Below are 72,089 nucleotides of genomic sequence, written 5' to 3' on the forward strand. Positions count from 1 at the left end.
ACGTTAACTCTGCAATTCAAATTGTTGGTTAATACGGTTTTCGATATTAAAAGCATACAGAATATGAACATTTGAACTGAAATAATAAGTTTGAATACAAGATTTCCTTGTACTTTTGCTTGTATCCCCCCCCCCACACACACACACCTGAAAACATCTGAAAAACACGGAAAAAGGAGTAGGGGTATGAACTCACCAATCGAGGAATGTGTCGGTTTGGATGCTATGCGTCAGTTCGGGGCTTGAAAACGCGTGAGGTTCCTATGTAATATGAAGAGATACATAATTGTATCTAATTAGACTTTGAACTACTAATTAGTTGAGGATATACACTTCGAGACGTGAAAACACTTCATTTCAAGTGTTAGAAGTAACCCGGGTAGCATCTAAGGGTGTGTATGGCTTGGATATGGAGTTTGCTCTTCAAGAGTAAACTCCTAATGGAGTTTTCGGCCCACTGACCAACTCCTCATGAGTTTACGACCATAAACTCATGGTGGGGGTGTTCTTGGGTGCCTAATGGTCTTACAACACTAGTGAGGTAATGCTAGGCTTGGTTTTAAGGCATATGAATGGAATTTGAACATCATAGGGACCATTTGATGAGTTTACAGCAGTAAATTAGGAGTTTATGGCCGTAAAATCTTATGTACCAATTCTTAATGTGCTTTGGTGGTCCTAGGTCAGTTGCAAGAGTTTCTAGTGCAAAGTACAAGCCATGAAAGGAAGTTAGGGCACCAATTGACCACCTTATAGGAGTTTACGGCCCAGGAACCATTCCTTGGGGGGTTTACAGCCGTGAACTCCTTAGGGGGTGGTTTCTTGCATGTTTAAGGTCCCTAACACCTTGTTGGATGGTTCTAGACTTTATTTCAAGGCTTATGAGGTGCTTAAGGGGCATTTTAACACATTTAAAGAGGTTTACGGCCTATGAAGTGGTGTTTATGGTCCAAACATGTGCTTGGGCTGTAAACTCTTGTTTACCCCTCAAATGATATGGTTTAGGTGTTCCAAGTTCAGTATTGTAAGCCCCTAAGTCATACCTAAGCTCTAAATGTGGTTTGGAAGGGTTTTGAGGCTCAAAAACCCCCCCATTTATGTGAGTTTGCGGCCCAAGGGTGTTCCAGGGCCGTAAACTCATGTCATTGGTCCTATCTCATGATTTTACCACGAATTTGCAAGCTAAACTTGTTAATCTATGAGTTAGGATGGATAACTTACTGATTTGGGGCTTGAAATGGGTGATTTTGGATCCAAGATTGAGTGTTTAGAGAGAGAGTAGAGATAGAGAGTGGAAAAACTTCAAATGAAGCCCGCTCAACCTTATATATGGTTCGGGTTTGGGGCTCGGTGGAATTCTACCAAATACTGACGTTAAACGGGGCTTTTAGTCGTACCCGATTAAGTTACCGTAAACCGATGCGGTCGAAACTAAAATTTTTCCAATTAATAATTTGGGGTGTTTTCATGTGTTTCTAATGGGTTTGGACACTCATGAGGTCATTATAAAAATCTTAAATTAAATGACCTAATCCAAAAATGTTATCGGAAAAATTGAAAGACAAGCGGGTTTTGCTGACGGGAACGGGTTATCGTGACGGAAAAATTTTCGGGTTATCACACATGCCTCGAATAACCCTGGATGCTGCTTCCGCATCTCCGACTTCGGCTCCCAAGTCAGCTCAGACCCTCTTCGATGTTGCCACTGGACCTAAACCAGGGGCACCTCCTTGTTCCTTAGAACCTTGATCTTTCGATCCACAATCGCGATTGGCCTCTCATCATAATTCAGGATCGCATCCACCTGAATGTCCTCTAGTGGCACCATTTCCGTCTCATCGGCGATACACTTCCTTAGCTGGGACACGTGGAAGGTATCATGAATCTGGCTCAACTCCGCGGGTAGCTCAAAACGATAAGCTACTCTGCCTAACCTCACAATCACCTTGAATGGACCAATGTACCGAGGCGCCAACTTGCCCCTCTTCCTGAATCAGATCACTCCTTTCCAAGGAGATACTTTCAGGAGTATAAAATCACCTACCTAGAACTCGAGCTCGGACTGTTACTTATCTGCATAACTCTTCTGGCGACTCTGAGCGGTCAACAATCTATGCCTGACCTGTTGTATCTGCTCAGTCGTCTGAAGCACTATCTCGATGCTACCTATCACTCGCTGCCCTACCTCTCCCCAACAAATGGGAGGCCAACACCTTCTCCTATACAACAACTCTAACGGAGGCATACCAATACTCAAATGGTGGCTGTTGTTATATGAGAACTCAACCAATGGCAAATACGTGTCCCAACTTCCTCCAAAATCCAATACACATGCTCGGAGTATATACTCAAGTGTCTGAATCGTCCGCTCACTTTGTCTGTCCGTTTTTGGGTGGTAAGCGGTACTGAAATGCAGCCTCGTACCCAACTCCTCATGGAACTTCTTGCAGAATCTGGAAGTGAAATGTACATCTCAGTCTGACACAATCGAGATTGGTACTCCATGCCACAACACCACCTCCCTCACATATAGCTCTGCCAGCCTCTCCGCAGAGGAGCTCTCACTAATAGCAAGGACGTGAGTGCTCTTCATCAATCGGTCGACGATCACTCAAATTGCATCGACACCCCTCGCGGTCCTCAACAATTTGGTGATGAAGTCCATAGAAATTTGTTCCCACTTCCACTGGGGAACCTCAAGTGGCTGCAACTTGTCATGCGATCGTTGGTGCTCGACCATAACCCTGTGATAGGTTAAGCACCTCTCAACAAACCACGCTACATCCCTTTTCATACAGGGCCACCAGTACTCTCTCTTCGGGTCCAAATACATCTTAGTGTCCCTGGGATGGATCGAAAACCTTGACCTATGCGCCTCCTCCATCAAAATGGTACGTGCTCCACCTCCAGAAGACACCCAAATCCGACCCTGAAAGGTCAAAAGACCCCGACTATCGGTAACGAACTCAATTATTTGCACGATCACTCGCTCTCTCTTGCGATTCTCCGGTAATATGGCCTCTGCCTGGGCCTTTCGAATGGTGTCCAACACCGGTGTCATGACCGTCAATCGCATATAAATATATCGAATTGGGGCACTCTCTACCCTACAACTCAGTGCATCATCTACAACATCAGCTTCGCATGGGTGGTATAGGATTACAATCGCAACCCTTTACCACATCCAACCATCTCCTCTGGCGCATGTTCAGGTTGGTCATTTGTTTATGATGAGATCTTTTGTTTATATTATTATATGCGTAGGTACTTTCCTTGTGAATTGTGTACCTGCTTTGGTGTTGTTTGACTCGGGTGCGAGTCGGTCATTTGTTTCATTAGCATTCAGTAGACACATCAGTATCCAATGAGAGGCGATGAGTCGACCTCTACGAGTTTCTATAGCTAACAAGCGAGCAGTGTATGCCACGGATGTGATTTGAGGGTGTGTGTACTTGAGATTTTCGGCGTTGGGTTTCCGATAGATATGGTCCCAATTACGATGGGGGACGTATGTGTCATCGTGGGCATGGATTGGCTGATCAGATTTGGGGCTGTGATAGACTGCGAGCAGTAAATGGTGACAATTCGAGATCCTAGTGGGGGGAGTGCTGACAGTTTATGGCGAGGGAACTCGAAGTGGGTCAGCGTTCTGTTCGGCTACCAGAGCAAGACAGAGTTTGTAGCTTATGTACTGGATACGAGGATTGATTCGGAGAGACCGAGATCAATTGGCGAGGTTGCGATAGTGTGCGAGTTCCCAAACGTTTTCCCCGAGGAGTTGTCGGGTGTGCCTCCCGAGAGGCAGGTAGAGTTCTATATCGATTTGGTTCCGGGGGCAGCACCTATCGCCAAGGCGCCCTATTGCCTTGCGCCTCCATAGATGCAGGAGTTATCCTCGCAGCTTCAGGAGCTGTTGGGGAAGGGGTTTATTCGGCCGAGTAGCTCGCCGTGGGGAGCGCCGATTCTTTTTGTCAAGAAAAAGGATGGTTCACACTGGATGTGCCTTGATTATCTGGAATTGATAAAGTTAACGGTCAAGAACCGTTATCCATTGACGAGGATTGATGATTTGTTCGATCAACTTCAGGGTGCATCTAGGTTTACCAAGATAGATTTAAGGTCTGGATATCACCAGATGAGGGTGCGTGATGAGGATATCCATAAGACAACGTTCAGGTCTCGATATGGGTACTATGAGTTTGTGGTGATGCCTTTTGGGCTCACCAATGCACCAGCAGCGTTCATGGATCTCATGAATAGAGTATGTCGGTCGATGTTGGATCGATCGGTGATCGTGTTTATTGATGATATTCTAGTGTATTCTAGATCCCGAGAACATCATGAGTAGCATTTGATGGAGATCCTCGGGGTATTGAGGTCAGAGAGGCTTTATGTCAAATTCTCCAAGTGTGATTTTTGGTTACGAGAGGTCCAATTCTTGGGGCATCTTGTTAATCAAAATGGGATATTGGTCGACCTGGCCAAGATTGGGGCAGCGATGAGTTAGGAAGTGCCGAAGTCCGCCACGGAGATCAAGAGTTTTCTGGTGTTGGCTGGTTATTATCATAGATTTATTCAGGATTTCTCCAAGATTGCAGTGCCACTCACTAGGTTGACCCGGAAGGGTGTTGCTTTTTCATGGGGTCTGGAGCAGTAGACCTCGTTTGAGACTCTTTGTCGGAAGTTGTGCGAAGCCCCTGTGTTATCCCTTCCAAAGGGAGTTGAGGATTTTCTGGTATACTGCGATGCATCGATATCAGGGTTGGGTGCAGTACTTATACAGAGGGGGCATGTGATAACATATTCGTCAAGGCAGCTGAAGCCTCATGAGGCTAGGTATCCCACTCACGATCTGGAGCTGGGAACGGTAGTGTTCGCCCTCAAGATCTGGCGCCACTATTTGTATGAGATTCGGTGTACCATTTACATGGACCACAAGAGTTTGAAGTATTTGATGGATCAACACAACCTGAATATGCGACAGAGGAGATGGCTGGATGTGGTGAAGGATTATGATTGTGAGATCCTATACCACCCGGGCAAGGCGAATGTGGTAGCCGATGCCTTGAGTCGGAGAGCAGAGCGTGTTTCGATACGAGGTATGTGTAAGAGAATGATCGTGAAGACTCCGGTGTTAGATACCATTCGTGAGGCTTAGGCAGAGGCTGTGAGACCGGAGAACCGCAGGAAGGAACGAGTGATTGGGAAGCTATCTGAGTCTGTGACTAATAGTCGAGGGCTTATGACTTTTCATGGTCGGATCTGGGTGCCGTTTATTGGCGGGGGATGCAGTGTTTTGATAGAGGAGGCACATAGATCGAGATTCTCGATCCATCCGGGGGCCACTAAAATGTATTTGGATATGAAGAGAAACTATTGGTGGCCTTGTATGAAGAGAGATGTTGTGTGGGTTGTAGAGAGGTGCTTGACTTGTCGTCAGGTTCAGGTCGAGCACCAGCGTCCGCATGGCAAGTTGCAGCCACTTGAGGTTCCCCAGTGGAAGTGGGAACAGATTTCTATGGATTTCATCACCAAACTGCCAAGAACCCCAAGGGGTGTCAATACAATTTTCGGTGATTGTGGATCGATTGACGAAAATTGCTCACTTCCTTGTTATCAGTGAAAGTTCTTCCGCAGAGAAGTTGGCAGAAATGTATGTGAAGGAGATGGTGTCTCGGCATGGGTTGCCGATTTCGATTGTGTCAAATCGAGATGTACGCTTTACTTCCAGGTTCTGGAAGAAGTTTCATGAGGAGTTGGGTACGGGGTTGCATTTCAGCACTGCTTATCACCCTCAGACCGACGGTCAGAGTGAGCGAACTATCTAGACACTCGAGGACATGCTTCGGGCATGTGTATTAGACTTCAGAGGAAGTCGGGACACGTATCTGCCTTTGGCTGAGTTTTCCTATAACAACAGATACCATTCGAGCATCGGTATGCCTCCCTTTGAGCTGTTGTATGGAAGGAGGTGTCAGACTCCCATTTGTTGGGGAGAGGTAGGACAACGGGTGATGGGTAGTACGAAGATAGTACTCCAGACGACTGAGCAGATTCAACAGGTCAGGTAGAGTTTGCTGACGGCCTAGAGTTGCTAGAAGAGTTACGCTGATAGGCGTCGCTCAGAGCTCGAGTTTCAGGTTGGTGATTTCATTCTCCTGAAGGTATCACCTTGGAAAGGTGTGATTCGATTTAGGAAGAGAGGCAAGTTGGGACCTCAATATTGTTGGATTAGTGTCTAAGTCCATAACTATTTTTGGTATGTACTTGACCCGATGGTGCATGGTCCTTTTGGGTTGCCTTCACCAAAGCAACTTGATAGGATGAATTATGGAGAGAAAGGATTAAATATGATTTATTAATATATTATGAGAATAATATATTAAAGGAGAAATCATATTGTTTAATTAATATTAGTCAAGAATTAATAAAAATTAAGTTTGTGACTAAAAGATATTAATTAAACTTAAGGGACTGGAATTGTAATTATAAGATAATTGCAATTGGGCTATGGATTACCTTATTATATAAGGTTAGATGAATTCTATGGGGAAACCCATTAGAAATCGACCAAGGCTTATTAAAGAAGGGTCCATGGGTTGCTTAGGGCCTAAGCATCCAAATTAGGGTTTCCTAGTTGAAAACCCTAATAGCCTACATGTATATATAGTACCCTTAAGCCCCAAAAACGTGGTGAACTTGTTCTCTAGGGTTTCCACACGTTTTGGGCAGCCTCCTCTCTCCTTATTCTTCATCCTCTTGCTCTTGGTGTTTGTGAACCATTAGAGGAATGACATTTGTGACTCTAAGCTTTCTAAAGTCATTACAAGGAGGAATTGTGATTGTTATTGCTACATAACAATCAAGGTAATATCTTAAACCCATTCTTATGTTAATATTGATTATCATATGCTAGATTTAAGGTTTATAATCTTGGATGAATTGCATGTACAATAGAGAAACCTAGATCCAAGCATTAGGGTTTGTATGAGCACATAGGATGTTCTTATGGCTAAAACCCATCAGATATATCGGTCCATTCAGGGTGACAGCTAGGGTGGGCAGAGTAGCGTATCGTTTGGAGCTACCTGCCGAGATGAGTCAGATTCATGATACCTTCCATGTGTCTCAGTTGAGGAAGTGTATTGTCGATGAGTCAGTTGTGGTTCTGTTGGAGGACATTCAGGTGGATGCGAGCCTGATCTATGTTAAGAGGCCGATCGCGATCCGAGATAGGAGAATCAAGGTTCTGAGGAACAAGGAGGTGTCCCTGGTTCAGGTCCAGTGGCAACATCGGAAGGGGTCCGAGCTGACTTGGGAGCCGGAGTTAGAGATGCGGGAGTAGTATCCAGAATTGTTTGTGGAGCGAGACTTCGAGGGCGAAGTCTGATTCTAGTGGGGGAGAATTGTAACATCCAGATTCCCAGGTATCTCATTTTAAGTATTTTTATTGAATATTAAAGAGGAGCTCAGTGAGTAGGCGCTCAGACTCGCCGAGTGGGATCGTGCATGTGTTAGTCTGATTTAATGGAGGACTCGGCGAGTCCATACGTGGATTCGGCGAGTCCATGCTGTTTAATGAAACCCTAATTTCTCGGGTTTGGGGCCTATTTAAGGACCCTTATAGCCACCATTTGCGGCTACCAGACCATTGAGAGAAACCCTTATAGTGCTTAAGTGTTTATGAGAGAGAATAAGCCATTATTGGACCTTTGTGGGTTTGTTTTGCAAGAAGAAGTTGATTCCAGCTTAGAGGAGGCCAAGGAGGTTGCTTATTTGTGGATTGCAAGCAAAGGACATCATCCTTGAGGTAGCATATTGATCCTTTTTCTGTTTTGTTAAAGAATCCATGGATATAGGGTTTTCTATACCCTTTATTGGATTGATTTGTTGGGAATATGATCCCTTATCATGTTTAGACATTAGATCTGGATCCATAGTGGTCCAGAGAACCTATTCCATCTTGCTTTATGAGGAGTTATGGAAGAAATGGACTTAGGATGTTGTGTTTGGGGCTAAATCATCAAGTAGTGTCATTTGGACGTTGCATGAGCATCAAGTTTGAACCTTTACGTGATTATTGATCTTGGGAAGATTAAATCTATGGATTAGAGGAACAAATTGATGGGTCTATACAAACAATCCTATGTGTGCATGCAACCCTATTATTGGATCTATGTTTTCACTATTAGTTATACAACTTTATGAACACAAAAGGAAACCTGGCATGCTACTATAATTTTTGAAATTCATATATAAAGCTAGAATACATACCTTTTGTTGTTATATAGCAATAAAAACTAGTTCCTTGAATTTCCTTAGCTCTTGAAAGCAAGTACCACAAGTGTAGTACCTCTAATGGAGTCACAAACACCATATACAACTTGGATGAAGAGGAGAAGTAAGGAGGCTGCCCAAAAATGACTAGAAACCCTAGAGAATCAGTTGTCCACGTTTTTGGGGCCTAAGGGGTCCTTTATATACTTGTGTGGGCTGCTAGGGTTTTAGTCAAAACCCTAATGGACAGCTTAAACTCTAAGCAGCCCATGGAACCTTCTGGACAAGGCTATGGACGAAAATATGATGGGCTTCCATCATAATTTCGTTCACCCCTTATTCCTTTAGCATTCCTTAGCCTAATAACTCAATTATCCAATAATTGCAGTCCAGTTCCCTATATTTAATTAATCTCTTTTAGTCACAAAATTAATTCTTAATTAATTATTGACTAATATTAATTAAACAATATGATTTCTCCTTTAATATATTATTCTCATAATATATTAATAAATCATATTTAAACCTTTCTCTCCTTAAATCATCCTACATATTGCTATGGTGAAGGCAACCCAAAAGGACCATGCTCATAATCGGGTCAAGTACATACCAAAATAGTTATGGACTTAGACACTAATCCAACAGTCTCCCACTTGGATAAGTCTAATAACTATTTTCCGTATGACTTCAGAACCTGATCAGCAATCGTAGCTTTCAAAAGCCGCTGTCAACTCTGATCTTATCAGATAGCGCGTCCTCTAGATAAGGGATTATATATTCCTCCATTCTCAAGATATCGTATAGACATAAGACATGAATTTCAATCATTCTCTCTATACTGTTTCCCGACTTCCGATTTATGACGACTGATAAAAGACAACAATTGAACACATCAACTTAGTCCCGGCTTGGCCAAGCGCTTAGGTGTCATCACTAAATCATCGAGAGGCCCACATATATCGCTTTTATCCCACTTTGGGTAAAAGGAATGGATAAACTTTAACTCAAATGCTCGCTTGCATTTACTGATCGAATCACACACAACAATAAGTTTTATAACACCAAGTTACTGGTGCGTTTACTTATTATCAATGTGCAACTGACCAACAAATAACAACTCACATGTCTCGGTTTCAAGAATATACAATATTAACGTCTCACTAATCACTCGTGATAAAACCATGAAGTGATCCAAGTGAGCGTGGGTTTAATCCAATACTCTAATCTTATCAAAGCACTCATGAACTCTGCAGCAAACTTGTGCCATGTCTAAACACTTCAGACAATCTACAGACACATTCATGACAGTCTTTCTTCATACCTACTCCCAACGTATAACTGATTGTGGATGTTTGAATAACCTAGTTATTCTGGAAGTCAAAGCATGCAAAGTGAAACATAACAACAATACTTAATCCTATATGGCCCCAAACTTGTGACAGTAAATAAAACCCTTCTATTTATCCACCATATTGATTACTCATTATTTATCATTTAATGTTTCGGATAATCAACTCATTACTTGAATTATACCAACAATTGTCCCATGCTCTAAACATGCACACTTTGTTTCCTATGGTCCATGCTTTGTGAAGTAGATCACCTGAAAACTTTTCCAATGATGCTCATTTCACAATTCCTTAATCCTAATTATTAGTGTAAGAACACAAGGTTCTTGCCACTACTAGAATATGCTAGATTCTAACATTTTATGCAACGATCCCTTTGCAAAATCATAGCACAAAAGTCACCAAGACGTAGCTAATGAAATTACAAAGTACTTTCTTAGAAATTGTTACAAGACAATTCCATAGATGTGAAGTCTCACATTCAAAGTACATTCCTTTGAACATCCTTCTTGCATAAAAGTTTCTAATCTAGGCATAGACTCTCAATATCCAACTCCCAATATGGAAACATTTCCACATTTGCCATATGACAACTCATTCTTAATAGAATCTTATCTATTCATAATAATGTCGATATGGTCCATCCAATATGGAAACATTTCCATATTTTTTTTCAATACTATACTTCCAACTACTCACAAGCGACCAATCATCGTCGAACTTTGGATTGTCCTTTGATAGTTGTTTAATTATTTTAGTCAAAACCAATTCTAGTCCCTTTTTTCCCTCTAAATGCGCTAGACATTTGGAAAATTTTAGAATGGTAAAATACTATAGCATTTGCAATCAATCCTATACCCGAAGCGTATGGGACACGATGCATAATGTCCTACATAAAGATATGATACTTTACCAATCTTTAGCCATAATATTTTATGTGTCATGTTCTCATAATTCGAACTATGAAGAGGGATGCCGTAATCATAATCATTTTAAGAACACACAATGTATCCTTTGACTGAAAATATTAAAATTTCTTAATCTAAGCTTTAGATTTTGAAACGGAGTATAATATTCTCTCCCTTAATTATAGCAAAACAACTTTTCAACCCATGCAACTTTGCAAATTGAATATTTGTTTTTCTATAATTAATATTGCTAACTTGCAATACTTTCCATAATAATCATACAATCATAACTTTTATGCTCCCACTATCATGATGATTACTATAAAACATAACACTTATGCTCCCACTAGCTTCGACATGTATTCATAAACATCTTAACTTTCAGAAAGATAATAACTATTGAATTTCTTAAGTCCATGTTCCTAATACTTAGTGCTTTGATAATCTTTTATCAAGGCTTCTTGAACTTATACACCTTTGCCTTAGATAGTTCATATGTGTGTCTTAACAATTAAGACTAATTGCCAAACCTCACAATTCAAATTATGGAAAGGGATACCGTAACCATGATCGAATTCGAGAATGCAATTTTACAATCACTATCTTCTTAAAATCTTTCTCAGTGAAAGCATTTCATCACAATCATTTTCATGAAGGAGGAAATCTTATGACACTTAGATTTAAATGGTGTATTTGTTCCTATCCATGTGAATTTGTTAAAACCAAAGTTTATGACAAATTCAAACTCGTATGGACTAACCTTTCTTAATCTTGATTTCTTGCCTTATGGTAGCATAGCTGCCCACCACGTCATCCAAGTAGTTAAGCAGCTCACCCTTTCTTATCAATGTACTTTCAATGATCAAGGTCCTTGCTTTTTATGCATTCAAATGAGAATTCATAGAACTCACATGCATAATTAACTCGATTGGATTGGCACAAAATCAAAATAATGTCAACACGATAGGTTGTAAGCCTCAACTCGTGCGCTAGTGATGATCGATAAGGTTTATTTGATTTGTTCTTGAAACTTTTTCAAAACATTAAAACTCCCACTGACCTCTTGACATATATGATTCTCTTTGTCAAGAAACATTTCTTGACAATCAAATATTCAAGAGTCAGTGCAGTTATTATCAAGATAAGAACACTTCACAAGTTGGTCCTAGTTGGTCTTTGTCTTATCCAAGACATCACAACTTACTAATCTCAAATGTACAAGAATGAGAAAACTTTTCCAAGTTCCATATTTGATTAGTGTTATAAAACTACTTAAAACTTTTCACTCAATGTCACAATCTTGACTTTAAGACTTGATATTGGAACGAAGTATGATTGACTTCTTGATTTAACCATTTCTACAATACTTGATTCCTCTTCTTAGACATGCAATTGCACTAAGACTCACTTAGAGGATCTATTGAGACATGGTTCTTAATCTTTAAGACTTATCATAAAACACAATAAAAGGTACTCTCCCTTCTTTCTAGAAGAGAGAAACTTTTATCTTTCTGCCTACTTGATTCTTCTTTATTCGTTCTACTATTCATTGAAACTCTTTCAATCAATCTCAGAATTACACTTAATCTTATAAGTATAATCACATTTACTAAACTTTAGTAAATCATGACGAATATATTTGTCACTCTTGTAGTGGACTTGATCAACGCACAACCTAGTGTACTTGATCTCCTAGTCTTTCAACTGACACTTTGCCAAAGAATTAGTCTAAGTTTCCCAAATGTGAAAGTTTTCCATTCATCATACAATACACATTGCATGATTCCAAGTTTCTGTCCAATTGAAACTTGGGCGATGAGAAAGTCTCCCTATTTGGTACACTTTTGACATTTCCATAATTAAGAATCAAACCCATTTTGCTAATAATAGAAGTACATGAACATCAATTTTTCATATATTTCATTGTAAGGATAAATAAATAAGACAAAATCAAAATTTATTTTATTGCGGAAAAAACTTGTCCTTACAATGCAATTCAACTGAAAAACTATGTTAACAATCTATTCTAACTCCAAGTTGTAGCTCAAGAATCCATTCTTCAAGTAATGTGATCGAAATCCATTTCTTCATGATCAGATTCAGCTCACTTCTTTTCTCAAGCTTCCTCTCTTTTCTTCGATCCTTCAAAACATCAAAATGTAATATTATCACATCATGTATTAAGAATCTAGAATAGGAACTTAAAAGAGTTAGTTAATGGATTTTACCTGAAGCAGAGCCATACGTCTTGACTCTCTCATCTCTTAGATCTCTCAGGTAATTAGGGCAGCTTCGTCTCCAATGCCCCTTCTCTTGGCAATAAAAGCAAATAGACTCCTTTGGTACAACACATCGGACAATCACAGACTTAGTTCTTTCTGGACTTCCAATGTTGCCAGTGTCCATTGAAGTTTGGGAGTTTGATTCACTAGACAAATTTGCTTGACCAGCACGCCAAATCATTGCTGATTCAGCAGCTATAAGCAAATAGGTGAGATCAATTAGGGTCACGTCGTGGTCCATCATATAGTACTCTCTAACGAACTCACTATATGATTCAGGAAGTGACTGAAGAACCCAGTCAACAGCCAACTCACTTTAAATCTCGACACCCAACATGTTTAACCTATCAATGTATGACTTCATCTCTAAGACGTGCGCACACACAGGTTTCCCATCTTCGTGTTTACTTGCCAAAAGGGCTTGAGTGAGCTTGAACTTTTCAAGCCTTTGAACTTGTGGGTCAGGGAGAATAATTGGAGGAGGTGGAGGAAGTGAAGCATGACTCTCATTTCCTTGATCGTATCTCGGAACGTCATCTTCATTTGGAAAGCTTGTTCCAAAGGATTTGGGAAGACCATTGTAAGATTCAGACATCTACAAAACGGGAGAAAATTCAAGTTAAGTTGATTAGAATTCTTGATGCAACACCCAAATGAAACATCAAGCTAGGATCCAACACAATACTCTACAACCTAGAAGAGGGATGCCGTAATCTAGTTGCAGAATATTTGAAGGTAGGTAAATGACGATTTACCAATTTCCACCATGAAAAACGAAAAAGAAGTTTAAGTTTTAAATGAATTGAAACTCCTAGATCTTTTGAGACTCATTGAACTCTTCAATGCCATGTTTAATCTCGATTACGCCCTACTATTCGTGACTGGGATGCCGAGGATCACAAACAAGGTGTAAATAACCATACGAATCACGTGGTGCACCCAATGCTACTATCACCTAATCAATGTGCCGGTCAGCCACACACGCTCCATTGATCTATGATAAGCATCGAGCCACCCTTTTCCACCAATGTCATCCCCAAATTAGTGTGCCGGTTAACCACACACGCTCCACTAACGTTTGACAAGGGTACGAAGTGTAATTCCATGGGTTAGCATACAATTTCACATTTTGCCTAAAGTAACTATGATTTGGGAATTTGAAAAAGCATTTAGTTACTTTGTACTTCATTATACTTATAATGGAAGGTTTCTGTCCTATCCTACCCGTTCGGCTAACGACCCTCCACTAGTCAAGAATGCGGTGGGTAAGAGTGGATACCCATTCAATCGTCATTTTATAGGCAATTTCCTTAAACACCCCTTATAGACTAGTTTCGTGAATGAGGCATACTAACGGTAAGACTGACTTTTTAGTTATACATATATAATATTAAACTTTTAATGTTATATATAGTATAAGGGTGTATTTTACACTTTTAAAATACTAGGTGGTTTAAATTATACTTTTAACTAACCAAAATCATTATGGATTTATTAAATCTCTTTTAATTATACACTTAATTAATTTAATAAAACCATAAGGGTTTAATTTGAACTTTTCAAAATCAGGGTTTTGGAATTTAGACTTTCAAAATTAACTTTTAATCAACAATTTAAATTCCAAAACTTGAGGGCAAGTTTTGAAACTCTTCAAAACAATTAGGTTTTAATCTCACTTAAAATTTTCGAATTTAAGACATTTAAATTAAAATTTTAAATATTAAAACTCTTGATTTAATAATTACCATAAATTAAACAATTAATTTAAATTATTAAATCACAAGGGATTATCTAGATCATGAGGATAATTACCAATTATACATCTAAGATATCCTAATCCCTTGAATCCCTCTCTAAATCTCGAAAATAAGGGATGGGATAATTCAAGATCTTTAATTACCATATTTAACAATTAAAAGATAATTACAAGATATGGGATTATCCAAATCCCTAAAATTTAGGATCTAACCTTAGGGAAGGAGGTAATTTCGAAATCCAAGGGTTGGATAACCCTAGATTTCAAAATCTTGGAGGCTAAGGAAAGGATTTGGGAAACCCTAGCAAAAATCGCCATCTAGGGTTTTGCAACCCGGATTGCGAAAATTACCTAGCCTTTAGGGTTTATTAGCCATAAACCCTAATATGTCAAGTTCACAAATTTGAATAAAAGCTAATTGAAAACAAAAACCAATGGCTCTGATACCACTGATGGGTCTATACAAACAATCCTATGTGTGCATGCAACCCTATTATTGGATCTATGTTTTCACTATTAGTTATACAACTTTATGAACACAAAAGGAAACCTGGCATGCTACTATAATTTTTGAAATTCATATATAAAGCTAGAATACATACCTTTTGTTGTTATATAGCAATAAAAACTAGTTCCTTGAATTTCCTTAGCTCTTGAAAGCAAGTACCACAAGTGTAGTACCTCTAATGGAGTCACAAACACCATATACAACTTGGATGAAGAGGAGAAGTAAGGAGGCTGCCCAAAAACGACTAGAAACCCTAGAGAATCAGTTGTCCACGTTTTTGGGGCCTAAGGGGTCCTTTATATACTTGTGTGGGCTGCTAGGGTTTTAGTCAAAACCCTAATGGACAGCTTAAACTCTAAGCAGCCCATGGAACCTTCTGGACAAGGCTATGGACGAAAATATGATGGGCTTCCATCATAATTTCGTTCACCCCTTATTCCTTTAGCATTCCTTAGCCTAATAACTCAATTATCCAATAATTGCAGTCCAGTTCCCTATATTTAATTAATCTCTTTTAGTCACAAAATTAATTCTTAATTAATTATTGACTAATATTAATTAAACAATATGATTTCTCCTTTAATATATTATTCTCATAATATATTAATAAATCATATTTAAACCTTTCTCTCCTTAAATCATCCTACATATTGCTATGGTGAAGGCAACCCAAAAGGACCATGCTCATAATCGGGTCAAGTACATACCAAAATAGTTATGGACTTAGACACTAATCCAACACAAATCTGACCTCAAAAGGTCATTTGAGTGTGAGCATGGAACGAACTCGCCGAGTCCATGAGCGGACTCGACGAGTCGAGTCGGGGTTGCCTCTCGATTCGTGACATGTGTAACTTGTCGAGTGGAAGAAAGACTCGACGAGCCAAGATAGTCTGAAAGGATTTAGAGGACCTGCGTGGACTCGCTGAGTCACCTTTGTGCACTCGATGAGTTGGGTCAAAGTTGACCGTCGACTTTCGTTGACTTTAGGGTTTTGGTCAAGACTAATACATGAGAGTTCAGGGAAGGGCAGAATGGCCTTCTACCCAGTCTGTAGAGATGAGATCATGGGAGAGTATTAATCGGGAATGTTATTTGAATAATAGGAGGAGGCTAGGTCGGGACGTTGAGCACGAGAGTTTATCCGACTTCATTAAGGTGAGTCTTCTCACCATGCCTTACCCGATGGGATGATTATGTGTGACCGGAAGGTCTTATGTGTATGATGTAAATGTGATGTATGTTGTATATGTTATATGTTATGATATGAGTATGATGATATGGACCGGAAGGTCAACAGAGTCATGGGATGGAAATCCCCTGAGACACCTGGATTGGAAGATCCCATAGAGCTATGGCCTGGAAAGGCGTATGTGCTGTATGTGGTATTTTGGGGAACTCAGTAAGCATTATTGCTTACCGTTTGCGTGTTATGTGTTTCAGGTACCAGTGATGATCGCGGGAAGGCGCCGACATGATCAGTACACACTTATGATGGAGATGTTTGGAGATTTTTGGGGCTTTTTGATTTGTACTCGTGTCATGTAAAAACAATTGATACACGTTGTTGAAAATTGTGATTGGAGTATTCTTATTAAATTAAAATGAAAAAAATTGTTTTAAAATTTACGTTGTTACATAATAAATCCATTAAAAGAACACATAAGTTACAAAAAATGAAGAGTCTTCATTTTTAATAAACAATAACTCATAAGTTATGAATTGAAAAGATTTGTAAAGTTACAAAACTTGCCCTCAAGTTTTGGAACATGTAAAGTCATCTAGTAAACTTTAGTTCTAACCCCTAGAATTTAAAAAATTAAAATTCAACCCTTATACTTTATAATATTATAAGTTTATATATATATATATATATATATATATATATATATATATATATATATATAAGATCAAATCGTTTTACCGTTAGTAGGCCTCATTCACGAAGCCACTCTATAAGGGGGGTATAAGATTGTTGCCTATAAAATAACAGCTTAATGGATGTCCACTCTCACCCACCGCTTTCTTGGTTGGTGGAGGGTCGTTAGCCAAATGGGTATGATAATGACTTAAGTATTCTCATTAAAAGTATAATGATCATTATAAAGTAACTAAATGCTTTTATAAATTCCCAATCTTAGTTACTTTAGAAAAATGTGAATAAGGTGCTTCTTAGAACCTATCTAAGTCCAAAAACTTTCTTAAGGAGCTTGCTAGGGTCGAGAATCACACCATCTCATTCCATTTCTTCTTAAACAGAGAACAACAAAGCAATGTGAGTTCATACCCCTTTATTTTCGGTTTTATATGATTTTTGGGGGAGAATAAAAGTTACTATGTGATAGATCTAAGTGTTATGCATGTTATGTGTGTATTTCTTGATTTAAGATGTGGTTATGTGTTAAAACTCTATAAATCTCGAAAATCTCTAACCAAAAGTAGTGTTATTTGTGAACTAAAACACTTCATACAACTTATTATGATGATGAATGTGATATACATGTAAAGATCCTTAAGAAACTAAATAAATCTTGAAAAAAGGGCCATTTTTGACAAATAAACTAAAAGGTGAGGTTTTTAGTTTATTTTCGGTTTTTAGAAGGACAAAAAGAGTCATTTTTTTTCAAAATTGATCCTTATGATAATCAAAATTTTCAAGGGGTCAAAAGTGTAAATTTTTGCATAATGGGCCTTGATTTGGGCCATTACGGTTTCTTGGGCCGAAAATGCAAAAATCTTGATTTTTATGGGTCAAATTGTCATTTTATACGAAAATGTGCTGAAAATATAAAGCTACTGCTTTATGGGCCAAAAATGCCATTCTTTTTTAAAATAGGCCAAAAATGTTATTTTTATAAAGATTGGGCCGAAATTGTCATATTTACAAAAAATGGGCCGAAAATGTAAATTCTCATAATATAGGGGCGAAAACAACAATTTAAATATATTTGGGCCAAAAATGTTAATATTTATGATATTTGGGCCGAAAATGAAGTTTTTAGCAAAAAGGGCCACAAATGTCATTTTATTAGAAGTAAGCCCATAAAACAAAAACTTTTCGCCTTAAGGGATTTAAAGTGTCAAATTTTCCAAAAAGATGACTAAAATTGTATAATTTCAGTATAATGGGCCAAAAATGTTCCTATTACATAAATTATACCCTTTTGTATGCAAAAACAAAAACAAAATAACTACAAATGGATGAAATACATCGATGACATGTTATTGGGCCTAATACTCTCGTTGCATGGTTATTAGGCCTTAGGGGTCCATTTAAGTGTATATTGGGACTCATGACATGTTTATTGGGCCTTTGTGGTCCATTTATATGTTAATTTGAACCTGATCCATGGATTACATGTTTATTGGGTCTTAGTGGTTCATTTACATACCTATTGGGCCTGAATTACCCTTTTACATGTTTAATGGGCCTTCATGGTCCATCCACATATTAATTGGGCTTGGATTAAAATCATATTTTTAGTGGGCCTTAAATGTCCCTTATATATCTATTGGACTTCATACGATCACTTACATGCTTTGGATTTGAAAACTTAAAACATAAATGTAAACCTTATACATGATGTGATATAGTACTCGTAAACAAGTTAAGGATCTAGTGAGACTTGTCGGTTGACACCTTTGAGTGTATGGTCATAGCTTGTAGTTATAACCAGAGTCTCCTGGAGGGAGAGCGGGAGTTTGTGTATATATCTATACGGGGGTGACACCCCCCACGCTTTAGTCGTTTTCTACAGCTAGACTAGGCCAGTCTAGGGCGACAAACCTTACCTTAATCGAATCGGCGCCTGAAAACGCCAAGACAGGCGAGCTAGTCATTATCAAGCATGGTTATAACGAGTCACTTAGAGATTAACTCCAACAAAGATTTCAGTATATTTATACAAATCTTGACAACACTAAAAGCATACATCGACACGTAGTTTTGGAAATTCACGACTACAATACTCTTAAAAGCAGAAAATATTAGATTTTCTAGGATAAATACATTTATACATTATTTTTTTACTTACAGCAGAAGACACAAGATTTTATGGGCTACATTTCATATACATTTCCAAAAACAGAAAACATACATGCATTAATACCTGATTTTGTCACATCACATTCAAACAATTTTTCAGAAAATATCGGATTTTCTGGTGTTTTACTAACCATGCAAAAACTTTTATTCAAACATGCTTATGAACTCACTAACATTATATATGTTAACGTTTTCAAAATAACTTGTATTCTCAGGGAATCGTTAAGCGGAAGGTCAGTAGAGAATGTAGAATTTATTGTATTTTTGTTATCATCATACATTTAATGCTTTGGTCGTGTAATTTAAAACATTATACTTGATGTAAACAGTATTGGTTGTATTTTGATATGTATGGTGATGGTGATGTTTTGTTTCAGTTATATACATTGTGATGATATTACAAGATGAAGTCATGCACAAGCACCTGGACGTTTCCGCAGTCTGGTTCGGGGGTGTGACAACTTATTGGAGATTCTGAGGAGGTGGCCAAAATGATAGACATTATTAAGGTTATGGGAATTGAGCCTTCAATTGAATATCAAGAAAACCGAGCTCTTTTGGCCCTCGTGTGATGATAGGAAGCTGCGTGAGGGGTTATTCCCAGTTGGCATCGGGAGGCCGCCATTGGGGGTGAAGCTTCTCGGGGGGGCTGTTAGTAGATATGCTAATTTCATTAGCAGCTTATCCATAAAGAGAGCTGAAAACGCTGTGAATTTGATGCCCTTTTCTTCCATAATTGCATGACCCGCAAAGTGAGCTCCTTATACTTCGGTCTTGTATGGTATTGCGAAACTTTTATTTGGGTTGAGGACGTGCCAACTCGTTTATACGGAGGAAGCGGATTTGTTCTTCGATAATGGGTTGCATGGGGCTATTGAGGACATTGTGGTTTGTGGTGGCCCTTTCTTTGGCGACATATAATGGTGACTTGCTTCCTTACCCATTCAATTTGGTGGCTTGGGTTTTTACTCGGCAGTAGAGGCTACCTCATATGCTTTTGTTGCCTCAAGGGCCCAATCTTGGGTATTTCAAGACCAAATCTTACGAGATATCAACATTCATGACATGGATTCTGATTATGCTTGTACCTTATCTTCTCTTCTTAACAAGCTTCCAGGCATTGACCTTAGCAATTTTACTACTAAAGACACCCCCCCTAAATCCCAGAATACACCGGCGAGTGCCCTTTTTAGTAAAATTGTCCAAGATATGGAAGTGCATTTCAACATGACAGCTCGGCAGAAAGCCATTTTCCAGTGTTTACACGCACCACATGCTCAAGATTTTCTTCTAGCTATCCCTATAAATGAGATTGGCCAACATACGTCTCATGTGGAGTATTGTACCATCCTTAAATATCGACTCATGATTCCAATGTTCCCAGCCGACGAGATATGTACGGTGTGCACTGTGCCGCAATGCATGTTTGGACTCTTTTGGAGAGCATGCAATTCATTGCAAAGAACTCCTAGAGTTCAAATACAGGCACAATATGGTTTGGGATGTTCTGGTCGACATATTTAAGCGTGTCGGGGTTTATGCTAAGAAAGAGGCTCCTATGAATTTCTTGACTGACCCAACAGAAGGAATGTCAACCCTTAGACCGACTGATGTTTTGAATTTCGATGGATTGGAGGGAAACATGCATGTGTGGACCTTACAGGGGTATCCCCTCTCGTATGCTTGAGAGTTTGGTGTTTCACGGCGGGACAGAGTGCATTAAAAGCTGCCACATGCAAGGTTACCAAACATGAGAAATCGTGCATGGAAAATCAACACGTGTTCATACAATTTGCATTTGATACGTTTGGTTTTATTGTGCCTTATCTAATAGAGCTTCTGAATACAATGGATCATGCATAGAAATGTTATATCCCCTAGATCTATGGATCAAGAGAATTGATTTTATCATACAAAAAGGTTTAACGTCGCAACTTATTGTTCGTTTATTTTCTCATTCGTTTTAACGAAGATAACTAAGATGTATTCTCAGATTGATATTGATATATTTACTAATCTGTAAACAGGTAAAAATAAAAAACCGGTAAAAATAAAATCGTAAAGTGGTTAATTCATCTTTATATAATTTTTATTTTTGTTCAAAAAAATAATCAAAAGAGGGTGAGATCGGATACAGTCTTACCTGCGACATGCATGTCATAATATCCGTCGTATCTTAGTCGTTCGTTCGTGCTACCGAAGCTAAGAGCGGAAAACCAACAACAACACTGGGCTTGAATCTTAAATAGAGTGCATCTGGGCCAACCCATTGGAACCTGGGAATTAACAAAAAGAATCCAGAATCCAATAAACCCTCACCTCACCCTATAATTATATATACTCCTTCTCTTTCCCACAATCTCTACCGTTTTTTTGCTTCAAACGATCCGAGAGGTACCTTCCAGTCATGTTGGTTTATCAGGATTTGCTTACTGGTAATTCTATTCACTTATTTAATGTTTATTTTTATTCTATTTGATCGATAATCGATCCATAATGGTTTTTGTGTCGCTTCGTTGATTGAGAGTCAAGGGTTTATGACTACTTTTTAATGATTATTTTGTTATTAAATCTGCTTTAGGTCCGTTTTCTTTATAGATTTTATCGTAATTCAATTACGACGTTACATTATAAATAACTGAATTTTTGTTGTAAATATGCTTCTTGTTTATTTATGTCTGAATCAGATTCTGTAGAATTTCATGATTAGCTTCTTTAGTTGCTCAATTATTCAAATCGTTAGTGATTCGGAACGAATGTGCTCTTGATCTAAATTTGATTATGTAATGTAGGCGATGAGCTTCTTTCGGATTCCTTTCCATACAAGGAGATTTTAAATGGGATTCTTTGGGAAGTCGAAGGAAAGGTTAGTCTTTCACTCTCGTAATCTTTCATTATCTGTGAAGCTATTATGAATTTATGGTAATGATTCATATTGTTTTCTTCTACTTTTACACATACAGTGGGTTGTTCAAGGAGCTGTTGATGTCAACATAGGTGCAAATCCTTCTGCAGAAGGAGGTGAAGAAGATGAAGGCGTTGATGATCAAGCTGTGAAGGTTGTTGACATTGTTGACACCTTCAGACTCCAGGTATAAATAAGTTTACTACTTTCAGTGATTGTGAATTACATATTGACATTCCACTTTTTTAGTTTTTAACACTTTTAAATCACTAAAAATGCAGGAGCAACCTCCATTCGATAAGAAACAGTTTGTTGGTTATATAAAGAAATACATCAAACAACTTACCCCAAAACTAGATGCAGAGCAACAAGAGTTCTTCAAGAAAAACATTGAAGCTGCAACAAAGTACCTCCTCTCAAAGCTTAGTGACCTTCAATTGTAAGTTTTTTTTTTTTTTTTTTTTTTTTTTGCTTTAATTTATGAATGGAGTCCATATTTTTACATGTAATTTAAAAACTTGGTGTTAATGTTATGTGTAGTTTTGTTGGAGAGAGTATGCATGATGATAGCAGCATTGTGTTTGCTTATTACAAAGAAGGTGCAACTGATCCAACATTCTTGTACTTTGGTGTTGGGTTGAAGGAGGTGAAGTGTTAAGAGTTTCTATTACTTTTATGTACTCTTAAAACAAGTATTCTAGGGTTAAGTTAAAAAGTTTGGATTGTTACCGGTATTTTGAGTTCAGTTTTATGTTACCTGGAAGTGTGTGTGAGATTGGTTCTAGATTTATTAGATTTTTTTTTTACAGCAGTATAGTTTTTATCAAGGGTTAAGTTAAGAAGTTAAAGATTTGGATGGTTTCTGGTATTTTGACCCCATATTTTACCTTAACTTTTGAGAAAATTGTTACTCCGTATATTTCTAGACTTATAATACTTTTAATAGGAGGAAGAAAACGAAAGTGAATTGAATTGAATTGAATTGTTTGCTTCTAAAAAAAATATTTGTCAAGTAAAATTGCAACAAAGCAACCAAGAAAAAAGTTGCAGATAAAAATATAAGCATAATCACATAATATAGTTGAGTAAATAAATAAATAATATATTATAATTTATAAATACTTTTTGATTCTCTGTAAATATTCCAACTCTTTACTATATCTTATAAACAAATCGGTGTAGATATACGAGGGACAATTTTCTTTAACGACATTGCTCGAATGTTCCACTTCCGCACGTGTTTAAATAAATAATCATAACCACGCATCTTATTGATAAGTGGATAACACCTTCTTCTTGGACCATGTGGTTGATTTTACTGCTCTGGTGTTTTGGTTCCCAAAAGTGAATCTTTTTATTATTTTGGCATTCGTCTTGATTTATTTTGGTTTTGGTTTACCTTCTCTTTTATTTTTAAATTCTAGTAAAATGTTTTTATTTTTTATTTGTATTTTATATTAACTTTTATTATTACTTATTAAGTGGACCCAACCTTTACCCCACTGCTTTCTTCTCCCCACTCGACCCGATCATCCCCAAATCACAAAAATTTTGATCAAGGTCGTCGTCTCAATTAAAAATAACTTCAAAAACCATAGATAGTTAGAGGAAGTAAGGGTCAAATCCACGATGAGTTTCAGTTAAATTGTGTCAAAATAATCAACGGAAAATTTATTGCTTGTAATTGTCACGAAAAAGATTTAACCAAAGATTAAACAAAAGGATTGAAACCTTATTAATTAAAACGAAACTCTCAATGAGAAAAGTAAGGTACTCCTGCTTTAGTTGTAGGACAGTTCAAATTCATATACTTTTTTTCTTAAAATCCTAATTCAATTACTCAGATGAAGTTAGGGTTTATTATCTTGTAACATATAATTTTGGGTATACAATATGTTCATTCAACTAGTTGTCTTACTAACTAAGTCTAATTGGATTAGGAATAATCAGTGAATTGACAATAAAATGTCTTGCAATTACCTATTACAATCTTCAAACGTTGTTTGATGATTGAATGAAATTGATGATGATCCACTGATTGAATAATCTTCAAACGTTGTTTGATGATGAATCCAATGAAATCTCACATTCAATCCACATTGGAGTGGCTACAACCATGTTTGGAGAAGGTTTGAATGTGTTTGTAAGCCTCCAAAATCAGGAAAATCATAGGAGAGAAGAGAGTTTTCAATTATGGTTTTGTCTCCTTTAAATATGCATTAAAATCCTAATTCCCGAGACACTTTCTACAACACACTTGAAGATGGCGTCTTAGACACCAACTCCAACACCATGGAGTTATAGATTGTTGTTATGGAGTTTTAGTGACTTCAATGCTGGTCAATTTTTAGCTCTAATTTATATGTGTAATTTACTTTAAAAAATATTTGTGAAGAAGCAAAGGTAATGGAAAAGAGCCCATTTTACAAGGGTTAATAAATAACAGAGGTGTGTTGTCAGGGGCCAAAACCGAACTAAATCAATAAGGACAAAATAAGTTAAAAGAATTCTTTATGTACTCGAACAAAAACCAATTTGTAGTTTACTCCACACATATCAAGCCACACCTAAAAAATGACAATCTTATTGGTTTCTTTTGAGCCAAAGCATATACGTATGCAACTTTCATCACCTTTAACAAACTACACAATTTATTTTCCAGAAACAAAAAGTGCAACATTCAATCTACCAAAAAGGCTGCAGGATTTATACATTAACCAAATACCATAAAACAAATTAATACCCCACAACCCCCCCAAAAAAAAAAAATCAAATTTAGCAGAAAGAAACCCTGCAAAGAACTCACAAGAAATAAGAAATTCAACATATACAAACAAAAGACAGAATCTTCCATTACCAATATTCAAGATCAGACCACAAGTATTATGATCACAATCAGAAGCACAATCCCTAAGATCACCATAAGCAAGCAAGTCTGCATGGATCAAATATCACACAATCAACATTTTTACAAAAACATATAAACTCAAATTCTTTCTTTTAATATAAAGAAAAAAAATTATATACCATAGAAGAGTTTGATCTTTGAGTCTTTGATGCTTTAGCAAGATGGGATTTTCCCTGTAAAGTTGCAGCATGAGAGTTCTCGATGTTTGACCCAATATCATCTGAAACAAATTCCTCACATCACAACAATAAGAATTAACAAAAAATTAAGAAGTGAAAAAGGGCAAATGTGGAAATTATACTTACCGATCATAGTTCCTTGTTCATGAACCAAAACAGCAAGATCTTTAAATATTTCATTCACCTCACCAATTTGGTTCTGAATCTCTTGTATTCCCTGATCTCTTTCCTCAATTATAGCCTCATTGAATGCAATCTCATTGTCCAATAACAACACTTCCTGTCTGCTAATATACTAATAATAATTTAATTATAGTAATAATAATCTATATATTAATAATGGGTGAAAGCAGAAAACTTGCCTTTTAGATTGGACAAGAAGGGCATGCTGTTCTGGACTTCTGCCTGAGCTTGCATCCACTTCACCAGCTTCATTACTGCAGATCATTTGCAAAAACTTACAGATTATTTGTTCATTAAGCCACATCATAAGGGCAAATTTGGTAATTGAAGGTTTAAAAGGCAACTAACCGTGAGGAGTGAATAGCTTGAGGAACAGCAGGAGAGTAAGCTGTCTCTCTTTCAGCTGCAAGGCGTTGTGCTTTTTGAAATTCTTTTAAAACTGCTTGAAAATCTTTAGCAAGTTTAGCATCTGTTATCTTTTTGCTGGCCTGTATAAAAATGAAAACATTCAATCACCACAAGTTTACACAAATTCTAAACAATCTTGAGGATTATGTGTCTAAGGGGAAGAGGGAGTTTTACTTACACTAACTTCAGCACGATGATCTGTTTCACTGGCTTGCTTAAGTTTTTCAGATGTATCCTTCACCAGTTGCCCAATATGTAGTCTTGTTTTATGCCTACCATTCAGAGAAGCTCAGAGTCAGAAACCCCAAAACCAATACTCAATGAAAAGACATGAAATTTTTTGAATAAAGTATTGTACTTTAACATGATCTCATCGTTCACCTAAAACTCTACAGATCTTTCATAAATTCTGCTTTTTTATAGTTTATTTAGCTTCAGAAAAATCGTGATTACCAAAAGCTCCCAGTATGAATGTATGATCATGTTGAAATGGATCATTTCTCATTCAAATTGCTATCAAGAGCTAATCCCTTATGATTTAAGATTATATCATATTGCTTTACTCGACTGTAGAATCCTAGCTACACAAACTATGATCAAATATCATTTCGTGACATAATTCGATTATAAAAACTACTGACCTGAGCCTAATTATACACCAAAACATGTATATGAGTCAAAAAAACAGATACTAAAATGTTAAATAGATACCAGCTTCGAAACCCTAAAATGACCGTAAACGAAAAAGGAAAATTCAATCCGACGTACAGCTTTTCACGGAGCTCGGGGGTGTCTTTAGGGGTACCAAGAGTATTTACTAGCCTCTGAAACGTAGAGACAGCAGTATTGATCTGGAAGATTCCAGAAGCAATAGCTTGGGTTGGGTCTTGTGGCTTCATGCCCGTGTAGCCCGCGCGTCGAGAATTGAGCGGGCGACCCGCTTCAATATCTTGAAAACTCATATTAAATCCCTCGAATGAACCCTAAATTGAACAATTTTGATTTCAATTATGGAACGAAGAACAATTCCAATCGGGACAGAAACTCTACCGATCCGAGAAGGGAGTGATCGTAAGAGAGTGAAACTCAAGGTTAATCGGAGGTTGGGTTGGTGAAAGAAATGGCAACAACTGATGTGGGAGAATTCAAATGGACCCGATGATAATTTAGAGGTGAAGGGGATGTGATGGGGAATAGCCAAAAGGAGGCACAGGGTGTCGACTGCATATAAGAACTTGTTTTAAAAAAAATATCATCACTTTCTATGTCAAATTAAAAAAGGAGTGATAATGATATATTGACCACATCTTTTATGACGGAATATAACAAAATTGTTATAAGTATGATTTTCACAAACCAAAACAATTTTTTTTTTTTTTTTGGTAGTTATTTGTAAACGTCGTTCCATACGATAAACAGGTTCGGAATGATGTTAGTTTTTTAGAAAATATGTCGTTCCATGTCTAATACATGAAAAACCTTAGTCTTTACTCCCACAAATAATGTTAGTTTTGTAGAAAATATGTTGTGTATGAAACTTAACTTTTGTGTTATTTGGTAGCAAATGCCTTAATTTATAAGAATTGCTTGTAAAAATATTACTAATAACTCAAAAGAAACATAATAACTTATTGAAATTAATACTTACGTATTACAACTAGAAATGAATGCCTATATGTTCTTTTAATTTTCCTATGAGGACGCATGTAGGTTTAATAACCAATTTATCGAATCAGATATCTACAAACGAATATTACTTGATTGTTTTGACGAACAAATTTTCTCAAAAATATTGGAAAAAACTTACCCGTCTTTCGTGCCCCAAAAATAATTTTTGTGGTGACAATATCCTGTTAGAAATTTAAAAAATATTCTATTAACAATGAGGTTTTCCTAACAGATGCTAAAAACACTAGTGGTCCTAAATATGATGAAGTTGTTAAAACATGTGTATGTTGTTTGAGCACGACATTATCATCATTTTGTGCATAGTGCTTCCAGTGATGACCTTTTTATTTCTTTTCCTTAAAAAATTCAGGTCAAATTGTTCTGACAAACCATTTTTTAAAAAGAGAAGTCAAATCTTATTTACTTTGCAAGTGTTCAATTAAAATGATAACAATAACATGCTTCGTCTAACTAACAAATTTACCACTGGAAAGCTTGATAAAGAAGCTTCAAAAGCATCTGAACAATCAATTGAATATACAAAATCCATAACAAGCTTCAGAATTAGGGGAATATACAAATTCATCTGAAACACTCAATTTCAATGATTTTTCACTCACTTTTTCTAGTTATTCATCATCATCCATTGCATTATATCATTCCGAATCACCCCATCCAACTGAAAACGTCTGTAGTGAGTATTATTAATTCCAATCTGTGGCCTCATCATCATACCAATACTTGGGTATGGTGAATGCCAAGTTTTTCTTGAAGTAAACAGATGCTTATTGTTTCTTGTTTCATTGCTGATTGGAGTTGGTTTATGGTGAAAAGAGTTGGTTGAATAGCTTTTGGTTGTTGTTTTCTGTGGATTACTATTATTATTGTTGCTGGATTTGGAATTGGAATTGGAATGGGAATGGGAATGGGGATGGGGATGGGAATTGGAATTAGGATGGGAATGGGGATGAGAGCGTATCTGGGCAGCTGGTTTCATTTTGTCAAGCCATCTGAGGATCCAATTACCAAGGTTTCTACCAACTTCAATGTCTCTTTGTTGTACCTCACGATGAACCTTTAGTGCCACATCAAATATGGATCGTGTTTTCCTATATCATATAACAAACAAAGCAAACAAGAGCTTGATTTAGTTAATCTGATAATAAGAAATAAGCTTCTTCTCATGGATACCAAATATAACAGGTTCATGAAGTCTCTGTTCATCAGATTTATAGATGCATAAAGCAAAATGGCCCAGTCAATAAGAAATGAAGAAAAAAGTGCCTACTATAATAACAATTCATCAGAAGAAATGAATTTAGGACAGTAGGAAACGAAACCCCAAAATTACATTCCTAGTGTATGATCAAAATTAATTAAAGCAAAATACATCGATCGATTAACTTCGAGAACAAGTAGCATATTAGTAAAGGCAGATCGAAAGAGCGTCCAAATCACAGAAATATACAAGAGATAAGTTAATATACGTATATACAGATATAGGGATGAAGATACCTTTGAAGGAATTGACGAATCTTAGGGCGTGTAGGACCAACAAGACGTCGTTGAATTCTGAGAGCAAGCTTGTATGTCCTCTTCAATCCCAAAAAATACGCTGTTCCCAATGTGATCTCCCATAGCACCATTCTTTCTCTCTGCTGATATGTGTAACTGTTTTGTATGTAGTAAAAAGCTAGGGTTAATTCTCCGTGAAAGTGAAAGATATGAATATCTATTATATGTATGGAATTGGAAGCATCAGATCGTGACATCTGAACGCAGTTTCTGCCATTTTCGTTTACAGGTCGGAGAAATAAACGATGTGGAAAAAGCCCAGAGAAAGTTCTCGTGTCCCTTTGCTACCCAATTTTGTTCCAACTATAAACGGTTTCTTGCGGATAAATTAGCAAACATTGAGGAGATGTATATTAAAATCAGTTTAGTTTATCCTTACCACAATTAAAATCAGTTTATATTAAAATCAGTTTATTTAGTTTATGGGAAGTGATTCGTACACAATAATTTTTTGCCGTACACAACAATTTATGCATTATAGAGTTGTACAATACAATACTTTAAAGCACAAATTGTTGTGTGCGGAGAAAAAATGTTGTGTACAAATCAGTTCCCTTAGTTTATCCTTACCACAATAATCTGATTTTTAAGGATTTCTATACAAACACTTAAATTTAACTTATACTGATTTTTAAGGATTTCTATACAAACACTTAAACTTACCTTATTATGATCGGAATAACCAATAAACAAGAAACACTTTCTTTTTTCCCTATTCAAACAACTCACCAGTTTTGATCAATTTCATACTCCTTATTTCACTTGTTTGATATTGATTGTTTTTATTAAGGTGTTGTTCACTTCGAATTCATGAAGTCTGCAGATCATCTCTGCAACCTTCTGGAGTAGAAGAGGTGAAACAAACGGTTGCAGCCTATAATAAAAAGCAATGTTTGTTTTTTAACATTTGCAGACTGTTTCAGTAAACTGAAATTTAAATAAACTAATTTTATAAAATGAAAATAGTTCTTATTACCGAAATTTTGATAATTCTAGTATTAAAATATTGAAAAAAATAATACTAAAAAAACATCTAAAAAAATAAAAATATAAAACTTTTTAAAATAAAATCTTTAAAAAAATGTAAAACAAGCTATCAGTTTTATTCTTAAAAGAAACTAATTTTGAAAAACATAAAAAAAGAAAATAATAAAAATAATTAAGAAAATATTGCAAACAATATCTACAAAGTTCGTAAAAAATTACATACATTAAAAAAAGATGCATCTAGAACTGAAAAATATTATTAACAAATATAGAAAAACAAAAAAGAAAATGTGATTTCGTCATTTGGACTGTTATTTTGGGGTTAGAGGTGTGAGTTCATCAAAGGTAGAAAACAAAACAAAAAAAAAAAAAAAAAAATCAAATCTTGCATTTTGGTATGATGAGATCATAGATGACATTTGAGCATCATCGATTTCCTTTGCTCCATTTGCAATTTCATATCATTTGTCCCATCTGCAATTTACTTCAGTTTCATTTGTGATTTCCTTTTATCAACTGAGATCGTAGAAATGTGTAATACATCGCCTGTATAATTTCATGTTATAACACCCATAAAATTCAAGCCAATTTAAAACTTTTTAAATCATTCAAAAACCAATAATTATTGCAAATTTGTTTTCAAAATGGTTTCATATCAGAGTATCCCATAATCAAATCATAAAAATATAAGGAGGTGCACGATCACGCCTTCGCCTTCCCGCAATCATCAAAAGTACCTAAAACAAAATCCACAACTATAAACCCGAAGCTTGGCGAGTTCCCCCAAAAATACCAACGCCACACAAACCATATCAATATCATATAAACAAACAGCATGCATAATGAGTCATCAGCCTGACTGGACCGTCTCGCAGGGCCATCAGTCTATCTGGATCGCTCTCCGAGCCATCGGCACGTCTGGACTGCCTCTCAAGGCCTTTAGACTATCTGGACCGCTCGTCGGGACTTCGGCGTGACTAGTATACCCTAACTGGGTCTGCAGTCTATCTGGTTTGTCCTGGGTATGTTGGCCTTCAGCACAAAGCAGGTCCACATCAACCCAACCCCCAATCAAACAATCATGTGCACATAAATATCATACACTAGCATATATAACAGTCAAACCGATCTAAAAGATCACTAATCATATCAACATCATATAACCAGGATACCAACCTAACCAGTCACTAACATAGCATTATCCTATATAACAGGATACCGACCTATGAGGTCACTAAGCATATCACCATCCTAACTACCATGTTTTAAATCAATAAGCGTATCATGCAATAAATCCGGATACAAATCCGAAAAGGGTCGACATTGGTGCCTTCAACCCTGTTAATATAGTGAGGACAACTCACCTCACAGGTAGCTCGGGATGATAAATGTCAAACTCCCCAAATGCAACTCCAAAATCAATCCCCTACATCCACCAATGATCCACTTTCATAAATTCCCAAATTACCAAAATACCCCCAGAAGTCAAATTGGTCAACTATTGGTCAAAATCGAAGTCAACGGTCAAGGTCAACAGTCCATGTTGACCCAACTCGTCGAGTGTAGCCCACTGACTCGTTGAGTCCTTCCAGAACCTGATAAATCATGAAAAACCTAGTTGACTCGCAGAGTTCCCAGGCAACTCGTCGAGTCCATACGATGTCCAAATATCGGGAAAACCCTAACTGACTCATCGAGTCGTCTCACTGACTCGTCGAGTCCATGCAGAAACCAACAATGACCAATCTTCATCTGAATCGTCGAGTTGACCATGCAACTCGTCGAGTCCCTTTAGTCAATTTCTCATTTAGACATTTTTAAGTTACCCCAAAAGCTCCAAATTGTAGATCTAGCTTCCTAAGGCATAATTATCACGTAAAGTTGCAAACTTTACGTGTATGAAAGGTCTTAAAGCCCAAGACCAAGCTAAACAATAAGTTCTAGATAAGGAGAAGGCCATTACTTGCTAAAGACTAGAAATTTATGACTATAAGGGGCTTGAGGAGTCCAGATCTAAAGTTACAACTTCAGATCATGCCCCAAACCAGAAATAATTCCACATCACACTAGAAATAGCCCTAAATGTAACACTCGATTCCTGGAACGCAGTTAATTCAAGCATTTATTGTGTTTTTCTCTGGGAATCGACGAGTTGGAGGCCCAACTCGTCGAGTAGAGTTGAGATCCGCGGACAGTCTAAGTGACCTACTCGATGAGTAGGTGTTGTTTGAGTAAAACCCTAAATTTGAGGTTTTGCAGCCTATTTAAACGCCGATAGGCACCGATCTGAGTTAGAGTTTCAGGTGGATGATATGGTGCTTCTAAAGGTCTCGCCTTGGAATGGTGTGATTCGCTTTAGGAAGCGGGGGAAATTGGGTCCCCGATACATTGGGTCATTCAGGGTTATTGCCAGGGTTGGCAAAGTGGCATACAGGTTAGAGCTTCCGGAGGAGCTTGGTCGGATCCACAACACTTTCCATGTTTCGCAGTTGCGTAAGTGCATTGTGGATCAGGAGGCAGTGGTGCCATTGGATGATATTCAGGTTGATGAGCGCCTGAATTATGTGGAGAGGCTTGTGGCCATTATTGAGAAGAAGAAGAAGAAAGTTTTGTGGAATAAGGAGATACCTTTGGTGAAGGTACAGTGGGAGCATCGGAGGGGATCTGAGTGGACGTGGGAGTCGGAGGCAGAAATGCGGGAGCATTACCCAACATTGTTCATCGTACCGAACTTCGAGGGCAAAGTCTAATTCAATTGGGGGAGAGTTTTAACGCCCCGATTCTCAGGTATTGATTTAAATAAGAATTCTTTTGTTTCCAAGGTCTACTCGACTAGTTGGTTGCCTTACTCGTCGAGTAGCAGCGGGTTGGTTCGTGAATTTAGTGGCCTACTTGCCGAGTCCAAGAAAGGACTCGACGAGTAGGAGCTGGCAGATGAAACCCTAAATCACGGGGTTTTGCACCCTATTTAAAGAATCATATGTCCCTTTGGCTTCTTTACAGCCCCTTGAGAGTGCAGAGAACCCTAATCCGTGTTGTGATTCATTTTAGTGTGTTTTAAGCTTGAAAAGATTATCCTTGGGAAGAAGAGCTTGGAGGGCAAGAGGCTAGAAGCAAGGAAAGTGTGGGGAATCAAAAATCTACCTATGTTAGCATCCTTTAAAGGTATAAATTCACCACCTTTACCTCATTTCTTTCTAGACCTCTTTTGGGTGAAATTTAGGGTTATTTTGGCTTGGTTGTGATGATATTGTGGTGTATGATCTAGATCTAAAGTTGTAACTTCAGATCTGGACCCTTATTGGGATTTAGATTCAAAAAGTTTGAGCTGTTGTCATGAATGAAGCCTCCCTTGAGTGTAAACCCCCTTTATAAGCTTGGATTTGTTATTTAGAGCCTTTTTAGCCATGCATGCACGTAAAGTTTGCAAATTTACGTGATAAGCAAGCATAGGGAAGTTGGATATGCTATTTGGGGCCTTGGATGGCTCAAAAGGTGCCTGCATGGTTAAAGGACTGAAGGGACTAGACGAGTCACATAGTCGACTCGGCGAGTCACATGAAGATAGACATAGAACTCGACGATTTGGATGATCAACTCGGTGAGCCCAATGAAGATTGTCATAGACTCGACGAGTTGGATGAACAACTCGGTGAGTCGGTTAATGTTTCCCCAAATTGATGAATGTGTGCGAAAATTTCGAGTTGCAAGAAGGAAAACCCGATGAGTGGCCTTAGGGATTCGATCGCGAACCAAAGGAACTCGACGAGTCACTTCAGGGACTCGGCGAGTTGACGAGTATTCCGAGGAACTCGATGAGTAGTCGAGGGTACTCGACGAGTAAGGGTCAACATGGATTGGTGACCTTGATTGTTACTTTGACTTTGACCGGAGGGTTGACTAGTTGACTTATGGGGTACCTTGGAAGATTGAGAACTTACGAGTATGGGTCTATTATGATAATAGGTGGTGGAGTTGCGGTCGTGATCTGAGAGTTGGAGTTTAGTTACTGATCCGACATTCGCAAGGTGAGTTATCCTCACTATACTAAGGGGTCTAAGACACCAAGGCCGACCCACTGGATTTGATATCCTAGCAGTTATTGATATGCTGAGTTGAGTTAGTGATGTATGCCAGTTGATATGCTAGTCGGGTAGATTTGTAGGACTACCTGTGAAACCTTTACCCAAACGATGGCCCCCGTCATTCAGCAGAGTATGGATGACAACCACAAAATATTATAGACAGTCAGTGGAACACTAGCAGGCTCGCAACTTGTAGGTGTTTGTGAACGATGTGTTCACCGGTGTACTCTAAAAACCCATTGACATGTATTGCGAGAAGGATCTAGAGAATGATACTGTCAGTAAACAAGATAAAATTGTTATTAGATATGGGAGTATGGATTAGATCAGGATTTAAGTATAGTAAATTGTCCATAGTCCGGGAGTATGGATTAGGCACAGTTTTAGATCCTAGAATATGGATCAGGTGAAGAGATTAGTTTTAGATTCGTGAGTAGGGATCAGGTAAAGAGGAAAATTTTAGATACGAGAGTTAGATCGTGTCATTGTGGGGATCGATGGGGTATGATAAGAGTTGTTTTTATATGGTGAAATTATATAAGTTTGTGAGTTATATATATATATATATATATATATATATATATATATATATATATATATATATATATATATATATATATATATATATAACATTGTGGGTTGAAAACCCTATATGCTCACCAGGCTCCCAAGCCTGACCCACTCAGTTTTGTTTGTATAACAGGTATCAATACAAAGACATATTTCACTGAGAGATTAAAGGAGATGTAAATCACTAGTGTAAATAAATGTATGTTATGTTTATGCTTATGTGTCTGTATCGGAACATGACATCCCGAGATTTTGTTATATAATGAAAATACATTTCTTTAAGAAATGCTTTGATAAATTCTTATCATATTTTGTTTTGGGAATAAATTCCGCAACCGTTTTCTTTGAAATATTACTCTGATTTTTTTAAAAAATAAAGCATAAACAAATCGGTCTTTTCTGGCCGTGAATTTGGGGATGTCAGAATTGGTACCAAAGCATTAGTTTAAGCGAACTAGGAATTCGTAGGAAATTTCTAGACTTAAACTTATAATGCTAAGTAATGATCGTGAGGAGTGTGTTTAAAATATGTTAGGTAGTACACCTAAATTGACACAAGCTATATCAATGCTATTATTTGTTCTAGACTTAAAATATGTTTAAAATGCTTTTATGTGCTAGATGTTATGTGAGATAGCTATATCAATGCTATTATTTGTTCGGATCCATGGTCAGTTGCTGACCGGATCTGGAAATCTTATGTGTTTAGGATTCTAAGCGTACAACTATAATATTAGAACTAGCATGTAAACGTTTTGAAGTGATAAAGATGATTTAAATATCTATCGTGAATAAGGATCTAAATTCACCTTATTCGATGTTTAGATCAAAATGGCAAGCACAAAAAGCGGACTGGAAAATGATAACCCGCAGCCTGAGTTACAAGGGATTGGGAGTGCACCAGAAATAACAGTTGCACCCAAGCCAATCACGATGGCAGGAGTATACACAATGATGTGGATGATGTTGGATCAACAGATGAAAGAAACAAGGTATTTACTTCAACAAAGTAAGGATGAACTTGTTGTGCCAGTACGCCAGGCACCTATTCTTAAGGAAACTATCTGGGTTGCTAAGTCAGTTGAAGAAATGATCGACGACAGGACCGCCGACAAGGTTGAACTTGGAAAAAAGAGGAAATTTGAGGAGTCTTCGAGGTCCAACAAAAGTAACATGTTCTCAAAAGAAAAATGGTGCGGGAAATGCAAAAAGAAAAACCCTGGAAATTGTGGCGAGGAGGTGACATGTTTTAAGTGTGGAAAGCATGGGCATTATGCCAACGAGTGTACATTCATCGAAAGGGTATGTTACGAATGTAATAAGGTAGGGCACTTCAAGCAAGATTGCCCAAAGAAGGAAGAAGCTACAAAGCCAAAGGTACCGCTGAAGCATTATGAGAGATGTGAAGAAGAGGTCACTTGCTACAAATGTGGAAGGAAAGGCCATTACGCCAACAAGTGCACATCTGCTAAGAAGGTATGCTACAGATGTAATGAAGAAGGGAACTTTTCTAGAGATTGCCGAAAGAAGAATGAACCAGCAAAGCCAAAGGCATTCCACATGATCCTCGATGAAGCAGAAATCAAACGCAAGGATTAAAGGATGTAGACTTCATATTTATGTATGAAGTATGTATCAGGAAGTGTAGCCTACTAGAGGCGTAGTATAGGGTGAACTTGAAACTTTGTGTAATCGTTTCAAGAAATAATATAAACCCTAGTTTTGCTAAATGATGTGTTGAATTATTGTGTGATTTTCTTGTATGGTGACTTGGTCGACTGCGGGACAATACTTGGGACGAGTATGAGTAGGTGTGAAAGGTAGTAGATGCATATACTACCGGAAGCACATGACTCGCACTTGGATTAGGGAAAGTCACAAGGTTACCATGAAGTTGGTGATTGATTCCATTTTATTCTGGTATGTCATTACCATTGTTTCGGTAATGACTAGTAAGATGGTTCTTGTTCCGACCCTAGTGGTCATATTTAAATTTCAGTTCGACTACGAGGAGTATGTTATGTGGTCTAGAGGACCAAGTTAGATGTAACATCTGACTTAAGTCAAAAGGTTGAAGTTAATGTGATTGATAGTGTCGCGCTCATTGTTAAAAGAAGTTTGCAGGTAGAAATGCTACATGCTGAAATGTGATTATATCACATTAGAATATGAAGGAAGGTATATTCCATCATGGAATTTAACTTTATTAAAGACCGAGTCTAAGCTTCGCATCGTGCGATGAGAGGTCAATAGAGCACGACCCATCGGTTTGTTATAATAGATAAAGGAAAATATTTATCCTGAGAAGAAGAAGGAGTCCACAATAAGGACTTATTTGGTAACTTGAAGGTTACGATTGAAAGTACAACATAGTACGATAAGCAGATGCAAGATTGGGCATCTTCTATGGTCAAGAAAGCCATAGAGTTAAATACTCTTTCGAGGAAACATAGAAGTTACGGTTATTACCTAGGATGAAGAGATAACATGTGGAATCATTATGCAATCCCTATTTTGTTGATGATTTCGGGACGTAATCATCCTAAGGGGGAGATAATTGTAACGCCCGTAGATCCGGGCTAGTCAAATTAGATAAGCATCAAAAATGAATTTTGATGGAAGATTATTTATAAGGATTAATCTTAACCAATTTCTAGTATATGTCACAAGGTTTCCGTGCATATAAAGAACGCCAAAATCCGAGTTATAACGAAGAAGTTATGACCTGTCGAAGTTTCGCGACAGAACCGGCATGACCCAACGCGACGTAAATAGTGAATTTAAGGTAGATAGAAATCTATCCTTAGTGATCTAAACAAGAGTCGAAGATTTCTTCGATAGTAGTCCAACGATAAAAAGACAGACGAAAACGGAGTTCAGATGAAGGACTTATGAATTTCGAACGAAGTTTTCCTGTCTCGGCCTACTAAAGATAATATATAAGTAATATACTTATAATATATTAAAAATAAAGTCAAAATTATCCAATGGAGTCTAAACAAGAGTTGTAGAGCATAATCTCACCTTCACGTCGATATAAAAAACGTCGAAAATGGAGTTCATATGCGAAAGTTATGAATTTTTTAAGTTCGGGGTGCGAACCCCAATGTTGTGTCAGAGACCACAACGTGGCAAGCAGTTCCTTGATGTGGTCGGTCTTCTGACACCTCCGGGAGTGCCCCAGATGCAACTTAAGATTACGCATGCTGTGATGACGAAGCCCACGATGTGGCAAGGGCCAGTTTTGCCCTATAAATAGATTTGAAGGGCCAGCCGAGTTCGGTTGCTCATTCTCTCATATCTCACCCATATTACTGTTGGGTTTTGAGCATTCTAACACTCCTAAGTGTACATGCAACCCTAAATACATTGGATCTATGTTTTCTCTATTATACATGCAAATACGAACATCCAAGGTATTATCCTAATCTAGCATACAAAATAATGAATATAATAAGATAGAATACATACCTCTTTAGTGTAGAATGTTCCCAAGAAGCTTGAGTGTCTAGTGACCCAAGTGTGACACCTCAAATGGTTCACACAACACCAAATGCACTTGGAATAACTTGAGAGAAACTTGAACACTTCTAAAATCGGCTAGCCCTGCTCTTCCTAATTTTTGTGGCCGATTTGGTCAAAGAATATGATCTTATATAGTTGTTACAATTAGGGTAAACCCTAATTGTCACGGATTTCCATTTCCTTGGATCCATGGGTTCAAATACACCATGGAGCATCAATGGAGTATCATATGGGTTTTATCCCAACTTGATAATCCATGGAGCATTAGCCCACTATACAAGTATGAATGATTTACATAATCAACTCATATATTTAATTAGTTTTCTTTTGATCACTTAATTAATTATAGATTAATTCTTGATCAATACTAATTAAATAATCTTATTAATATATTATAACTTATCATATATTAACAAACCTTAAGTGTTAATTCTCTCATTATAGTCTATCCAAATGCATGATGCCATGCAACCCAAATGGACCATGCCGGGTCGGGTCAAGTCTTACCAATTATAGTTATGGACTTAGACATTAATCCAACAGTCTCCCACTTGGATACGTCTGAAACTATTATTGCGTATGACTTCAATAACCGACTGGAAATCGTAGCTCTCAAAAGCTTCCGTCATTCTCTGACCCTGCCGATGATCTCTGACCTTTGTCAATGAGTTGTCCATTAGATAAGGGATCATATATTCCTCCATTCTAGATATCATATGGACCGAGACATGGATTATAAATCATTCTCTCTGTCCATTTGTTGTTTCCCGATTTCCGATTTATAACGACTGACTGATTGAACAAATCAAATCAGTCCTAGCTTGGTCAAGCACTCACATGTGTCATCGCTAAATCATCGAGGGGCCCACAAATATCACTTTTATCCCGAAGGTAAAAGGAATGGATAAACTTCGACTCATATGGCTTGTTCTGCTACTTGTTGAATCATACACAAAGACACGTTTTATAACATCGAGTTACCAATGCCGTTTCGTGCAATCAATGTATAACCAACTCATAGTAACAACTCATATCTCTAGGTTTGAAGAATATAAGATATTATCGTCTCATGATCACTCGTGATAAAATCCATGAAGTGATTCAAATGAGCGCGGGTTGAATCCAATACTCAGAACTTATGAGCACTCATGAGTGTTGTAGCACAACTTCATCCACCAACTTGGACCTCTACAAGCCAACTCATGACAGTCTTGATTCATATCTACTTCCAACATATGACCGACTGTGGATGGTTTAAATAACTTAGTCATTCTGGAAGAATAACCAAGTTATTATGGAAGTCAAAACATGCAAAGTGAAACACAAGAATAAATAAATCAAATATGGTATCAAACCCTATGAATATAAATAGACCACTTCTATTTATCACCATACTGATTACTCATTATTCATTGTTTCGATTTTATCAACTTTATACTTGAATTAAAACACTAGGTATCTCATGCTCCAAGCATGTACACTATGTTTTCCTAAACAATAGATTTTCCATACACCAAGTATGCACTCTATGTTTATCTATGATCCTTACTTTGTGAAATAAACCAATTGACCAAACTTTCAATGATTTTAATTTCACACTCCCAAATCGACATCCTGTTAGGATTTAAACTTAAATGCCCTACCCTCTTGAAATGAATGTCTACAAAGTTACAAAGACTTGTCAACAACCATTACAGGGTATTCCAATGAAGACCTACTCCATGGATACAAAGCCTTATGTTCAAAGTATGCATTGCTTTGAACATGCTTCTTACACTAAGTTCTTTCTAATCTTACACATATTGCTTCTATCTATAGAGACAACTCTATATTGCCATTTTGACTACTACTTCTGAACAAGAGTTGCCTCTTTTCAGACTATGTCAATATGACCCTTCCAAAATTCACACTATACTTCCAACTGTCCTTGAGCAACCAATCTTTTGTAAACCTTAGATTGTCCTCGATAATTGCGTAATCACTTTAGTCATATCTAATTCTAGACATTTTCCTCCTTAATGTCCCAAGGCATTTGGAAATTTAGAAAGAATAAATATTATAGAACAAGTAATCGATCTTGTACCCAAAGTAAATGGGACACGATTCATGAAGTTTCACATAAAGATATGGTTCTAGACCAGTCTTTTGCCATGATAATTTTTTGTTTGCCATATTCTTAAAATTTTACTATGAAAAGGGATGTCGTAATCATAATTGAATTTTGAGAACGCAATATATAGAATTTTCTTAAGTTGAACCAATCCAACATGAAATTCATATATATATATATATATATATATATATATATACATATATATATATATATATATATAATCTTGACTAAAGGTGATTAAAATCTCAATATAAGCTCTTTAGAATGATTATAAACTCAATCTAAGCTTTTCATAATTGAAATGAAGTGTGTGTGTGTGTGTGTGTGTATATATATATATATATATATTCTTGACTAAAGGTGATTAAAATATCAATATAAGCTCTTTAGAATGATTATAAACTCAATCTAAGCTTTTCATAATTGAAATGAAATATAATTTCCTCTCCCTTAATTATAGCAAAACAACTTTTTCAACCCCTGCAACCTCACGAATTAAAACTTTTGTTTTCTATAATTAACATTGCTAACTTGCAATACTTATCATAATTATCATGCTCCCACTAACATGATGATTATTAGCATAACACTTATGCTCCCACTAGCTTTGACATGTACTCAGAAATCAACTATTGACTTTTTTACCAAAGTTCAGATTTATGATACTAGATTGCTTTGATAAGACTTTATCAAAATCATACACCTTATCTTAGATAGCTCTTAGGTGTGTCTAAACAATTTCAGAACTATGAATAGGGATTCCATAATCATAGTCTTAATTGTTTAGACATTTGCTATTTCTCATAAGTCCATGTTAGTGTGCCTACTAACAACTTTGAGAATGCAAAGATTACTATCTACTTACAAATCTACTTAGTGGAAGTGTTTCCTCACCATCATTTCCATGAATCAGAGAGAAACCTTATGAAACTTAGATTTTTATGGTGTATGAGTTCCTACCCATATGAAATTGTCAAAACCTTAGTCACAAGACACGAATAATGACACATCCAAACACATATGGACCGAACTTATGTAATTTTAACTTCTTGCCACCTGGCAGTACGGGGCCTGTCATTGCTCCCAAGTTGTTATGCAACCAATTGAGAACTCTAAGAACTCATATGCAAAGCCAACCTTAACTGGAATGGGCACATAATATGTCAACACGATAGGTTATAAACCTCAAGTCGTGTGCTAGTGAAGAACCTCAGGTTTTATTCTTGATTAGTTCTTGAGATTTTCAAGACCTTTAAGACTCCCAATGTCCTCTTGACATATAAGACTCTCTTGTCACATATTCAAGGGATAGAACGGATTCTTTATCAAGACAAACACTTCACACAATTGGTCTAAGTTGGTCTCTGTTTTATCCAAAACATCACAACTTACCAATTTCAAATGTACAAGAGTAGATAACCTTTTACTCTTACATTTGACTAGTGTTAATAAACCTTCTTTAAGATATGTCACTCAAGTTACAATCTTGGAGTATGACTCTAAGAATTGTTTTGGAACATAGTATGACTCATCTTCTTGATTTGACCACTTCAAATAGCTCCTCTTCTTAGCTATCAGAATGCACTTAGAGGATGAACTGTGATAAGGTCTCTTAATCATTAAGATTATCATATAACATGATACTAAAGTACTCTCCCATCTTTTAAGATTTGAGAAACTTTTATCCTTCTACCTAATTTCATTCTTCTCATTCGTTCTGCCATACATCGAAAATTTTACAATGTATCAGAATTACACTTAAGCCTGTAAGTATAACCATATTTACTAAACCTTAGTAAATCATGACGAATAGTCTTATCCATCTTTTGTGGTGGACTTTGACAAGTGCACATGAATGTGTACTCGATCCCTTAGTCCTTTACTTGACCCACACATCTATGTGAACAAGTAATTAGTCTTAATTTTCCAATGCTTGAAAGTTCTCATTCATCATACTCTACAACTTGCATGATTCCAAGTTTCGGTCCAATTGAAACTTGGGTGATGAGAAATTTTCTTTATTTGGTAAATTTAGACACTACCACAAATGAAAGAATCAAAAACATTTTCCATTATTGCCATCAATGAATCATATAAACAACAATTTCTTTCACAAATGCCATTGTAAGGATACTTAAAATAATTTTTTTTATTTTAAAACTTTGTGGAAAAACTTATCCTTAAAATCCATATGAAAACTTTGTTGTTATATATTCCTAAGCAATGTGTCATACTCCTGAGTAACAACTTCAAAATCCTGATGCGATTGAAGTCCATCTTCGCGATCAGAAGCAACATATACTTTCCTTAAGCTTTCTCTCCTTTTCTTTGATTCTTATAACATCACCATGTGACTCAGTCACATTATGTAATAAGAGTCTCTAAATTGGAGCTTAAGAGAGTTAGACAATGGACTTTACCTGAAGTAGAGTCAAACTTATTGACTTTAACATTCTTAGGTAAGTTTGGCAACTTCATAACCAAAGCCCCTTCCTTTGGCAATTTAACATATGGGCTCTTTGATAATGGTACATGGGACTATCACAGACTTAGCATTTCCCTTTACCATTTGGTCAACCGAGTTAACTATGGCCAATCCCTTTCCATTGGGTAGAGAATGTTTCTTTTTCTGGATTTCCAGTGTCATCATTGTCAATGTCCATAAAGTTTTGGAAGTCGATCTTTTAATCAAATTTGCTTTACTAGCCTGTTTCATGTCATAGTCTGTTTCATAGGAGTCCCAAAGGAACTCACTATGTGACTTAGAAAGTGATTTAACCACCAAATTTCTCAAGACTTTGACACCCAACTCTCCCGGCTTGTCATTATGTGACTTCATCTCCAAGATGTGATCATACCTAGACCTTTCCTTGCCAATAGGGCTTGAGTGACCTTGAACTTGTGGGTTAGGGAGAATAATTGGAGGAGGTGAAAGAAGTAAGGTTCCAAGAGATTTGGGAAGATCATAAATGTATGAACTTAGACATCTTTTGGGAGATATTCAAGTTTAGTTGATTTAAAAGTCCTTAATATAACACCCAATATGAAATATTAAGGCTAGGATCCTACAAACTATTTTATAACTCGGAAGACGGATGCCGTAATCCAAGCTATAAAATATTTGAAGGTAGGTGAATGACGATTCACCAATTTCCACAATGGAAAAATGAAATAATTTATTAAGTTTTAATTGGATTTGAAACTCCTAGATCTTTTGAGATTCATTGAACTTTTCAATGGCATGTTTCAATCTCGAGTGTGCGCTTCAGGTTTTGTGACTGGGATGCCGAGGATCACAAAACAAGGTGTGAAGTAACCATGCAAATTACTTGGTACTCTTAAATGTTTATCACCCAATCGATGTGTCGGTAAACCACACACGCTCCACCGACCTATGATTAAACTTTAAGAAACCCTTTGCCTACCTTGTTAAATCAAGCTAGTGTGCCGGTAAACCACACACGCTCCACCAACCGACTTAATGTAACGCCCGCAGATCCGGGCTAGTCAATTTAGAGGCAATATGGGTTGAAAATGACTTTTCGACAAAAGATTATTTAGAATAAATAATCTTAACCAAATTGTAGAATATGTCACAAGGTTTCCGTACATATAAAGAACGCCGAAATCCGAGTTATAACGAAGAAGTTATGGCCCGTCGAAGTTTTACGGCAAAACCGGCACGGCACCGGGAAGCGTAAATAGTGAATTTACGATAGAGCGAGATTTATCCTTAGCAATCTAAACCAAAGTCGTAGAATATGTTAAACTAAGAGCGTCGATAAAAAGAACACCCAAATCTGACTTCGTATGAGGAAGTTATGATTTTTCTAAGATTCGGCTTAGCAGTGCACGACCCGAAACTCGAATTTTAGTTCGAGCGGTTTTTGGCTTACGTGACCTAAATGAGAGTTCAAGATCTCATTAATAGGAACTCAACGGTAAAAATACAGACGAAAACGGAGTCGGTATGAAGGAGTTACGAATTCTTCGCGGTCATTTAACAGTCTAAACGCCTCGTACTGTTAAATTTAAGATCGGTCGAGAATTAGCCAACGGAGTCAAAATGAAAGTTGTAGATATTATTTTTACCTACGCGTGGATATAAAGAACGTCAAAAACAGAGGTCGTATGTGAAAGTTACGGATTTTAGAAGTCGGAAGTGTGCTATGCGAAAATGGGTGATGTGGCACAATCTTGGCCATTGCTTTCTCCCCAAGTCTTGCCACTAGATGGTGACATGTGGCACCAAGTTCAGCCATTTTCACCCTATAAATACCACCTCTCCCACCCTCATTTTCTTCACACCTTTCCCATTCTTTCTTCTCTTTACTCTCTCTCTAGAACCTCTCTCTAGCCCCGAAATCCCCCGAAAAGCCTAGGGAACCTCCCTAGCACGAGGCGGAAGCCCCGGAGTGCTCGACGGCTCCGAGAAGAAGAGCTTTTCGGCTCGGAAACGCTGCTCCAAGCAAAGCCTGGTTTTCTATAAAACCCGTTGTAAGTGAGCTACGCCTACGCTATTTTTAATATAGTTTTTATTTAATTATATTAACGTTATTAAGAACATATAATAAATACTTGGGCTATTATTATGGGTTATATAAGTATTTTTTTAACGCTTATATAATAGTAATAATAGCTAGACTATTAATTAGTCTCGGCGAATAATAGACTAAAATCTATTGGTGATAATACTAGGTTTCGTCGAAAGAAATTATTTTAAAGTAAACGAAGCGCTGTCCGAGTACCGAGTCACCACCTTCTCAGGTGAGTGCATGGTCCCTTTCATCTTACACATAGATATGAAGTATTTATTATATAATTTACGTGTTGTGAGTGCATAGTCTCTTTCATCTTACACATAGATATGAAGTATTTTATATAAACTACGTGCTATGTGTGCATATTATCTGAATACTTGCTGTCTATGCTGGATGAACGTTTTATACATGTTTTAAAGGATTTAAACTGTATACGTATTTTATATATACGAATATGTTGGGTATGATGATGGGTAGATAAATGATGATAGATAGAAGATGATGTGAGTATACATTCGCAGCTATAGACTTAGTGCCTATGGGACAAACACCGGTAGCTATGGACTTAGTACCTGTTAGACGTTGGTAGCTATGGATTTAGTACCTGTTGAACATTGGTAGCTATGGACTTAGTACCTATTAGATAAAGACTGGTAGCTATGGATTTAGTACCCGATGAATAGACTATAGCAGCTATGGAATTAGTGCTTTATGAACGAACATTGGCAGCTATGGATTTAGTGCCAGTCCTAGAACCCTGGAAGTAAGGGACTTCGGAATAAACGAATGAAGAATAGATGACTCTTAGGATAAATCCTTAAAGAGTAAAAAAAAAAAGATAACGGGGATGGGTAATTGGGTCGATTCTTTGATTGAACATAATAATTATATTATTGTGGGTTGAAAACCCTATGTACTCACCAGGTTTCCCAACCTGACCCACTCAGTTTATTTATATCACAGGTGTTGATACGAAGTCACTTTACACTGAGAGATTTAAAGAGATGTAGATCACTAGTGTAAATACATGTAAGTTCTGTTTATGCTTATGTTTCTGTATTAACGATGACATCCCAAACGTTTTAAATGAATAAAAATACGTTTCTTCGAAAATGTTTTAATAACGTATTTATCGTGTTTTTCTGGGAACAAATTCCGCAACCTTTTTATAAAATGAAGTACTCTGATTTTTATAAAGCATAAACAAAATCGGTCTTTTCTGGCCGTGAAAATGGGGATGTCACACTTAAGCAAAGTGTCAAGTGTAATTTCATGGGTTAGCACCTTATTCACATTTTCCTAGGTAACTAAGATTGGGAATTATAAGTGTTTAGTTACTTAGTATTTATCATTAATACTTTTAATGAAGGGAGAACTTATAGTCTTTGTCCTACCCGTTCGGCTAACGACCTTCCACCAATCAAGGAAGCGGTGGGTGAGAGTGGACACCCATTAAACTGCTATTTTATAGGTAGTAACCTTATACCCCCCTTATAGACCAGCTTCGTGAATGAGGCATACTAACGGTAAGACTGACTTTTACTCTTATACATATATAAATATTATTAACTTATAATATTATAGAGTATAAGGACTGAGTTTTAATTTTTTACAATTCTAAGGGCTTAACTTGGAATTAAAGTATTCATAAGAGAAAACTTTTTCAAATTACAAAACTTGAGGGCAAGTTTTGAAATTATTCAAAACTAATTAATTCCATAACTTATGAGTTTAAGGTAGTTTTAATTAAAAACTCTTCAAGTTCCATAACTTGAGGACAAGTTATGGAAGACTTTAAACTAATTAATAAAAAAAATAACTTTTTTTATTGTAACTTATGGAACTAATTAAGGTTACATTTTTTTATTATTTATTATTTAATAAAGAGACTCTTGAACCTCCATAACTTGAGGACAAGTTATGGACTCATAAAACCATTTAATTAGAACTAGACTCTTCATTTTGTAACCTTTGCCAACTTTTATGAGTTTTATGAATCTTAAATGTGACTTTTCATATAACTTGAGGACAAGTTACAAAATCACACTTTGGAATCAACTCTTAGATTAAAATGGATTGAAATCAACTATTTCACACAACTTTTCTATTAATCTAAGAACAAGATAATTTAAATCATCAATCTTCAAGAAATTAGCATGAACATACAAAATAATACAAATCTTGAAATTATGACAATTATCTTAGAAATTGGATTAGCATGAACATTATCACATCAAAAAACAAGTTTATAGGTCCAAAAATATCTTAGGGTAATGTTCCTAGTCCAATTCTAGCCAAAACAATCGAATATATGCTGTCAGGGGGTCCAACTCGTCGAGTGCACGAACCAACTCGACGAATTGGATGCATTTTGCCTTGGACTCGGCGAGTATGCTGTGCAGATAACATCAAAACTCGATTTTTTAGCTACTTTTGCAAGTATAACAAGAAAACAAGCCTAGGCTCTGATACCACTGTTGGGTTTTGAGCATTCTAACACTCCTAAGTGTACACGCAACCCTAAATACCTTGGATCTATGTTTTCTCTATTATACATGTAAATATGAACATCCAAGGTATTATCCTAATCTAGCATACAAAACAATGAATATAACAAGATAGAATACATACCTCTTTGGTGTAGAATATTCTCAAGAAGCTTGACTGCCTAGTGCCCCAAGTGTGACACCTCAAATGGTTCACACAACACCAAATGCACTTGGAATGACTTGAGAGAAACTTGAACACTTCTAAAATCGGCTAGCCCTTCTCTTCCTAATTTTTGTGGCCGATTTTGTCAAAGAATATGATCTTATATAGTTGTTACAATTAGGGTCAACCCTAATTGTCATGGCTTTCCATTTCCTTGGATCCATGGGTTCAAATACACCATGGAGCATCCATGGAGCATCATATGGGTTTTAGCCCAACTTGATAATCCATGGAGCATTAGCCCACTATACAAGTATGGATGATTTACATAATCAACCCATATATTTAATTAGTCTTCTTTTGATCACTTAATTAATTCTAGATTAATTCTTGATCAATACTAATTAAATAATCTTATTAATATATTATAACTTATAATATATTAACAAACCTTAAGTGTTAATTCTCTCATTATAGTCTATCCAAATGCATGATGCCATGCAACCCAAATGGAACATGTTGGGTCGTATCAAGTCTTACCAATTATAGTTATGGACTTAGACATTAATCCATCAATTACCTCGATTTACGTGCAAAGAAGTACCCTCGAAGCTCCGGTATCAACCTCGAGACCCGAAGCAAGTCCCGGAGCCCGAAGATCCCAAGAAGAAAAGAGTTCCCGAGCCGAAGCTCTGCCCGCGAGAAGCCCGTTTTTTTGTGAAGATCTTACATATCTACCAAAGAATACTACTTCTACAAGCCGTAGTGCTGTCCGATCATCTTCTGATCAAGTGAGTGTGTGGTCACTTTCTTCTAACACATAAATATTAAGTATTTGCTATGAAATACGTGCTATGTGTATAATATAAAGTTGTTTATATGTGTGGGTGTATAGTCTCTTTCATAAACACAAGTATAATACAAGTATTGTATAAATGTATTAAGTATATGTTAGGGTGAGTGTGTAGTTATTTTCTTCTAACACATAAATACGAAGTATTTGCTATAAAATACGTGCTATGTGTTTATATATTGTTGTTTATTTGAGATGAGTGTGGAATAGATGTTTTATATAGTTTTTAAATGAGTTAAACTGTATATGTATTTTATATATACAAATATGTTGGGTAGAACATGGGTAGATGAGATAGTTGGTGTGTGATAAAAGGATGAGTTGAATAATGAGATGAGAGGTGATATAGATCTTGAGATGAGGGTGACAAGTGGAAAATGAGTGAAACCTTTACCCAAACGATGACCCCCGTCATTCAGCAGAGTATGGATGACAACCACAAACTATTCTATACAGTCAGTGGAACACTAGCAGGCTCGCAACTTGTAGGTGTTTGTGAACGATGTGTTGTAACGCCCGTAGATCCGGGCTAGTCAATTTAGAGGCAATAGGGTTCGAAAACGACTTTTCGACAAAAGATTATTAAGAATAAATAATCTCAACCAAGTTTTATTATATGTTACAAGGTTTCCGTACATATAAAGAGCGTCGAAATCCGAGTTATAACGAAGAAGTTATGGCCTGTCGAAGTTTTACAGCAAAACCGGCACGGCACCGGGAGACGTAAATAGTGAATTTATGATAGAGCTTCTTTTAGCCTTAGTAATCTAAATGAAAGTCATAGAATATGTTAACCCGAGAGCGTCCATAAAAAGAACGCCCAAATCTGACTTCTTATGAGGATGTTATGATTTTTCGAAGTTTCGGCTTAGCGGTGTACAACCCGAAGTTCGAGTATTAGATCGAGCGGTTTTTAGCCGACACAACCTAAACGAGAATCGAAGATCTCGTTATTAGTAGCGTAACGATAAAAAGACAGACGAAAATGGACATCGGATAAAAAAGTTATGAGATTTTAACGGACCAATCCTGTCCCGGCCTGTTAAAAATAGAACTTTAAAAATAAAGTTAAAATTAGCCGATGGAGTTTAAACGAAAGTTGTAGAGTACGTCTCCGCCTACGCGTGGATATAAATAACGTCAAAAACGGAGTTCATATGAACGAGTTACAAATTATAATAGCATATATTACGTATTAATATAAACTATAAATCATATATATGTATTAAAATAATATACATATGTATATATCATTAGAAAGGTATTGACGATGCGGTCATTATAAGACTAATGTTGAGTTCTTTCGACATTAGTTTAGTGCAAATATCGTTAAATCTATTTAAAATAGTATTATGAAGGGGTGTTTAGTTGTTTATATAACTATAAGGTCATCAAGTAATTATGGAGGGTAGTTTTTGTAAATTCAATTACTATAAATAAGAGGTTTGGGCTCTCATATTTCTTGCACCATGCTCTTGATTCAAGAGTCTTTCTCTCCTTATCCCCCGAGCATTTCGGTCCCTCGTGATACGACTTCTCTTTATGTAGTTTTAGTATAGTAAGGTGAGTGCTGAAGCGCTGCACGAATCTTTCTTAGAAAGATTCAGCGACGAAGTTCTACCCCTGTAGAGTCTGAGTCCTAGCTAAAATCCCCTTGTAAGTAAATTATGCTTACCCTATTTTAAATATAGTTTATATTTAAAATTAGTTTTGTTATTATAAATTTCTAATAAATATTTCAGCTATTATTATGACTTATATAAGTGTCGTTATAATATCTTTTTAACTACTCGCGGTACAGGGAATCTAGTTTAAAGGGCCGCATAGGGTTGTTGGATTTCATAAGTGCTATACGCCAAAATGGTCATGCCCTCCGGTGTTTTATGTCTGGCCCCTGTCTGTACATAGTGGTTGGAAAGTATTGTTTAAACGCTTATATAATAATAATAATAAGACTAATCATTAGTCACGGTAATATTAGACTAAAATCTAGTGGTGATAATACTAGGTTTCGTCGAAGGAAATTATTTTAAAATAAACGAAGCGTTGTCCGAGTACCGAGTCACTTCCTTCTCAGGTGAGTGCATAGTTACTTTCAGCTTACACATAGATATGAAGTATTTTATATAAATTACCTGCTATGTGTGCATATTATCTGAATACTTGCTATTTATGCTGGATGAACGTTTTATACATGTTTTCAATGATTTAAACTGTATATGTATTTTATTTCTACAAAATATGTTGGGTAAAACATGGGTATATGTAATAGTTGTTGTGTGACAAAATAAAATAATGAGACGCCTCGTTATAGATGCTAATGATGATCCAGTCATCTAGCGGAATATAGATGATGACCATAGACTATTCTAGACAGTCCAGTGGAACACTAGCAGGCTCGCAACACGTAGGTGTTTATTCGAACTGTGTGTTTATTTGAACTGTGTGCTCACCAAATGTACTCCATCCCCCACATGGTTGCCTTAAGGAAATTTACGGCTGAGGAATCCCCTTAGCAGTAGTGTCCATCCCGATGATAGTCCTTAGACTAGGTCCCTTGTGTTAGATGTCTTAGGGACGTAAAGTGAGGATAACGGGAATGGGTAATCGGGTTTATTTGGTTTGATAAAGTTAATAAACTTATTTATTGTGGGTTGAAAACCCTATGTGCTCACCAGGCTCCCAATCCTGACCCACTCAGTTTCTTGTATTACAGGTAGTGGCGCATGTGATGTTTTGGACGAGGGATTACGGATATATGCGTGTAGATATGAAATAATGTAGTAAGACCTATGTTGTATTGTTTATACTTATGTATTGTATCGAACATGACATCCCGAGTCTTTTTAATGAAATACATTTCTAAGGAAATGCTTTTGATAAATCTTTATCATAATATTGTTTTGGGACAAATTCCACAACTCTTTTATTAAAAGATTACTTTGATTTTGAAATAAAGTATAAACAAAACCGGTCTTTTTTGGCCGTGATTTTGGGGATGTCACATGTGTTCACCGATGTACTCTAAAAACCCATTGACATGTATTGCGAGAGGGATCTCGAGAATGATACTGTCAATAAACAAGATAAACTTTTTATTAAATCTGGGAGTATGGATCAGATCAGGATTTAAGTATAGTAAATTGTCCCTAGTCCGGAAGTATGGATTGGGCACAGTTTTAGATCATGGAATATGGATCAGGTGAAGAGATTAGTTGTAGATCCGTGAGTAGGATCATGTAAAGAGGAAAATTTTAGATACGAGAGTTAGATCGTGTCATTGTGGGGATCGATGGGGTAGGATAAGAGTTGTTTTTATATGGTGAAATTATATAAGTTTGTGAGTTCTCTCTCTCTCTCTATATATATATATATATATGTATATATATATGTATGTATGTATGTATATATATATATATATATATATATATATATATATATATGATATAACATTGTGGGTTGAAAACTCTATATGCTCACCAGGCTCCCAAGCCTGACCCACTCAGTTTTCTTTGTATCACAGATATCAATACAAAGACATATTTCACTGAGAGATTAAAGGAGATGTAAATCACTAGTGTAAATAAATGTATGTTCTGTTTATGCTTATGTGTCTGTATCGGAACATAACATCCTGAGATTTTGTTATATAATGAAAATACATTTCTTTAAGAAATGCTTTGATAAATTCTTATCATATTTTGTTTTGGGAATAAATTCCGCAACCGTTTTCTTTGAAAGATTACTCTGATTTTTTTAAAAAAACAAAGCATAAACAAATCGGTCTTTTCTGGCCGTGAAATTGGTGATGTCACATCTGTCAACTCTCCCTTGCCTTAAAACTTTCCGAACTTATACCCAGAATTCATAAAAGGCCCAAACTTTCACTTTACTGATATACCTTGGGCTCCAAAACACAAACCAAACTCCTGGGTCATCCGATCTATATTTTCCACACCCAACAGGGTCTAAATCTTTATTTCCCAAAGGCACCAAGCCTTATGATAGCCAATCTTTGGGTTACGACCCCAAATTAGGAAAACGATTCGGAACAGGGTGTTACAAATCTCTTCAAACCACTTTTCGATGCGTCGCGCAGAACACACGCAACAATTGGGCTTTTGTAGTTTGGTTTTTAAAAGGCTTCTAGGTAAAAAGCCTCTACTTGCGAGCTTCTTGGTGCAACATCCGAACAAGTGCTTCAAAACTCTTCTCAACCCTAATTAAAAAAAGGGACTATCTCGCAAAAGCACCGCCCCTTGAAACTCTTCATTCGTTCAATCGTTTTCCTTACCCCCACCCTTCTAATCGTTAGCTTTTGATCACATCAGCCCATTGTCCATCTTCGACCTCAGCCTTTCATCGATGCTCTTGGTTCACGTAGGCGCCGACGCTCCTGTTCACATCGACATTCATATCAGGTACCCTTCTCGATTTTCGGATTTGCTTAAATGAAATCAATTTTATCACATACATGTTTCTCAATTGTTGTATTTCTAATGAAATCGATTTTCACACACTTGTTTCTTAAAATCATGAAATTCAATAGACATGAAATCCATTTTCTGATTTGATTCACATTCATAATTAGGTTTAATTTTTTTTGAAATCCATTTGCTAAAATTCAATAGACATGAAATCGATTTTCACACACTTGTTTTCTAAATCGATTGTTTAGTTTTTATTGGCGGCTTGATGTTTGGTTGGGTTTAAACTTGGTTATTGTTGTTTTTAGTTGTTTATGATAGCTTTTTTTAAATAATTTGAAAGTATGTTACTATTAATTGTTATACCTTTTTTTTCAAGTTGAAAGTACGATGCTATTAATTATTGCTAGTTTTTTATTCAAGATGAAAGTATGTTGTTATTAATTTCATGTTTTATTTATTTATTTATTATTATGTTCAGTTAAGTGTAAACTTGGTTATTGTTAGTTGAAAGTACATTGCTAATTGCTACTAATGAATGATATGACTTTATGTTTAATTAGATGTAAACTTAATTATTGTTGCTTTGTAGGTTATTGTTTGCCAGGAGATGAAAGAAGACCTTAAGCGGAAAGTTGAAACACAAAGAAATTGAGGCCAAGCACAAGAAATTGCCACTTTCATACTTTTGATTTTTGTGATTTGGTATTGATACTGTAAAATTGAACATGAATTTTTAGTTTGCTAGTTGAATATTAATATTTATTTTGGTAATCGAATGTTGATGCTTTTGATTTTGGAGGATAAAAATTGAATTACATTTATAAGAAAAGAGCATTGAGTTATGAATATTATTTATTTTGGTAATCAATATCGAAAATTTATTTTAAGTTTTATAAAATTAGTTTATTTAAATTTTCGTTTTTTGCAGCAACATGCAAATATTAAAAAACATACATGTTTCTTATTATCGGTTGTAGTGGTTTGATTTACTTCTTCTGCTGCAGAGAATTGTAAAGGTGGTCCGCAGACTTTAAGTATTTTCGTTTTGAAAAAACAAAGAAAATACCTTTTCAAACCTTAAATATTATGGGTTAATGGGCTTGGCCCATGAAAAAATCATGTTCACAAGCAAATCGCAACCCATTATGGCCAAATTGTAGTCCATTAACTGAGATCTTTAATTTCAATGACTATTTGGGTCATTTATTAGTTGTTTGCTATTTTTTGGAAAATAATTATAGAATAAGGTTAAAATTTTCTTTATATTTTTATTTTTTACATATATTTTTATCATTTTTATTTAATTTAACTTTTAAGTATTATAATCCATTTGAGTTGAGGTAATTTGGTAAGACATATGAAAGATATGAGGATTAACTCATTGATTTATGTTCAAATCATACCACTACAACTCCTATAACAATAGAGATTCGTATGTAATGACTCCCGGACATGAAAGTGTGCAATGGAGATTAACCGATGCATAAAAATTAGACCGATAACCCTTGTTAGGAAACTTTCTCTCTCCCCCCCCCCCCTCCCCACACACACACACACAAAAAAAATAAAATAAATAAATAAATAAATAAATAAATAAAATTAAGTATTTTAATTTAACAACTAATTACAAGTGTTTGTTATAAAATAGATATTATAAAAAAGAGTATGGTATCAATAATTTACTAATTGTATAAAACTATATCAACAACTTATATCAGTTATATGTATCATTTTATTAACGGGTGATCAGAAAACTTAAATGTAAAAATGATATGATCCATTTAATAAGAGTAATTTTCTAGCCGATTGTTATATAAAACAACCATCAATTTTGTAACAAACATATTTTCAATTGTTAAATTGCCTCTAGTTCCATCATTGTGAAAGTAGAAAGTGTATTGTTTCTACTATTTCTACTTTCACAATATAATACTGTTTTTACTTTCACAGTTCAGAAAACAATTTTGCAATTTACAAGCTATTCCATTAAATGTTATAAAGATTCTAGGATTTACAAGCAACAATAGGAACCATTGTAAAGTTCATGATAAATCTGTTTAAATAGTTAAAATAGAAATCAATTTGTAAAATGAAACATATTATTTTTGGTATCCGTACTTTTTAAATTGTTAGAAATGTCTAAATGATAGTTTTGGTCTCGGTATATTTTAACTTGCATGCATGATTTACAATTTTGATGTTTATATTTCTTTTTATATAAAAAGTCCCTGCATAAAACAAATTATATAGTTATCGTTAAATATGACATGATTAATATTATAGAGATGGTCATAATTATATAATGGCCCTAAAATATGAAAAAAATATTACAGAAATGGTTATTATTATAGATAGAAACTATAATATACTAGCTGTATTAATAAAAAAAAATACATTTTACAGTTTATAATATTTTGGTATATCATTTTTATAGAAAATCCTAGTTAATTGCCCAATTTGTGCTCTATTTACAATTTTTCAGAGTAAAAGGACACTTCCTGCAAACTAAGTTGATCTTCATGTTAAACCCTCAACAGAACCCTTCCTCTCATTTTTCTCGCCCCCTCTTTCACTGGATCGATTCATCAACCTCTACTCCCCGCTAATCCAATTTCTGCTTTCCGTTGATGTGTGTTTCTCTTCGTAGTACATGTTCTTAGTTGATTCCAGGCCTCGACATGAAAGCTTTGAGGTTAATTCAAACACTTGCCAATCATTCTTCAAAAACCCCTAAAAACTCCAATCTCAACCCCACCTTTCTCTCTCGATATTTCGCATCCCAACCCCTACAAGAAACGCCAGCATCCGAAAGCGAAGAAACTCACATCACCGACACCAATGGCTTCGGATTCGACAGCAGTCATTACGAATTACCAAACGTGACACTAGGTTTGGGCTTAGACGAGGCTATTACTCCCGTCTCAAATGCCGAATCCACCTGGGACGAAAAGTATCGGTGGAAAGTTAACAAAACTATATTCGGAGAAGAGCATGAGAAACTAGTGAAGGAAAAGAAAGAGAAATTAGTTAAGGAAAAGAAAAAGAAGAAGAGTAAGAAAGAGAGAATGATGGAGCAGGAAGAGAAAAGGCATCGTGCTGCAATTCTCTCCAAGGCTCTGCTTGAAGCTGCGGTGGCTCCAACCGATGAAGACGAAGATGATCTTGAGGCGGTGAAGATGGAAGATCAGTTGTCTCTCTCAGTTGGGATTATCGGAGCTCCTAATGCTGGAAAATCCGCCCTCACCAATTTCATGGTACGCTTCTTTCCACTTGTTTTCATCAAATGTCTCATATGTTAATGCTTCTGAGCTCTTTGAACACCCACTAATCACTTTACAGATTAGAATGTTTAGCTAGAATTGATCATTTAGGTCAAACCGGATTTCTGTTAATGTAGGTTGGGACGAAGGTTGCTGCAGTTTCACGCAAGACAAACACAACTACACATGAAGTATTAGGTGTGATGACGAAAGGAAAAACGCAAATAGTATGTTCCCTTTTGATGCCTCTCATCTTTTTACCAGTATCACATATTACAAACATCCTCACTTGATAATTTTCTTTGATAAACAGTGTTTCTTTGATACCCCTGGGTTGATTATGAGAACTAATGGACTCCCAAAATCCGACATTAGAGTTCGAGTTGAAAGTGCATTGAGTTCAGTTGATCTTTATGACACGCTGCTTGTCATATTTGATGTTCATAGGCATCTTATCAGGTTTATCTTTTACTAGACACAAAACGTTGACATATTATCTTGTTTGTTTGTTTGTTTGTGTATTTGTGTTATGTATAAAGATGAATGACATATATATGTATATAGGCCTGATAAAAGAGTGGTGGGGCTTATTAAACAAATGGGTTCAGAAGTGAACCCGAAACAAAAACGAATCTTATGCATGAACAAAGTAGACTTGGTAGAGAAAAAGAAAGATTTATTGAAGGTTGCTGACCAGTTTAAAGATCTTCCTGGATATGAAAAGTAGGTGTAATAACTAATAATTTTTCTTTTCATCCCTGATTTGCCCCTGAATTTACATTTATTTGCTCTTTTGTCCCTATAGGTATTTCATGATTTCTGGACTTAAGGGTTCTGGTGTCAAAGATCTTGTACAATATTTGATGGAACAGGCAAGCTTGAAGCTTTTCCATAATTTTCATGTTTAATATATATTTTTTTCGTATAATAATTTTGTGTATTTTTGTGGGTGTATGATTTTTTGTTATGTTAGGCAGTTAAAAGACCATGGGATGAAGATCCTCTGATCATGACACAAGATGTCATGAAGAACATATCACTAGAAGTTGTTAGAGAAAAATTTCTAGACCATATACATCAGGTAGGTATTATATAATATTTTTCTTATTGGAACTTTAAAAAAAAAAAAAAAATCAAATTACCAATCAGTTATCATTTGAATTTGTAACAGGAAATTCCATATGATGTTGAACATCGATTAATAGATTGGAAGGAATTGCGTGATGGATCTATAAGAATTGAGCAGCATTTCATCACTGACAAACCCAGCCAGAGGAAAATTATAGTTGGGAAGAATGGTTCTAAAATAGGGTAATTAATCTACTTTCATCTCATAATTTTCACTTATTTCTTGTATAAAATGTTAAAATGTAATGTTGTTTATTTTTATTTTTTTCAGGAGAATAGGAGTTGAAGCCAATGAAGAGCTGAGATCTATATTCAAGCGAAATGTCCATCTTATCCTTTTGGTCAGACTCAAATGATCAACAATGAAACCCATTAACAATGATGTTCCTTTCATATGTTGAATAGTCAACATAACAGAAAGGTATAGTTTTGTTATATGTAAATGTAAATTTAATCTTTTTTTTTTTTTTTTTGATATTCACTCTTATAATGTTCCTTTAGTAATGTTTTGGTCATATTCTTTGTAAGAGTTGCATAATTGAGGTCTCTTTTACAAAATGCAAGAGATTTGATTTGATTTCCACATAAACAATTTACATGTAGCTCGTATATTTTGCACTGCATCTTCCTTGTTATCACAACACTTCATTCATGATTTTGTGTTTTAATGGTTTCATAATACAATGTGTACTTGGTAGAGGCCCAAGTCACATATATAGGATGCCACAATAGACAATGTTAAATGTTAATGGTTTACATCTTCAAATCATTAAGTTTATCATTTACACTAAAAAAAGTATTTTTGGAATTTTGGGTGACATTAAGTATTGTCAACGTGTTCCAAGGCCCATTTGGCTTTATATGAGATCAATTGTGGAACACTAATAATATTTTGGGTGTCTTTAGGTTTAAACCCTAAAAACAGGTGTGGGTTTTGTTGATATAGAGTGAGTTGGTGATAAAATATATGGTGCTAAGTTAGGGTGGGTTGCTTGGCAATCTCTATTAAGAGGCTAACATGTTTGGTAAGTTTGAATGATAATATTAATCATTTTATTATTTATTTTAAATTTGTAGAACATCAAATCATGTAAAATTGTAAAACAAGATCAAAATAAATTGATTTTTTTAAAATAAATTGTAAAGCAAGACCAAAATAAATTGAAATTTTAAAAATTTGTATAGCAATGTCAAAGTCCTATCTCAAAGTCTTTATATCTTTATTAATAAAAAAAATGTACAACAAAATTGTAAAGCAAGATCAAAACAAGTTATCCTTCAACCCAATGTTTTCCGTTGATTCTTGACTTCATACTTTGATACAAGAATCATGAAAGAGAAAACCATTTCAAGCATCAGTAAAAGCCAGTGATACTAATTTTAAATCAACAATCATAAAGTATCAAACAAAATTCAAAGCAATGAAACACAGATTTTGTATTAGAAGAAACAACAAAATTTAAAGAGAGAGAGAGAGAGAGAGAGAGAGAGAGAGAGAGAGAGAGAGAGAGCAACCATGGACAAGCCAAAGCTTTCAAGACCGATTAAAACTAGACCTACTTTGTAATCTAATTACAACTAGATCTATTTTTATCAGGATTTGATAGTTTCTAAAATTCATTTTTTGTTGCAGCAATTTAGAGCTCATATAACAAGCTACAAAAAATCCAGCAATGCTTCGACCGATTTAGAACCAACATCTTAATAGGATCATTAACAGGTGAACCAAACATCCCCTAGTAGTTTTTCTCAAATTCAATTCCATTATGTCTTATAAAACTCAACAAAAGAACTTAAACGAATCTCCATCGATGCCATTTTTGTAACCAAAAACACAAACCATCAATGCACACAAATTATTTTAATCATATCTATTGAGTATACGAATATTTATATTAAATTTAGGGTTAATGGCATAATATATTAACCAGTTATTATCAATGAGCACTTTGATTAATTAATCGTTTAATTGCACTTACAAAGCCACTCAAGGTCCTTTTGTATTTATATTTAGGGATAATGACTTAAAATGATAATATATTTTTTGATTTGTACACATTTGGTCACTAAGTTTTTTTTTCGTCCACATTTACCCCTTCAACTTGTTAAACTGTACACATTCAGTCCTTATAACCGGTTACTCCAGGTTAGCCGGGAAAATGACTTAATAGGATAATATATTTTTCATTTTGTACACGTTTAGTCTTTAATATTTTTGTACACATTTAGTCATTAATATATATTTTTTTGTTTCAAAATAAGTCATTTTTGTTTTTGTACTCATTCAGTACTTATGAATAATTTCTTTAGGTTTTCTCACGACATCTTACGTGGGACAATCATTGATGAAGTGTGTGGGGTTGTTGATGTTTATGTGTAATGTCTCATTTTCACAACAAAAAATTTTCATTTTTAAATAAGGCAAAAATCTCTAATTATAAATCCACTAATAAGAAAAAACGTTTATTCCAAAATACATTTATCGAAAATCAATGTAATATAAGAAACGTGGAATCCTCAATACTGTTGATGAGTGTAATATTAAAATAGGAACATAATTACAATTCCTTCAAAAAATCATTTAAACAAAATCTACAGTTCAAGTACAATTACATTTTTAACTTATTTAAACGAAAACTACAATAAAAATCAAAGCTAAAAAATGCAACTTTGACTAACAATAATTATGTAAATATGAACATAACGAAGGATAAAAATGTAACTTTGACTAGGTCGAATTAAGGTCTCAAGTTTCACAAGTCAAATATTTTAATGCTCGAGCTCTAATATATAATATTCTTGAGTGGCTCGAGATCCAATCTACTTGAGTCGAGTCAATTTTCAATATTTTTCAAATCAGTCTTGAATAACTTGAGCTCTACTCAACTTGAATCAAGTCAATTTCAAAAAAATTGCGAGTTGTTTCTAAAATTTAAAATTAATCTTAAAATAAAATGAAATGCACACTAAATATATCATAACAATTTCAAATTAAAAAAAAAATAATATTAAATAAATAGTTCATGTGACCGTCAGGTTTTTTGATGGGACAAAGCCTTGCAGTTTTTATCCAATCAACATCAGTCCTAATCTAATGCATACCAAACGCAGTACAAGAGTACAAGACTGCGTTCCATCAATCCATACATCCTATCTACCTAACAAACAAAACAAATCTTTAAAGTGGAAATGTGAATATTAAATACCTTGACTACAGTTCCTCCTTTATAGAACTCTGTTGGTTTGTTTTTTCCTTATTCTTCTTAATAAAACTAGTAATCTTATCCTTGCTTCTCTTTCCACTATATTGCAACAATTTTCCACTTGCTGACTTGAAGTACAATGTAGGGTAACCCTTAACATCAAACCCTTCATGCACAATATCATTTGCAGTTGCATCCTATAAAAATTATATACAAAATACCTCATTCAGCTTCACATCAAACATGCATAAAGTGCTAGACACTTTGTTAAGATAACTCTTTGTATTAATGAATTTGAAAATGTCAATGGATCTTACAATCTTAGCAATGATAACATCCGCATCATTTGCAAATGAAGCAGCAATTTTATCCAAAATTGGAGCCAACTTTTTGCAGTGTCCACACCACGGGGCGTAAAACTCCAACAAAACTGTAGTTTATAACTCAAGAATTAATTAATAATAGTAATAAACTAATAATAAAACATGAGTAATTTAAGTAATGAAGTGATGTTTTGCTTACCGTTTTTCCCTGATTTGAAAACAATGTCATTGAAATTGTCAGCAACAACCACCTTAACTGGTTGATTATTAACCTCGGGTACAGGCTCGGATTTTACATATGGTGTAACTTTTCCATCCTGCAATTTTATTGTATCTGTTTGGTTGGATGGAATGGAATGAAGATGGACGAATGGAATTAGCAAGGGAATGGAATGATCAATTACATTCCATTACCATGTTTGGTTGGTTTGTAGGAATGAAATAGATTGTAATATGAATTTTTTAAATTATATGCAAATGCAACTTATAGTTTTTAACTCTATGCTATACCTTATCTAATTAAAAGTGAAATAAGATTGTATTACAAATTTTCATTTCATTCCATCAAACGTAAAACAAACAATATTTTTTTTTATTCCAAACACATTTAATTCCTTCCCCAATTATTGAAATGAATCAATCACCTTGTACTCCTTCAACCATGATTCAAGGTGATGAGGCTCTACGTTTGGTTTCACATACTTCTCTTTATCATCATTTATAACCATCACAGGAACATGGTCTTCCTTAATTCCAAAAAACTGTTGATCAAAACCATTAAGAAAAATATATAGGAATTAACAATATATTATTTCAAATCATTTTTTAGTGACGGAATTGAATCCGTCACTATATCCTAGTAGTGAGTAAGAGATGCTAACCTGGAAAGCACCTTGACTAGCTTCAACATCTCCAATTAGAAAACTTATTCCCTTTCCCTTGTGCTCATTAGCAATGTCTTGATATTTGGATTCAAAAGCACCAAAAGGCTTGCTACTAAAGTTCACAAAAAGCATAGCCTACCAATTCCACAGTATCTCATTACAAGACATTTTTTTTTTTTCTTTTTTTGGTAATTTGCCCACTTGATATTTTGTGCTCAACATAAAATATTTTGTGGGTCCGCTTAAATACATAGATAAAAAAAAAAGTACATATAAATTAATTTTTTTCACCTTTGCATTGGGAGTGTTAAAGAATTTGATGACAAACGGGTGATTCTTTGGATCGAGGTTAAAGACGGTTACAGTAGGAATGGTTGCTTCCTCAACGAACTTCTCTAATGCATCCAAATTAAAATCCTACATATTAAAATACAATTTTATCTCATTGACATCAGTTTCAGTTTCAGTCGATATCAGTCACAGTACATGCCAAACACAATACAATATATTTTGTCGTGTCACGTTTGTAATAGACAGGAATAAACACATTTAAAGATTACCTTAAAATCTACTACAAGTTCATCAAATGGCTTGAATAAACGGACAATGGGCCCCACTACAGACGAATCACCTCGTGGTAAAAGTTTTGCATCTAATGTATGAGCAAATTCATAATCCAAACGCAAATGTTCAGCTAAAGTCAAAAATACCCCGAACTTTTCTCCGGAAAATTCAGGGAACACTCCAACCTAGGAGAACAAACAAACACATTACTCATGGCACAAAAAAATAATAATCAATTTATGCAAAAAGAACGACTTAACTGAGAACGTCAGAAAAATAAGGCTTTCTCTTTATAGTTTAACTTTATTTATTTTTTCCTTAGGTTTATCAAAGTATAAAATTATTTCTCAAATGGATTTAAAAAAAATATTAATTTAGACGGTAATTTATCCATGCAACATTTAATAAGAAGAAAAGAAAAGAAATAGGACTTACGATAACGATATTATCTCCATCAACAAGAGCATTGCCCTCTTCTGTAGATGTTATTTCAACAGAAGCGGGCCCGACTTGTTTCTTCAAGTAAGAAACTATTCCTTCTGCATCTCTTGGTCCTTTGTAATCTTGAATAGTTTTTCCTCCATCTCTAATGATTTTAAGTGTTGGGAAACCTTTTATGTCATACTCACTAGCCAAATCTTTGTTCTTTTCATCATTGGCATCAACTTTTGCTAAAGCAATCATGGGGTTGTTACTACTCAATATAGAAGCAGCTTTTTCAAACTGAAAAATCATTAAAGAAATCATGAGCTCATAAGGAATATATGTAACCCAACTAACAATGTTTAAGCATTCCCACAATCAACATGTAGGAAGTACAAGCATTTGTAAAAACCAATCCCAATCCAATGCATGTTAAACACTTATGGATTTTGACCTCCTTTCTCTCAGAATAATGATGTGGGGCCCACATATATATTATGTCGAGGATGAAAGATTGAAAGTTACCTCTGGATCAAGTTTCTTGCAGTGGCCACACCTATGTGTTAATTGACAAATCAAGATGTTAACAATGACAATGTGATTTCATTAATCGTTTATGAACAATGTCAATGCAACAAAAATTGAAAAATAAAAATCTTTTATGAACAATGCAAGAGTATCATAATAAATCTCACCACAATCCGATTAACACACAGAGAAAATGGGGATCGATCTGAGAGTACGTGGTGCAACAACGATAAAACAAACAATGAATCACCGACTGAAAACAAACAAACCAGATATGTAAACAATGGAGTTATGGAGGTTCTTACCAAGGTGCATAAAAGTCGACGACGACAAAATCATGATAGCTAATAGTTCCGGTGAAGTTGGATTGATCGAGAGTCAGAACGAACTCTTTCGATTGTGATGACGAGTCTTTAGTAGTATGGGCAGCGACACATGATATTCCGCCAATATACAACGGCGTTAGAAGAGAAAATAGGAAGACGATGATCGGAACCCTAGATGACGCCATTGCCGGAATGTTGTGGTAGCTGTTTAGATTCTTCCTCTGTAAAATCTTCCGAGATCGAGTTGAACTGAAAAATAGCGAGACCAGGTAGCCATTGCCGTACTCGCAGCAATTCGGTATTCATAAATCATAGTCATCATTCCCACGTGGCATTTCGGTTGATTTTTAGTCGGGTGTAGTTTATAATTCAAACATGGGCTAATTTTGCTTATATATTAAAAAAGAAAAAGCATAATTAACCTATTTTATTAAATTTGGATAATGTGTTAATTTAATATCTTATACTAATATTAAATTCAATGCATTTATGTGATATTATATGTTTTTATGTGGTTCTAGGTCACATATAGCTACCATTAAGTAATTTGTTGTTGCTCCCGGAAGTTTGATCAAACAAGTCCTTGGTAAAGTAGTTGTTTATAAAAACACCGGGTAGTTGATGGGAGTAGCTTATGATTGCACGTTTCCCATAGTCCACATGTGTAGTAACATCCTTCAAGGTATTTTTGGAATGCATCAAATCCTATCTTAACTTCAAAAACATGTGCCTCACTTGCCACAACACCCTAAAACCCGCAAATGATATACATTTACTTAGGATAAGGAATTAGGAGGTTTTGAGAATAAAACATACTACACAAAACTACTTTACATCATGTCAACATTACTATAATGCTCTGTCAGCTTTCATAAATTATTTAGTATATTATTTACAAAGTTGTTTGTTTTTTTTTTATAACATTGTCCCATAGAAAACGTTGTTTTTGTAACATACATATGCTCTTTACTTGATTAATTATTCAATATATTATAGCCTTCATATTTCATTTTGACTAATTGTGTTGAGCCAGACACGTGTCTTTCAATCAGAAAGTAACCTAATTCAAACACAACCTCAAAAGATCATATAAGAAAATGGACAACATTAAATATACTCACAGTAAACCACTATATCAATCAATCATTGCATCTCTACACATTCTCAAGGAAAGCCAAAACCAAAATATAAACACAAACTCTATAAAAAAAATGGAAGAAAAAAAAAAAACGAATCAGTTCCCAAGTAGAGATGTCAAAAGTGCCAAAACAGCAATGACAATGATAATATTGAGAAAATAGTTAGACTGAAGAGGCTTATCAGGGCTTCCTCCAACAGCTTCATATTCTGCACGAATCTTCTGCTTCATGTTATCTGAAAGCTCTCTCTGCAAATTCAAATATTTCAACTTACCATCTCAATCTCCATTATTAACATTTCATCATTGCTGAATTGCATTGCATTCTGGTATTATTTTTAAATTATTCCTTTAACAAAACAAGATAGTTGTTGTGTATCTTAATCCTGCACCAATCAAACACAAAAAAAATCTAAACCATCTGCAAAAAACCATATGTACCCTTATCTATTTTTTACTTTTTAAGCATTATTATTTTATCCAGCATGTAATATAGAAGGGCCTTATGGTAAAAAGTAAAACCTTTCCAGATGAGTACTTGGCTGCTACAAATTTCTCAGGTACTGCTGCTGCTGCAGGTTCATCATTAATTGAAAACCCCTGACAAATAGATATATATATTTTTTTGTAAAAAAAAAGATTGCTATAAATGAGAAAAAAGATATATTTTATAAGAACAATTGAACAGATTCTACAAACCTCGGTAGGATCAAACTTAGCTCCAAGGTTGCTGAGTTTAGCATGTGCTTCAGCATAGTCATCAAAAAATATTTTGGGTGTCTTTAGGTTTAAACCCTAAAAACAGGTGTGGGTTTTGTTGATATAGAGTGAGTTGGTGATAAAATATATGGTGCTAAGTTAGGGTGGGTTGCTTGGCAATCTCTATTAAGAGGCTAACATGTTTGGTAAGTTTGAATGATAATATTAATCATTTTATTATTTATTTTAAATTTGTAGAACATCAAATCATGTAAAATTGTAAAACAAGATCAAAATAAATTGATTTTTTTAAAATAAATTGTAAAGCAAGACCAAAATAAATTGAAATTTTAAAAATTTGTATAGCAATGTCAAAGTCCTATCTCAAAGTCTTTATATCTTTATTAATAAAAAAAATGTACAACAAAATTGTAAAGCAAGATCAAAACAAGTTATCCTTCAACCCAATGTTTTCCGTTGATTCTTGACTTCATACTTTGATACAAGAATCATGAAAGAGAAAACCATTTCAAGCATCAGTAAAAGCCAGTGATACTAATTTTAAATCAACAATCATAAAGTATCAAACAAAATTCAAAGCAATGAAACACAGATTTTGTATTAGAAGAAACAACAAAATTTAAAGAGAGAGAGAGAGAGAGAGAGAGAGAGAGAGAGAGAGAGAGAGAGAGAGCAACCATGGACAAGCCAAAGCTTTCAAGACCGATTAAAACTAGACCTACTTTGTAATCTAATTACAACTAGATCTATTTTTATCAGGATTTGATAGTTTCTAAAATTCATTTTTTGTTGCAGCAATTTAGAGCTCATATAACAAGCTACAAAAAATCCAGCAATGCTCCGACCGATTTAGAACCAACATCTTAATAGGATCATTAACAGGTGAACCAAACATCCCCTAGTAGTTTTTCTCAAATTCAATTCCATTATGTCTTATAAAACTCAACAAAAGAACTTAAACGAATCTCCATCGATGCCATTTTTGTAACCAAAAACACAAACCATCAATGCACACAAATTATTTTAATCATATCTATTGAGTATACGAATATTTATATTAAATTTAGGGTTAATGGCATAATATATTAACCAGTTATTATCAATGAGCACTTTGATTAATTAATCGTTTAATTGCACTTACAAAGCCACTCAAGGTCCTTTTGTATTTATATTTAGGGATAATGACTTAAAATGATAATATATTTTTTGATTTGTACACATTTGGTCACTAAGTTTTTTTTTCGTCCACATTTACCCCTTCAACTTGTTAAACTGTACACATTCAGTCCTTATAACCGGTTACTCCAGGTTAGCCGGGAAAATGACTTAATAGGATAATATATTTTTCATTTTGTACACGTTTAGTCTTTAATATTTTTGTACACATTTAGTCATTAATATATATTTTTTTGTTTCAAAATAAGTCATTTTTGTTTTTGTACTCATTCAGTACTTATGAATAATTTCTTTAGGTTTTCTCACGACATCTTACGTGGGACAATCATTGATGAAGTGTGTGGGGTTGTTGATGTTTATGTGTAATGTCTCATTTTCACAACAAAAAATTTTCATTTTTAAATAAGGCAAAAATCTCTAATTATAAATCCACTAATAAGAAAAAACGTTTATTCCAAAATACATTTATCGAAAATCAATGTAATATAAGAAACGTGGAATCCTCAATACTGTTGATGAGTGTAATATTAAAATAGGAACATAATTACAATTCCTTCAAAAAATCATTTAAACAAAATCTACAGTTCAAGTACAATTACATTTTTAACTTATTTAAACGAAAACTACAATAAAAATCAAAGCTAAAAAATGCAACTTTGACTAACAATAATTATGTAAATATGAACATAACGAAGGATAAAAATGTAACTTTGACTAGGTCGAATTAAGGTCTCAAGTTTCACAAGTCAAATATTTTAATGCTCGAGCTCTAATATATAATATTCTTGAGTGGCTCGAGATCCAATCTACTTGAGTCGAGTCAATTTTCAATATTTTTCAAATCAGTCTTGAATAACTTGAGCTCTACTCAACTTGAATCAAGTCAATTTCAAAAAAATTGCGAGTTGTTTCTAAAATTTAAAATTAATCTTAAAATAAAATGAAATGCACACTAAATATATCATAACAATTTCAAATTAAAAAAAAAATAATATTAAATAAATAGTTCATGTGACCGTCAGGTTTTTTGATGGGACAAAGCCTTGCAGTTTTTATCCAATCAACATCAGTCCTAATCTAATGCATACCAAACGCAGTACAAGAGTACAAGACTGCGTTCCATCAATCCATACATCCTATCTACCTAACAAACAAAACAAATCTTTAAAGTGGAAATGTGAATATTAAATACCTTGACTACAGTTCCTCCTTTATAGAACTCTGTTGGTTTGTTTTTTCCTTATTCTTCTTAATAAAACTAGTAATCTTATCCTTGCTTCTCTTTCCACTATATTGCAACAATTTTCCACTTGCTGACTTGAAGTACAATGTAGGGTAACCCTTAACATCAAACCCTTCATGCACAATATCATTTGCAGTTGCATCCTATAAAAATTATATACAAAATACCTCATTCAGCTTCACATCAAACATGCATAAAGTGCTAGACACTTTGTTAAGATAACTCTTTGTATTAATGAATTTGAAAATGTCAATGGATCTTACAATCTTAGCAATGATAACATCCGCATCATTTGCAAATGAAGCAGCAATTTTATCCAAAATTGGAGCCAACTTTTTGCAGTGTCCACACCACGGGGCGTAAAACTCCAACAAAACTGTAGTTTATAACTCAAGAATTAATTAATAATAGTAATAAACTAATAATAAAACATGAGTAATTTAAGTAATGAAGTGATGTTTTGCTTACCGTTTTTCCCTGATTTGAAAACAATGTCATTGAAATTGTCAGCAACAACCACCTTAACTGGTTGATTATTAACCTCGGGTACAGGCTCGGATTTTACATATGGTGTAACTTTTCCATCCTGCAATTTTATTGTATCTGTTTGGTTGGATGGAATGGAATGAAGATGGACGAATGGAATTAGCAAGGGAATGGAATGATCAATTACATTCCATTACCATGTTTGGTTGGTTTGTAGGAATGAAATAGATTGTAATATGAATTTTTTAAATTATATGCAAATGCAACTTATAGTTTTTAACTCTATGCTATACCTTATCTAATTAAAAGTGAAATAAGATTGTATTACAAATTTTCATTTCATTCCATCAAACGTAAAACAAACAATATTTTTTTTTATTCCAAACACATTTAATTCCTTCCCCAATTATTGAAATGAATCAATCACCTTGTACTCCTTCAACCATGATTCAAGGTGATGAGGCTCTACGTTTGGTTTCACATACTTCTCTTTATCATCATTTATAACCATCACAGGAACATGGTCTTCCTTAATTCCAAAAAACTGTTGATCAAAACCATTAAGAAAAATATATAGGAATTAACAATATATTATTTCAAATCATTTTTTAGTGACGGAATTGAATCCGTCACTATATCCTAGTAGTGAGTAAGAGATGCTAACCTGGAAAGCACCTTGACTAGCTTCAACATCTCCAATTAGAAAACTTATTCCCTTTCCCTTGTGCTCATTAGCAATGTCTTGATATTTGGATTCAAAAGCACCAAAAGGCTTGCTACTAAAGTTCACAAAAAGCATAGCCTACCAATTCCACAGTATCTCATTACAAGACATTTTTTTTTTTTCTTTTTTTGGTAATTTGCCCACTTGATATTTTGTGCTCAACATAAAATATTTTGTGGGTCCGCTTAAATACATAGATAAAAAAAAAAGTACATATAAATTAATTTTTTTCACCTTTGCATTGGGAGTGTTAAAGAATTTGATGACAAACGGGTGATTCTTTGGATCGAGGTTAAAGACGGTTACAGTAGGAATGGTTGCTTCCTCAACGAACTTCTCTAATGCATCCAAATTAAAATCCTACATATTAAAATACAATTTTATCTCATTGACATCAGTTTCAGTTTCAGTCGATATCAGTCACAGTACATGCCAAACACAATACAATATATTTTGTCGTGTCACGTTTGTAATAGACAGGAATAAACACATTTAAAGATTACCTTAAAATCTACTACAAGTTCATCAAATGGCTTGAATAAACGGACAATGGGCCCCACTACAGACGAATCACCTCGTGGTAAAAGTTTTGCATCTAATGTATGAGCAAATTCATAATCCAAACGCAAATGTTCAGCTAAAGTCAAAAATACCCCGAACTTTTCTCCGGAAAATTCAGGGAACACTCCAACCTAGGAGAACAAACAAACACATTACTCATGGCACAAAAAAATAATAATCAATTTATGCAAAAAGAACGACTTAACTGAGAACGTCAGAAAAATAAGGCTTTCTCTTTATAGTTTAACTTTATTTATTTTTTCCTTAGGTTTATCAAAGTATAAAATTATTTCTCAAATGGATTTAAAAAAAATATTAATTTAGACGGTAATTTATCCATGCAACATTTAATAAGAAGAAAAGAAAAGAAATAGGACTTACGATAACGATATTATCTCCATCAACAAGAGCATTGCCCTCTTCTGTAGATGTTATTTCAACAGAAGCGGGCCCGACTTGTTTCTTCAAGTAAGAAACTATTCCTTCTGCATCTCTTGGTCCTTTGTAATCTTGAATAGTTTTTCCTCCATCTCTAATGATTTTAAGTGTTGGGAAACCTTTTATGTCATACTCACTAGCCAAATCTTTGTTCTTTTCATCATTGGCATCAACTTTTGCTAAAGCAATCATGGGGTTGTTACTACTCAATATAGAAGCAGCTTTTTCAAACTGAAAAATCATTAAAGAAATCATGAGCTCATAAGGAATATATGTAACCCAACTAACAATGTTTAAGCATTCCCACAATCAACATGTAGGAAGTACAAGCATTTGTAAAAACCAATCCCAATCCAATGCATGTTAAACACTTATGGATTTTGACCTCCTTTCTCTCAGAATAATGATGTGGGGCCCACATATATATTATGTCGAGGATGAAAGATTGAAAGTTACCTCTGGATCAAGTTTCTTGCAGTGGCCACACCTATGTGTTAATTGACAAATCAAGATGTTAACAATGACAATGTGATTTCATTAATCGTTTATGAACAATGTCAATGCAACAAAAATTGAAAAATAAAAATCTTTTATGAACAATGCAAGAGTATCATAATAAATCTCACCACAATCCGATTAACACACAGAGAAAATGGGGATCGATCTGAGAGTACGTGGTGCAACAACGATAAAACAAACAATGAATCACCGACTGAAAACAAACAAACCAGATATGTAAACAATGGAGTTATGGAGGTTCTTACCAAGGTGCATAAAAGTCGACGACGACAAAATCATGATAGCTAATAGTTCCGGTGAAGTTGGATTGATCGAGAGTCAGAACGAACTCTTTCGATTGTGATGACGAGTCTTTAGTAGTATGGGCAGCGACACATGATATTCCGCCAATATACAACGGCGTTAGAAGAGAAAATAGGAAGACGATGATCGGAACCCTAGATGACGCCATTGCCGGAATGTTGTGGTAGCTGTTTAGATTCTTCCTCTGTAAAATCTTCCGAGATCGAGTTGAACTGAAAAATAGCGAGACCAGGTAGCCATTGCCGTACTCGCAGCAATTCGGTATTCATAAATCATAGTCATCATTCCCACGTGGCATTTCGGTTGATTTTTAGTCGGGTGTAGTTTATAATTCAAACATGGGCTAATTTTGCTTATATATTAAAAAAGAAAAAGCATAATTAACCTATTTTATTAAATTTGGATAATGTGTTAATTTAATATCTTATACTAATATTAAATTCAATGCATTTATGTGATATTATATGTTTTTATGTGGTTCTAGGTCACATATAGCTACCATTAAGTAATTTGTTGTTGCTCCCGGAAGTTTGATCAAACAAGTCCTTGGTAAAGTAGTTGTTTATAAAAACACCGGGTAGTTGATGGGAGTAGCTTATGATTGCACGTTTCCCATAGTCCACATGTGTAGTAACATCCTTCAAGGTATTTTTGGAATGCATCAAATCCTATCTTAACTTCAAAAACATGTGCCTCACTTGCCACAACACCCTAAAACCCGCAAATGATATACATTTACTTAGGATAAGGAATTAGGAGGTTTTGAGAATAAAACATACTACACAAAACTACTTTACATCATGTCAACATTACTATAATGCTCTGTCAGCTTTCATAAATTATTTAGTATATTATTTACAAAGTTGTTTGTTTTTTTTTTATAACATTGTCCCATAGAAAACGTTGTTTTTGTAACATACATATGCTCTTTACTTGATTAATTATTCAATATATTATAGCCTTCATATTTCATTTTGACTAATTGTGTTGAGCCAGACACGTGTCTTTCAATCAGAAAGTAACCTAATTCAAACACAACCTCAAAAGATCATATAAGAAAATGGACAACATTAAATATACTCACAGTAAACCACTATATCAATCAATCATTGCATCTCTACACATTCTCAAGGAAAGCCAAAACCAAAATATAAACACAAACTCTATAAAAAAAATGGAAGAAAAAAAAAAAACGAATCAGTTCCCAAGTAGAGATGTCAAAAGTGCCAAAACAGCAATGACAATGATAATATTGAGAAAATAGTTAGACTGAAGAGGCTTATCAGGGCTTCCTCCAACAGCTTCATATTCTGCACGAATCTTCTGCTTCATGTTATCTGAAAGCTCTCTCTGCAAATTCAAATATTTCAACTTACCATCTCAATCTCCATTATTAACATTTCATCATTGCTGAATTGCATTGCATTCTGGTATT

At 35.3% G+C, this 72,089-nt stretch overlaps 6 protein-coding genes, 1 long non-coding RNA gene and 1 pseudogene across 9 annotated transcripts in view; 2 read left to right on the forward strand and 6 right to left on the reverse strand.

Annotated features, from left to right (window-relative positions):
• Positions 1 to 21,404: 21,404 nt before the first annotated feature.
• On the forward strand, positions 21,405 to 22,898 carry LOC145002142 (translationally-controlled tumor protein homolog). Its single transcript, XM_078961439.1, has 5 exons — positions 21,405 to 21,560; positions 21,918 to 21,991; positions 22,089 to 22,217; positions 22,312 to 22,469; positions 22,571 to 22,898. Exons 1-5 carry the CDS (start codon positions 21,533 to 21,535, stop codon positions 22,686 to 22,688), a joined length of 507 nt encoding a protein of 168 aa, XP_078817565.1. The 5' UTR covers positions 21,405 to 21,532; the 3' UTR covers positions 22,689 to 22,898.
• A 1,765-nt stretch (positions 22,899 to 24,663) lies between these two features.
• On the reverse strand, positions 24,664 to 26,842 carry LOC145001779 (syntaxin-22-like). The gene is made up of 7 exons (XM_078961126.1): positions 26,477 to 26,842; positions 25,887 to 25,980; positions 25,649 to 25,788; positions 25,480 to 25,554; positions 25,244 to 25,401; positions 25,058 to 25,158; positions 24,664 to 24,965 (listed from the first exon to the last, which is right to left on the reverse strand). The coding sequence occupies exons 1-7, from the start codon at positions 26,668 to 26,670 to the stop codon at positions 24,900 to 24,902; spliced, it is 828 nt and encodes a 275-aa protein (XP_078817252.1). The 5' UTR covers positions 26,671 to 26,842; the 3' UTR covers positions 24,664 to 24,899.
• A 900-nt stretch (positions 26,843 to 27,742) lies between these two features.
• LOC145003028 (uncharacterized) lies at positions 27,743 to 29,022 on the reverse strand. The gene is made up of 4 exons (XM_078962191.1): positions 28,892 to 29,022; positions 28,047 to 28,485; positions 27,861 to 27,962; positions 27,743 to 27,757 (listed from the first exon to the last, which is right to left on the reverse strand). The coding sequence occupies exons 1-4, from the start codon at positions 29,020 to 29,022 to the stop codon at positions 27,743 to 27,745; spliced, it is 687 nt and encodes a 228-aa protein (XP_078818317.1).
• Positions 29,023 to 55,212: 26,190 nt separating this feature from the next.
• Positions 55,213 to 57,706, forward strand: LOC145003410 (GTP-binding family protein). The gene is made up of 8 exons (XM_078962528.1): positions 55,213 to 55,961; positions 56,105 to 56,194; positions 56,281 to 56,426; positions 56,532 to 56,690; positions 56,773 to 56,839; positions 56,941 to 57,048; positions 57,139 to 57,278; positions 57,367 to 57,706. The coding sequence occupies exons 1-8, from the start codon at positions 55,386 to 55,388 to the stop codon at positions 57,449 to 57,451; spliced, it is 1,371 nt and encodes a 456-aa protein (XP_078818654.1). The 5' UTR covers positions 55,213 to 55,385; the 3' UTR covers positions 57,452 to 57,706.
• Positions 57,707 to 60,129: 2,423 nt separating this feature from the next.
• LOC145000954 (protein disulfide-isomerase-like) lies at positions 60,130 to 63,585 on the reverse strand. Its single transcript, XM_078960256.1, has 10 exons — positions 63,326 to 63,585; positions 63,018 to 63,048; positions 62,505 to 62,792; positions 62,066 to 62,254; positions 61,797 to 61,922; positions 61,503 to 61,640; positions 61,266 to 61,382; positions 60,821 to 60,938; positions 60,616 to 60,728; positions 60,130 to 60,495 (listed from the first exon to the last, which is right to left on the reverse strand). The coding sequence occupies exons 1-10, from the start codon at positions 63,529 to 63,531 to the stop codon at positions 60,307 to 60,309; spliced, it is 1,515 nt and encodes a 504-aa protein (XP_078816382.1). The 5' UTR covers positions 63,532 to 63,585; the 3' UTR covers positions 60,130 to 60,306.
• Positions 63,586 to 64,436: 851 nt separating this feature from the next.
• Positions 64,437 to 65,277, reverse strand: LOC145001894 (uncharacterized). Of its 2 annotated transcripts, none has more exons than XR_013661746.1 (3): positions 65,184 to 65,277; positions 65,007 to 65,084; positions 64,437 to 64,733 (listed from the first exon to the last, which is right to left on the reverse strand). It is a non-coding gene; the product is annotated as an uncharacterized LOC145001894 (long non-coding RNA). The 2 variants fall into 2 exon arrangements; XR_013661745.1 differs by having other exon boundaries at positions 64,437 to 64,870.
• Positions 65,278 to 69,709: 4,432 nt separating this feature from the next.
• On the reverse strand, positions 69,710 to 70,856 carry LOC145003029 (protein disulfide-isomerase pseudogene; annotated as a pseudogene).
• Positions 70,857 to 71,707: 851 nt separating this feature from the next.
• Positions 71,708 to 72,089, reverse strand: part of TAPX (thylakoidal ascorbate peroxidase) — a 3,019-nt gene continuing 2,637 nt past the window's right edge. Inside the window, exon 12 of one of the 2 annotated variants that reach the window (XM_078961226.1) lies at positions 71,708 to 72,004. In XM_078961226.1, the coding sequence (XP_078817352.1) occupies positions 71,852 to 72,004 (153 nt within the window). In that variant the 3' untranslated portion in view covers positions 71,708 to 71,851. The other variant, XM_078961227.1, reaches the window with a different exon arrangement.

This window comes from Lactuca saligna, chromosome 6, assembly GCF_052625555.1.
Source record: "Lactuca saligna cultivar CGN05327 chromosome 6, ASM5262555v1, whole genome shotgun sequence".
NCBI classification, from domain to species: Eukaryota; Viridiplantae; Streptophyta; class Magnoliopsida; order Asterales; family Asteraceae; genus Lactuca; species Lactuca saligna.

Bases quoted from the DNA above. Each gene is read 5' to 3' on its own strand.
- LOC145002142 (XM_078961439.1), top strand. From the start codon at position 21,533: ATGTTGGTTTATCAGGATTTGCTTACTG. The intron at 21,561-21,917 runs GTAATTCTATTC...TATGTAATGTAG, and splicing joins TTATCAGGATTTGCTTACTG to GCGATGAGCTTCTTTCGGAT. The intron at 22,218-22,311 runs GTATAAATAAGT...CTAAAAATGCAG, and splicing joins TTGACACCTTCAGACTCCAG to GAGCAACCTCCATTCGATAA.
- LOC145001779 (XM_078961126.1), bottom strand. From the start codon at position 26,670: ATGAGTTTTCAAGATATTGAAGCGGGTCGCCCGCTCAATTCTCGACGC. The intron at 25,981-26,476 runs GTACGTCGGATT...TCTGAATGGTAG, and splicing joins CCCGAGCTCCGTGAAAAGCT to GCATAAAACAAGACTACATA. The intron at 24,966-25,057 runs GTATATAATTTT...TGATCCATGCAG, and splicing joins AAAGATCAAACTCTTCTATG to ACTTGCTTGCTTATGGTGAT.
- LOC145003028 (XM_078962191.1), bottom strand. From the start codon at position 29,022: ATGGTGCTATGGGAGATCACATTGGGAACAGCGTATTTTTTGGGATTG. The intron at 28,486-28,891 runs GTATCTTCATCC...TATATGATATAG, and splicing joins ATTCGTCAATTCCTTCAAAG to GAAAACACGATCCATATTTG. The intron at 27,963-28,046 runs GTGATTCGGAAT...TGAGTGTTTCAG, and splicing joins GACGTTTTCAGTTGGATGGG to ATGAATTTGTATATTCCCCT.
- LOC145003410 (XM_078962528.1), top strand. From the start codon at position 55,386: ATGAAAGCTTTGAGGTTAATTCAAACACTTGCCAATCATTCTTCAAAA. The intron at 56,195-56,280 runs GTATGTTCCCTT...TTTGATAAACAG, and splicing joins CGAAAGGAAAAACGCAAATA to TGTTTCTTTGATACCCCTGG. The intron at 56,691-56,772 runs GTAGGTGTAATA...TTGTCCCTATAG, and splicing joins GATCTTCCTGGATATGAAAA to GTATTTCATGATTTCTGGAC.
- LOC145000954 (XM_078960256.1), bottom strand. From the start codon at position 63,531: ATGGCGTCATCTAGGGTTCCGATCATCGTCTTCCTATTTTCTCTTCTA. The intron at 61,383-61,502 runs GTTAGCATCTCT...TTTGATCAACAG, and splicing joins CTAGTCAAGGTGCTTTCCAG to TTTTTTGGAATTAAGGAAGA. The intron at 60,729-60,820 runs GTAAGCAAAACA...TATAAACTACAG, and splicing joins TTTCAAATCAGGGAAAAACG to TTTTGTTGGAGTTTTACGCC.